The sequence below is a fragment of the Castanea sativa genome, chromosome 1 (genome assembly GCF_040712315.1).
Source record: "Castanea sativa cultivar Marrone di Chiusa Pesio chromosome 1, ASM4071231v1".
Classification (NCBI taxonomy): domain Eukaryota; kingdom Viridiplantae; phylum Streptophyta; class Magnoliopsida; order Fagales; family Fagaceae; genus Castanea; species Castanea sativa.
The window spans coordinates 64,387,616-64,459,704 of record NC_134013.1 but is presented as its reverse complement, the minus strand read 5'-3'; the positions used below and the strand labels follow the sequence as shown (position 1 = coordinate 64,459,704).

The following is a 72,089-nucleotide window of genomic DNA, read 5'->3' as shown; positions in this document are numbered from 1 at the left end:
TTATGTCTTGAAGAAAACAACAGGTCCTCTACATATAAGTCCACAAAGTGGACGGCCTACATCTAAGTCCACAAAGTGGACGACATGCTTATAAGTCCACAAAGTGGACGGCCTACATCTAAGTCCACAAAGTGGACGACATGCTTATAAGTCCACAAAGTGGACGGCCTACGTCTAAGTCCACAAAGTGGACGGCCTACGTCTAAGTCCACAAAGTGGACGGCCTACATCTAAGTCCACAAAGTGGACGACATGCTTATAAGTCCACAAAGTGGACGGCCTACGTCTAAGTCCACAAAGTGGACGGCCTACTTCTAAGTCCACAAAGTGGACGGCCTACATCTAAGTCCACAAAGTGGACGACATGCTTATAAGTCCACAAAGTGGACGGCCTACGTCTAAGTCCACAAAGTGGACGGCCTACATCTAAGTCCACAAAGTGGACGACATGCTTATAAAGTGGACGATCTACATCTAAGTCCACAAAGTGGACGGCGTCATAAATAAGTCCACAAAGTGGACAGTCTTACACCTAAAATGACGGTGTCATGTTCAAAATGACGGCGTTATGTTCAAAGTGACGGCGTTATGTTCAAAATGACGGCGTTATGTTCAAAGTGACGACTTAATAACAGTTATGTTCAAAGTCCACAAAGTGGACGGCCTACGTCTAAGTCCACAAAGTGGACGGCCTACGTCTAAGTCCACAAAGTGGACGGCCTACATCTAAGTCCACAAAGTGGACGACATGCTTATAAGTCCACAAAGTGGACGGCCTACGTCTAAGTCCACAAAGTGGACGGCCTACATCTAAGTCCACAAAGTGGACGACATGCTTATAAAATGGACGATCTACATCTAAGTCCACAAAGTGGACGGCGTCATAAATAAGTCCACAAAGTGGACAGTCTTACACCTAAAATGACGGTGTCATGTTCAAAATGACGGCGTTATGTTCAAAGTGACGGCGTTATGTTCAAAATGACGGCGTTATGTTCAAAGTGACGACTTAATAACAGTGTTATGTTCAAAGTTAGCTGACGGCATTGTTCATAGAAAAATGGGCGCATTGCCAAATGGATACATCAAGCCAGATTAGCTGAAAGAAAAAGGCTGACGCCGTTAGGAAACTATCGGGCATGCAATTAAGTTATCAAATGACGTCGCCCATGAAACTGACGGAATGATAAAAAATGACCCTGAGTTTTCATGGAAAAGAAGCTGACGCCGTCATCAGTTCAAAAATCGAATTGAAAGAGAAAAACCCCGTCACCCCTAAGGTGACGAAGCTCATCACGAACATAATTCTGACTTACAACACAAAACACACATAATTGAAGCATAAAATGACATTAAAATTAAAGTAGACAATGTCTGTACAAAGGCCCAGAAAAATGGGCGTCAAGTATTACTATTCCGTCTACACTTCTCAAAAAAAAAAAAAAAAAAAAAAAAAAAAAGGAAGAAGAAAACTTTAAGTTCTAGGGGAGCGTCAGTGCCCTCCATCGTAATCGACATCAACAGGCTGGGCACAAGAGAGAGAAGGGCTGGCGGCATTTGGGTCGCCATTATGAGGATTTGTCGGAGTCAGAGTGACGGAGTGGTCCGCTGCTGGCTGAGCTAGGACGACGCTGTTGACTCTCTGGCTGTTGGCGTCAGCTTCTTCAGGAACGGCGTCACCTGCAGGGGTTGACGGGATGGACTCATCCATTGAAATCTTTGACAAATCCAAGTCAGGATACGCCGATTTTACTTGCTTCAGGCAGTCCTCAAACCCGTCACCATAGTAGGCGGCACAAGCGTCTATGAAGGCTGACGACTCTTGAAACTCCTTCACAGCGTCATTCCTAGCCGTTTCCACTTGGACTAGGATAGACCTTAGCTCCTTTTCTGCCGCCACCTTGGCCTCCGTCTCCAGCTCCCGGCGACGGGTTTCCTCCGTCAGCTTCTCCTTATAGTCCCTCAGCTCCGTGCCCAAGATTTTGTTCGCCTCCTTGAACTGCGCCTGACCGTCAGCTAGGTACTTGACGCGCTCGTTCAGACGGGTGATCACCCCGTCCTTGGCAGAGCACCTATTCGACAAGGCCTTCACGCGAACCATAGCCTATATTAAAAAGATAGAACAACGTCAGGATGATTAAGACTGATCGAACACCAAAAGTAAAGTGAAAAGAGGCACATACCCTAGTGAGGTCAAAGAGGGCTGACGCCCCTATCTCGTCAGTAGTTTGCTCCGCACAAGGATCCGTCTCCTCACCCTTTAAAATTGATTCCGTCACCTCTACAGCATAATCCTTGTGGGTCAGCAGACGGCGTACGGATCCTTGGACAATGGGCCCTGACGAGGTCATCGGACCCTTGCCTGCCCCATGAGCAGACCTAGGAGGTGACGGCCTCCGAGATGACTGGTCCCTAGGAGTGGGGGCAACCTTCTTCCCCGGACGGTCTACCCTGCCGTCAGGTTTTCTCTTGGCCGCGGGCGTCTCAACGGGTCTGAGGGCTGACGGTGGGGTTAACTCGCCCCCAGCCTTCTCTTGCTGTTTTTTCTTAGCCGCAGCTGCAGCTCTGACCCTTTGCTTAGCTGACTCCATTTCTGCAAAGAATAAGGGTTAGAGAGAAACAACGTCAGGATAAAGACAAGAAGTTGAAAGACAACTCACGTCGGCGAGAATAGGCGTTCAATTTGCAAGCCTCCTCCGTCGGTTCAGGGCCACCACAATATAAGTGAAGGGTGTTTAACGTGATTAGATCCCGACACTTCCTCTCGTCCAAGGGAATGGCCGTCACTCGACGAATGAAATCCTCTTGCTCCGCGGTGATACGCGGACGGTTGTTAGCTGCAGTGAAAAGTGACGGGTTAAGTCAGCAAATAAGTAGACGGAGTGAGAAGGGCCGACGGTATTAACCTGAATCTCTAACGTAAGCCCATGTGTTATCAAAACCATTGGGCATTGACTCCCACTCCTCTTGACGACATACCCAATTTGTCCCTTCTACGAAGAAATATCTGCCCTTCCACTTCCTATTGGAGTCGGGCATATCTGACACTAACTTCAACTCCTTATCCCTCACTGCAAAATGATACACTCCTTTTGACGAGGAGATGTGCTGAGGACGATAACACCAAAAGAACTCGTCCAAGGTCAGCTGACGGTTCCCACCACTTAGACTACCCCACAAGATCTCGGCACCAATGAAGGTTCGCCAAGCATTGGGGGCAACTGGCCGACGTAAATCCCTAGAAAGTTAGCCAGCTGACGGTGTAATGCCGTCAGCGGCAACCTCAGTCCCGCCGCGAACATGGCGTCATACATGCCGACGTCCGCGGTTCGTCCTGAGTAGCACCTCTCACCCTCCTCAGGCAGACGGATGGGAATGTCGTCGGGTATTTGGTAACGGGGCCGCAAACTTTTGAAAACATTCTCCGACATCGTCGGGAGAAAATTGTTGACGGACCACTCGGAGGGTAAGATGAAGGGACGATCATCACCAGAGGATCCCGAGGTGCTCACTGAGGTTTCCTCGTCACCGTCACTCTCACCCCCGTCATTGCTACTTTCCCTTCCACGAACCCCTTGGTCTTCGTCGGCTACCCCTTCTTCATCACCGTACACCTCACTTCCTCTAGAACTCTCTACTTCACCGTTAGAAGGAGTTGACGAGTCTCTTTCTGACGACCAGGATAGGCCCTCCGCGGGCTCACGACCTGATGGAAAAACTTCGTCATAACCCGCTCCGTCGCGGATTGACGATGGATCACTCGGCGTCTCCCTAGACATCTGACTACCTACAAACGACGGGTTTTTCTAAGATCCTAGGCAGACGACTTCACTAAAGGGCGTCACTAGAAAAAGTAAAAAGGTAAAGTAAAGAAAACTTATGTATAGGAGGACGGTCTCAAGAAGGTGACGGTTGCACGATCGACGGTGTGGTAAAACTGGCAGTGACGAATTTTTTCTCTCAAGATGAACAAGGCGAAAAAAGTGGAAAAAAGGTAAATAGTGAGATATATATAGGAGAGAGGAGGCGCGAAAGACGAAGCGACACACTCGTCCAGACGCGGAGCCAATCTGCTTATGACATGTGTCCCACCATTTAATGAACATGGCACAAATCACCATGCAAACACCATTTCCCCAGTAACACCAACTCCATGACCCGTCGCCCATAGCTGACGGGATAATGGAGTGGGGGGCAACTGATAGTGACGTTATTACAAGGTGACGGCACATTAAGAAGCTGACGGAAGTTCACCTGTTACATACTGAATGCACGTTAAGAAGCTGACGGCAATACGCTATCCGTCAACTACTGTCATTGACACCCCTTTAGCATTCATGGCCATGCCCCTCACGCAGCAACATTAAGGTGACGGATCACGTGGACGAGTCAGGGGTGACGACCTTGGCTGTAAGGTCTTTGGCTGATGTCCTTGGCTGACGGACCACGTTGGCGTACGTAAGCTGACGACAGTATAGGAGTTACACGTGGGCTGACGACCTTGGCAGGTGAAGGCTGAAGGAATAACCCAACTTTCATTTTTAGCCTATCTTGACCTCTGCTTATGTGAACATAAGGAAAGTTCTTGCGCTACGCGTTCGACTTAGTTAATAAGATTCCTATAAGGAAAGGGCTCAATACAATAGGCAAAGATCCGCGAATTACTCTCTTAAAAAGGAAAGTGCTTCTTCACCAAGGCGCATATTTCGGCCACACACCACTATATATACCCCAAGACCCTCATGACCCAAAGGTACGCACAATTACCTCAACTCTGGCACTCTAGGGTTGTTTAAAAGATTCTAACTTGATCGTCGGAGGGTCTTTGGCCGGTACCACACCGGTGCTCTCTATCGATCACCTACTTTTTTCTTCGCAGGTGTTGCTTCAAATCGGTGGAGTACTAGCAGCTTACTGGTGATCTTTTAGGCATCATCAGATTGTATGACTATTGCTGTCGGTGGCTGGTGTGGCCGTCTTGGCAAGTGAGGGTACTGATACAGATGTCTGGCCTACTGTTTCTATCCCACCAAGTCCGTCGCCCATGCCTGGCACCGTTGTATAATGAGTTTTCCCCAAGTTGTAGAGAGAAGCCCGTAGCCATAGAGATTGGTCCCTTGTTGGCCATATTCTCGATTTTCCATAGAGATTGGTCCCTTGCTGGCCAACCAAACCTCACATTCTTTTTCGTCGTGAGACACCACGCCGCACCAATAACAAAAATTTGGGAGTTTTTCGTATTTGAAAGACACCCAGATTTCTCTATCATTCTCCAAAACTAATGTGCGGCCATGACAAAGAGGTCTCGACACGTCAACCTCAACTCAAACCCGTAAGAAATCTCCTCCTATCATCTCCTTCAAGTTCTCAGACGATGAGACTTGCCCAATAGTTTCACCTAATTCTATGGCTGTTTCAGGGTCTAACATACACATCGGTAGCCCATGGAGTTGCACCCAAAACTTCACCTTCGTAAAGCGTAAGGTTCATGCTAGAACAGCGGCATCATAGCGTTGAAAGAGGACTAGATGCTTGTCAAAGGACCATGGCTCTGTGTCTAAGACTTGCTTCGCGTCAGATTCCTATTCGAAAACGAAGAGAAGAACATGGTCACCGGCTTCCCTGACTTTGAATTCCTTCCGTGATCTCCAAAGTGGTATAAAAGTTTGCCATATTGCTTCCACATTTAGAGCTCTCTCGAAAGGAATGTGGCAGCAAGCACATACTCTTTGCTGGTTAGGTCTTTTGACTTGGAAAAACTGATCTTGGCCCCCTCTGTGCTTGTCAAAGAGAGCTTCTTCCAATCATTGAGAATCTCCTCCATTAAGAGGGAAATTGTAGGGAAGGAGGGAAGGGTAGAAGCGGTATAGTTTTAGTGTCGTAAGAGGAAGCAAATTGGTAAAGCCCTACTGCTACTCACTGGTAACAGAGGGAAGGAGGTATCATTCCATGGAAGATAATAAAGGTTCTATGTCTTGGTCTCTCAGAGAGAAAACCTAGGATGAGAAAATTCTCTAACAAGTTCGAATTATTGGTTCTTCTAACAAATTTTTTTTTTTGTGTGAATTATTGGACAATAAAATGATATAGTTTTTAGATAAGTATATATATCCACTAGCCTATATATCTTATCACACCCCTAAGTATTTCTTTGATTGGAAAATATAGCAACTCCTAATATGATAATTGAAAATCACGAACCTTTAAAAAACAAAATAAAAGAGACTCACGCGCTCATTCCATAATTATCATCTGTTTGGGTAATTCTTTTAATGTGATTATTATCAATGTTTTAGTGATTGAAAGATGATAATATATATATGAGAAATGATATGTCCACAACATTTTTACAACAAATCTTAAGTGGCAGGTTGTTACTGGTTGTTATTGTTGGGGCAAAAAAGTAATCTTAGTGTTAAGTTCAAATTTGAACCAATAATAACTAACCACCTATGATTTGTTGTGAAAATGTTATAAAAATGTTGTGGACGTAGCACCTCTATATATATATATGTTGGATAATTAGTTTTTGGATAAGCTTGAACATATTAGTTGGGGTGTGTATGAGTCAGGTTGGGTCGGGTTAAGGGGATTTTTTGACTGAACTCACTATGGTGGGTTAAAAAAAATACAACCCAACCCAACCCATTACAAGGGTTCAATCCAATCCAACCCAACCCAACTCACATGGATCAGGTTGAACCTATGGATTGTGCAGTTTTTATTTATTTATTTTATTACTATTATTATTAAATTGAGAAAAAAAATATCTTACTTGCCACTTGAGTTGATAAACAAAATATACATGAATTAGTATCCCAACTTAGTTATAAACAAATACACTACAAAAAATAAGCTTATTTGCGATGGTCAAAGTTTGTCGCAAAAACACAAAAAGCTGTCGCAAATTCGTATTACCGACGGCAAAAAGCCGTCGATGTCCGTCGGCAAAAGCCTCGTCGGTAATACTATATTGCCGACAAGGCCATCACTAACACTTATTTTCGACAGCAAAACTCCGTCGTAAGTACTTAATAATTGCCGTCGCAAATTCAACTTCATACGAGGAAGTTGGACGACCAAATAGAGTTTGCGACGAACTAAGGCTGTCGTTAATGTATTTTTTTCGACAACTAAAAGTTATCATAAATACTTGCCTTGTCGTCTAAAATAGAACTTCAAACGAGGAAGTTGGTCGACCAAAGACCTTTTGCAATGAACAATGACCATCATTAATGTATTTTTTCAACAACTAAAAGCCATTGTAAATATCTAATTTTTCATCGAAAATATAACATCAATGCAACCAATTACTTTTTTTTGACAAACTTTAGCCGTTATTAAAAACCATTTTTCTCGTCACTCATACATTATTTGCAAAAAAAAAAATAGCTTCGTCCAAAAAAAAATTATGATATTTTTATTTTATTTGATAATATCAAATATTTTTGTATATGGAATAATTAATATATAAATTACAAACACAAATCCATAATTGTTCATAAAAGTTTCTCCACTCAAATAACAAACACAAATCCATAATTGTTCAAAACTAATAAGTGCATTAAAAATGCAAATATTAAAAGGTCTACAAAATAGCATGTTGTTCAATAATACACGAAGGCTATATTATATTCTTTACAAAACTTGAAAGCATAAATATTAGAAGATCAATTATCATTTGACTCAGTGTTGTCCTCCATCTAAGAGCCATCTTCCTCCTCATAGTCATCTTGTGTCATTATTTACATTGTGATCTCCTTCTCTAGCATTGGTCTGCAATATTTTAAATTAAACTGAATAAATATATAAGAACATTGTAGTACTCCAGTTAATGAGAACTTAAAAGAATACATCTACCTCCAATAACCATATTAATAGTACATCTCCATCACCCTTAACAATATATCTATCACCACAACAAGTCACACAAAATCACATATGTACCAACAATAGCAATTAATTGAAAATTATAATGAGCAAATTTATCACTTATTTCGACAACCTAAATAAAATAGCAAAAAAAATTTAATGTTGATTATACTGAGAAAATATATATGTGTAGTAGTTGCTTGCGTATAATTAAAGCCCATCGATTTCAAAACATTTTTTATAATAAAAGCTATCACCTCTTTCAATTGACTGATTGTTCCCTCCAATAACTAGTTATCATATCATAAGTTTATCGAAAATATTGGAAAAAAATGTTTAGAACTTTAGTATTTTTCATTTTTAATATAAATATAAATAAAATAATATAACTTTAGAGATTGTTAAAGTTAAAAAGCCTTCTATATATATATATATATATTTCTGAACTACATGTATTCATTAGTCTAATATGATCTATCAATATATATTGCATATAAATAATAAGAGAATAATATAATCACCAATCCTATTATATAACTATAAGCTACTTTTGTCTTTACTTGGAACTTTACTAACAAAGAAGAGGCAAACTCAAACAGGAAAAACTCTAAAAGGCTAAAACACAAATTGAACAAAGCACTATAATCAAGTGAAAAACGCTTCCCATGAATCAACAGATTGGTTGAGGCCACCAATACACACAAACATTACACTATGGGCTAGTACCAAACTATCAAGAACTTTGCCTACAGTACTAGATGATATATTATGAAAGAGGTATATCTAAACCAAACCCTAAATTTAGATAAATGAAATAAACAAGCAAATACATTTACTAAACCACAATACATTAACAAAAAAAAAAAATCAAAAGATTAGGATCTAAGAAGACCAACCTTTTGGGTTTGATTATGATTGGGAGAAAGAGAAAGAATGAACAATGGATGGAGATAAGGGCCTTTTTTTTTTTTTTTTTTTGAGAAATAGGAGTGTTAATTTAGTGAGGGGCAAGGGAGGGCGGGGGATTGAAAAAAAAAAAAATAGGTGGGGGCGCTTGTTTTTAGTGAAAGGGAGAGGGAGAGTGCTAGGGAGCTAGGGTTTTGTCTTTTCCTTCTTCTTTTTCTTTTTTTACTAAAAGATAAAAATGATATTGTGGGGTTTTCTTTTTTATAAAAAAAAATAATAATAATAAGGCATGGCTGGGTTTGTTTTAAATCAATGTAACTTTATTTATTTATTTATTTTTATAACAAAACTATGTATTTCATTTATGACAACCACGCCACTTTTTTTTTTTGTCACTTTAAATATCACTTTTTATTAATTATTATTATTAATAAAAGATAGAAACACTATGAAATCTCACTTCTTGCAATTTTTTTTTTTTTTTTACATCGAGTTTTCTTTTTTGATAAAAAAAGATAGATTGTTTTGTTATTCAATATCTCAATTTAAAATAGAAAAGAGAGATAAGAGACATTCTTCACATCGGCCAAAGCTTGAATGTGAATGTGACTTGTGAATGATTTAAGAAATGAAGATGTGGATGTAGTGAAAGGATTACTTACTATGTACCCACAATTTTTTAGTTTTCCAATGGGTCATAGACCCAACTTCAATGTTGACCATATTTGACCAAATATTGACAAATTTTGACCAAGTTTTGTAAACTTTGACTTCTAATTTTTCACAATCCGACCGTCTGATTTTTGTCATACTTTACAGACACCAATATATCACCACATTCTTCCAATCCAACAGTTAGATTTTGGATTTAAGTCTATAACATTATGGACATGTGTTTGTACCAACACATCAAGAAATTTTGATTGGTCATGTTCTTACAATCCAACCGTATGATTGAGCTCAAAGTTCATCAAAACAAATATTTTATCACCCTCTTTCAATCCAATGGTCAAATTTTAAATCAGATATGGCATAAGATGGAAGCGTCTTGTTGTATCCACCTATCATGAAACTTCAATCACTAAAAATATTCAATACTCTTTCAAGAGAGTTATATACTATATAAACATTACTAATAATTGAGAAAATGATCTAAAAAACACAACGCAAAATCTACAAAATGACCATAAAGGATTTGTATGTGACTTTTGACTACCTTGTTTTGCTATTTTAAAAATTGATACTGATAAAAACATGAAAATCAAGAAATCCTTAAAACACTAACTAATACCCAAAACCCACTTAAAACCTCCCTGATCAACCTAATTTGACAAAATCTAGTGGTCTTGGAACCAACTTTGAAGTTTGACCAAAGATTGAACAAGTTTAATAGACTTTGACGAATTTTTGCATGATTTGACTACTCTGTTCTCACAATCTGACCGTTTGATTGTCACTATAATTTTCAAACACAAATATTTTACCACATTCTTCCCATCCAACGGTCGAATTTTTGGATCCTTATCTAGTTGCATGATGGACACATATTGTTGTACCCACCTGACCATCCAAAATGGCTGACATACGCCCTCAAAGCTAGGAGATGACCAAAATACTCATAAAATTCTGAAATAAACAAAACACAACCCAAAACCTACAAAATGACCAAATTGCCCCTCAAAGCATTGAGATAATCAAAATACCTTTTACCTCTAAAATGACCAAAATAGCCCTTAAGTACTTGGAGGGTCTTGAAAGATGTTTTTGTGCAGCTTTTAAAATTAAGATTGAGGAAAATTCACCATTCAAAGAAAATAACCATTTTTTATGGCCATATGTATGTTGGAAATCACCTTTATTGTCACTAATACTTTCTTTTCTTAAGAAAATTTTAACTATTAACAACAACCAACATGTTTGTTGCAAATAACAAATGCAATATATAGTGATGGAAAAAAAAAAGTTAAACACATGAAAAATAAGGGCATGAATTTCCCCTTGAAAAAAATTACCATTGTCGACAGCTAAGGTCCATCGCAAATCTTATTTATTGTGATGGATCCAAGTCCATCACTGATACATTCTTTCTTTTAAAACAGATTAACTATTTATGACGGTCAACATGTTTGTCGCAAATACAAACTCAATTAGAAAAATAAAAAATAATAATTGTGATGGATAAATGTCATCACAAATGTGAAAACTAAGGGGGGAATTTCCTCTCCAAAATATTTTACCATTTTCGATGGCTTTATGTCTATCGCTAATATTCTCTTTTATATTTACGATGGAAGAATGTTTGTCACAAATACTAACACCATTAAAAAAATATTTTTGGTATTTTCGACGCATGAAAGCCGTCACAAGTGTTAATAGTTCCGATAGTTTTTCTTCGGTCTTTGTAAATAATACTTTATTAGTGACGAATATTTTTATTCCGTCTCAAAAAGTAAGGCGGGAACCCTTCCCTCCAAAAAAAATCATATTTTTGACAAAAATAATAGGCATTTTCGACAGACTTATTTTTTCGTCACAAATGTTTTAATATTTGACGAGTAATTGTCAACGAAAGAGACTTGCCGTCGAAAAAGCTAGTTTTTTCGACGGCTTTTTGTAGTCGTCGAAAAAGTTTCGTCGCAAATAGCAATCTTTTTTGTAGTGATAGGAGTGGAATGGGAGAGTGGGAATGGGAGGCAACATAGAGAAAATTGGGTTTTATATAGGAAAATCCGAACAGAGGAAAAAATCAAATAAATAAATCATTAATTATATAATATATTTTAAAATATATTTATAATTTAAATTTTAAATATATAGGTGGTTCGAATCGGGTTAGGGGGGTTTGTGATTGTTATGACTCAAATCCAACTCGTTTCACTATTAAAAAATTTGCATAACTCAACCCAACCTACCAACTCTGAAAAACCAACCCAACTTGACAGATTGGGTTGGATTGAGTTGGCTTTAGCGGGTTTGTGGGTGTGCTGCACACCTTTGCATATTAGGCTTCCTTGGAAAATGGGAAACTGTAATTTTGGGGGCAAAAGGTGCGTCAATCCAACGGTGGAAATTGGTCTGATTCAACCAACATACAGAGTCACAACCCGAAGATAAATAAACATGCTTCTAGTCCTAGGTTTTTCTCTCTCCTTTCTCATATAAAAGGCCATAGCAAAGTAAAAAAGAATAGAGAAAAAGTAGAAGTAGCAAAACAAAGTCGACCATGGTGAACAGTGATATTCCTGAAGATGCCAATAAGTGTAAGATTTTCCCTCTTTGGTTACGTAAAGATTGTCTCATGCAAAAGTAATTTAGAGCAATATAGGCACCATGTTTATGGTACGTTTGGATTGAGGGGAATAGAGTAAAGTAGAGTATAGTAGAATTGACTCAAATTAGTCAATTTTTAGTCAATTCTCTTCCCTTCCACTCCCTCTTCCTTCTCTCAATCCAAACGAGTGGTTAAAGTTTTCATCTTTTACTTCATACATTCTTTCTTCTTCTTATTTTTATTTTATTAATATATTTTTTAACCTACTTTTAGCTAATTCTATTCCCTTCTACTCCCTCTTTCTCCTTTCAATCTAAACGGGCAGTATACCAGCCTTAGGTTATTTACTTCTTTTACTCAAACCAAAATAAAAGAAAATAAAGGAGCCAAGGAGGATACTAGTTAAGAGAATTTTGTTTTGTTTAGATTTTATTTTTTTCGAGATAATTTTAAGCTATGGTAACCTCTCATGATGATAGCCATTTATCACAGGAATAAGTTTTTAGTGTAGGCGAGGATTGAATTTCAAATTTCATATTCAGCTATCAGAGACTTTACCAATTGATGCAAATTTTTTTATAAATATTTTTTATTGGATAGTAGGCACAATTTGGTGGTGAAAAGAATAATAAAGGGAATAAACCATGGAAACAATTCATTCTATGCGTATTAAACATGATTCGGTTTTGTTGAATCTGTTGATACCAAAAAATATAAATTAATAGTGGAAATATATATATTTTTCCATAAAATTTGTTTCAAAATCAATTTTCATCCTCAAATTTAAAAATTTTCAGTTTCATCCTTATAACGTTTATAAGGTATACCATAAAATATAAATTAATAGTGGATATATATTTTTCTTCTATAGAATTTGTTTCAAAATCAATTTTCATCCTCAAATTTAAAAAATGTCAATTTCATCCTTAAAACGTTTTTCGTGCATCAATTTCGTTCTTCTTTCTATTTGTTAATGTGTGTGAGTGTGTTTCAATTCTTAAGTTATAAATTTTTTTGATAAATTGTTCTGTGTTAGTTGATACAGATTACTAGATTAGAACTTGTACATTTTCTATTTGGCTTTTAACTTCTGATTTATAAATGAGTATTAAATTGTTTTAGGTCCATTGAGACCGAATAGAACTCATCATTTTGTTAGGGCTTTATTTGAAACAAATTAATTTTTTTGTCTTATTTGGCCTAAAAAATAAGCTGAATAAAAGCAAATTGAATTTAGAAAACACATAAAAAAGAGATTTTAAGTCGCACTTAAACAAATAAGTAAGCCAGTGAGCTCTAGATGAAACAACACCTCTTTCAGTAAGAAATGATGAAATGTGGGTTCAAACTCACTAAATTTGTGTAAATTTACCGATAGAAAAATAAAAGAGAGGAATAAATTTTAATTTACACCTTTAAAGTTTAGAGTAATTGTGTTTTTGTCTCCTAAAATTTCAAAATTTAGATCTGTACCTCTAACGTAAGGTATTATTACAATTAAAGTTTTTTGGTCAATGCACTATAATGATGTGTCTGTTAAGTACCAACTAAGTTTAAAATGACATCATTTTTTTTTCTTCTCAAAAACTACATCATGTCGTACTTATTAAATCCATTTCAAGTATTATTTTTGAGTAAATTGTAATTTATACCTGTAGAAACACAAAACAAAGTAAATCTTTAAATGTACTTGGGCTTCTAATCAACACAACTAATTTTCTAACTAAAAGGGGATTTGATTCCACAATGGGAAGATCAGATAGGAGATTGAAGTCAAAGATAACAAAAAAAGATACTTTGATTGACAAAAATCGGGTTGCCGAGGTACAAATGGTTGTTTTAGGGGAAAATACAAGTTCTTTCTCTCACTATTTCTCTCTCTCTCTCTTGTTCTTCTTTATCAAATTTTATGGATCCCTTTTCTTGGTGGTGGTTTACTTCTTTTTATACTCCCCCTCCCTCCTATATAGTTGTTCCTCTCTTAGTTGGATTTGTTGAGATATTTATTCCATCAGACTTTCCTTCTGCCATTTCTTGATCATGAAGGTAGACTTTTGGGGTATTCTTATTGTTTAAGCCAGTCATTCAACATTTAATGGGGTTGACATTAGATAAGGAGAGATCATTAATGCAGAGGTGAATGTTACATTGGGTTCTGCATCTTCTTCATCATGTTCCTCGAGAAGATAATCAAAGTGATATTCTCAGTGAGCCAGCTGATTGCTTCTTGGTTGGATCACTTTGCTTTGGGATGACTATGTTCCTTTGATTACCTCGGTAATAGGCCCGGAGGGTCTCTCTTCTTCTAGGCTTTGGTTATCCCATGTATACATATGAGCCGAGCCACTGCCATGGAAGGGGTCTTTAGAATCTTCTTCTTGGCCCAAATTCGAACAATGTATATGTAACTGTGTAATGTTCAGGTTATGTGTGATGTGTCCAAAACTTGAAATTTTAAGGGGACAAAATCAAACTTGACCCTTTTTTTTTTTTTCTTTTTTTTTTTTGAGAATCAACTTGACCCAATTAAAGGGCATAAGTTGTAATTTAGTAATAATAATAAACAAAAGAAACTATGACAAATACACATCAAAATAACACAACACCAAATAAACTTTCATTCATATAACCCAATTTTATGGCAGCAACCCTGGGCGGCCCATGTATGCAGCAAGCCATGGCTGCTCATGCATGTTGCAAGCCAAAGTAGTCTGCTGTTGGCATAGCCTGTTAACAGTAGCTCTAGATGCGCATACATGTTAGCAATAATCCATAGTTGCCCATGCCATGCATGTAGCAAGCTGTGATTGCCTGATCATGGCGTAAGAATAAGTTTGAGTTACACAAATATAAAATATTTTATATTTTATATAGACTTGATATAATCCAATATGAAATATATTATATTTTATATAGACTTGATATTGGATTATGTAAATTACTAAATAAGTTTTTAATATATCAAATCAGTATTTGCAATGTATTGATAACCTAAACAATCTATTTCATAATATGAATTATATATAATTATTTTGTTTAGAATTGAATTATATATAATTTTAACAATACAAGATTCAAAAATATGATTTTTATAAGTTTATAAAAGAAAATCGTTCTATAAGTAACCCTAATAACATACTTTCAACAATAATTTATAATCTAATCTAATATATATAAATCGAAGACATATGATTTTTTATTGATCTTATAATATCATGTCACATAAGCTTTTGAAACCTTATAATTTTACACATCACTATTTTAATATAGATCTTAATTAAATTTAAATTTTATTCTATATTTTTTTTAGAGAGTATCAACTTATGGCGTCCGCTTCTGATAATAGCTTTTTACTAATTTTACACATCACTATTTTAATTAAATATGATAATAAAGAGTTATTATCAGACCAAGACAGCAATTAGTTTTTGGTGTAGACGAGAATTGAACCCCAGATCTCTTATACAAATATCGGAGACTTTACCAGCTGAGCTAACTGGAACTCACAATTTTATTCTATATTTAAACATTCCATTCCATTAGAATCTTTATACAATATATTTTCTTTAAATAGTAAAATATATAATTCTATATACATACACAAATATAATAAATGCTTGATGTTATAACTTAGAATATATATTATATTGTTCCATATATAGTATTGTTTCTTAAAAAAAAATTACTATATAGTTCCATATACAAATGCACGAATAATAAATATCTATTAATTATCATAAAATTTCATATATAGATAAAAAATTAAAAGAGAAAAAAATCATATTATTTTAAAGAGAGATGCTACATCCACAATATTTTTACAATAAATCACATGTAGTTAGTTGTTATTGGTTCAAATTTGAACCTAACACTAAGATTACTTTTTTGCCCTAACAATAATAACCAGTAACTTAGGATTTGTTGTAAAAATGTTGTAAAAATATTGTGAACATATCATTTCTCTATTTTAAAATTTTCCCACTGTTATCAACTAGTTTGTTTATTATTTAGCAATTAATACTATAATTTATTTATTAATTACTAGCATGGATTAGTAAAGTAATAAAAAAAACCTTTAGTTGATGATGTTTATACGAGAGAATATCAAGTTAATCAAGTTGTTGTGAACAAGTTTGAATTATTGGACAATAAAATGATATAGAATTTAGATAAGTGTGTGTGTGTATATGTAGGAATAAAAGGCTTAGAAATGTATATTGGGTCGTGGGCCTTATCTGAGGACGTTTGGTAGTCTAAAGACAAGCAGATGTTAGTAAAGAAGTATGAATTAGTGAATTAGTGAAGGATTGTGACCATGAAGGTTTGGGAAAGTAGTCTAAGAAGGAATGTTTCCTCGGCTAAGCAAAGCAGAGGTTAGAAGGTTTGATCTGCTATCAAAAGCAACACTCCGGAGAATTCTACTGATAAGGGTAAACGTCAAGAAAGAATAGGACAAAGGGAATCTACGAAATATCTAAAAGAAAGCTGCTACTGCCACATTGAATGCTCTGCAGCTAACCCTCTGACCGCATTAATGTGGAGGTGATACCTGAACAGTGATATTTAGCCTTATAGCTACTCCCAGAGACTTCTGGAAGGTGCTGATGAGACAAGGATTAAGGCCAGCAATTTGACCTACACGTGGAGGGTGGAGATGAAGAAAATAGGGGAATATAAGGGAGAAAGAGGCCTTTTACACAAGGGGAGGATCAGAGAATCTATAGAAAAAAGACTGTAGCAATAAGAACTGAAATGGTAATCAAGTCTAAAAGAAATATATTCAAGATTTGTTCATCTTAGACTTTGCCGAGGAAGAATTTTCTTTGCATACAGCTTGATTTTCTTTACTTTCTTATCATCTTTAGTTCATTGTGAGCCTTGTTTAATTCATTGAAGCTTAGATTTTAGCCCACTTTCTACAAATTCATTATATTGGGTTTTTTGGGCCTAAATCCTATCACCTCCTGGGCTTAGGATCCAAATCGCGGCCCTACAATATATATATATGCACTAGCCTATATGTCTCATCAGAACCTTAAGTATTTTTTTGATTGAAAAATATAGCAACTCAAAATATGATGATTGAAAATTATTTACTTTTAAAAACAAAATAAGAGAGACTCACACACTCATTCCATAATTATCATCCGATTTTTGTAATTCTTTTAATGTGTTGATTATTATCAATGTTTTAGTGATTGTAAGATGATAATATATACTAGCCTCATTATACGCGCGCACATGCAATGATATTTTTTTTTTTTAGTTTCATGTAATTTTTCAATTTGAATTTATCTACTGTTAGTGAGGTTACATAGGAATATATTTTTAAGAAATTAAAATTTAGGATTTAAAACGGAGTAAACTGTTGTGTTTAGTGTGTACTAGTTTTTAGGAGAAAAAATGTATTAAACCTGCATGAGATATATTTAAATAAAAAGTGTGATAATTCTTAGGAAAAAAATTTCTCTAGTATTTTTTTTTTTGTTTTTGAATTTTGTTAAATTACAATTTTAACCATATTTTTTATTTTTTAAGAACAAAAATTATCTAATTAGATTAGGGTTATTTTTTAAATTATAACTAACTTTCTCAATCCTCTTAATATATAGAAATTAATATGTGTTAGTTTTTAGGGAAAACAATGTATTAAACGTGGGTGAGATATATTTAAATGAGAAGTACTATGTTTACATCATTTTTACAATAGTTTCATAATAAATTATAGGTGGTTAGTTATTATTGGACCATTGACTTAAATTTGAATTTAGCATTGAGATTACTTTTTTAACCCAATAATAATTAGTAACAACCTGCCACTTACGATTTGCTATAAAAATATTATAAAAATACAATGGACATATTATTTTTCTATTTAAATAAAAAATGTGCTAATTTTTAGAAAAAACAAAATTCTTTGATAGTTTTATTTTAAAATTTTATTAAATTATAATTTTAACCCTATTTTTATTAAAAATAAAAAAACAACCTATTTTTATTTTATTTTTCAAGAATAAAGATTATTTAATTGATTAACTTTCTGAACTCCTCCTAGATTATTGGGATTGCTTGGAAAATGGGATACTGAAATTTTGGGGTCAAAAGGTGCGTCAATCCAACGGTGGAAATTGATCCGATTCAACCGCCATACAGAATCCCAACCCGAGGATAAATAAACGCGCTTCTTGTTTTCTCTCTCTCTCCTTTCCTTTCTCGTATAAAAGGCCATAGCGAAGTAAAAAAAAGAAAGAATACAGCAAAAGCAGAAAAGTCGACCATGGCGAGCGGTGATATTCCTGAAGATGCCAATGAGCGTAAGATTTTCCCTCTTGGGTTTTTTTTTTCTTTTTTTTTTTTTTCATCTCCTTAAACTTTCCAAAATCACTGGGTCTTGTCAAATGGGGTAGCCTCAAAAATCCATTCTTAATTTTGTTTGTTTCTGTTTTTGTTTGATTCAGATTGCCCTGGTACTCAGTCAGAGTCCGCAGGAAAATCTGACGCTTGCGAAGGTTGTCCTAATCAAGAAGCTTGTGCTACTGCCCCAAAAGGCCCTGACCCAGGTTTTCTACCTCTTTCATTTTTTTTTTTCCCAGCTCTATAAAATTCTTAATTTTGTTTTTGTTTATGTTGTTGTGGTGGTTATTTTATGTTTTACCAGTTGTTCGTGGAGTAATTCTGATTTTTATTTGTCATGTTGTCTGAAATTTGAGGTTTTGAAAAATTTTAATTTGTCATCTTTATGTGCTGTACAAGTTTGGTTTTAGTGTTAGTGAGAGTATGGTAACCCACAAACCTATGGTGTGAATTTAGGACAATGTTAAGCTTGTTACTTGTTAGGGTTCCATTGTATAAGCTGTTGCAAAATGACATTTTGGGTTTAAAATGAGCGTTTGTAAAATAAGTTATGAGGAGTTGCTGTTGTGAAATGGTGTTTTCGTTTTTAAAAACGGACTCTTATTGTCTCATGCTAAACTTTGAGTTCTAGAGTAGCAGTGTATATGTATTATAGCAACTGGCGAGTTTGTTGTTGCTTGTTAACTTAGAGCACATAGCTAGGAAAGAGCCCTACTTTGGAACAAGTTGTGTAGAAGATTACATGTGAATCGATGAAAGGCAAACGAGGAAGTTATGGTTTAGAACATCTATTGGTGTGTTTATTTATTATGATTGGTTTCCATTTTTTACAAAACTAGGTGAGCTTATTCCAATAGAGGCTAAAACTGCCATGTTTGGTAGCCTAGAACTATTGAATCAGAATGCTGATTCATTATCATCAACTGTGTTGCAGGGTATATAATTATAGCTTGATAAAAAAAAAAGGTATAGAATTCATAAGTATCAACTGCATTGCAGGGTATATGATTATAGCTTGATAAAAAAAAGGTATAGAGTTTACCCTCCACAATCAAATAAAGATTAGCTCAAAGCAATCGTGTCACCCATCAAATCACAGAAAGCTCATTGTAGCACACAACTTTAACCAGCATTAATACTTTTTTTGATAGATAATGATAACTTTATTGACAGACTACTTCATGTACAATGATCAGAAAGAAGCCTAAAAAATTACAACAAAAAAATTATGTACAAAAAGGCAATGATTTGCATTAATTCTGGTATCCCCATTCCATGTTTTCCCTCAACAACCACAACAACGCTTATTGGTTTGAAATATTAGAGAGGGAAACTGTCTCTATCTTAATTAAGAGAATCATTATAGAAACCTTCCTCCATAAAGATTTCAATGAGTGGGTATGGTGAGTGAAACCACCAAATCAGCAAGAACCCACTTCTAAATGACCTTCAAAAAAATGCAAATATATTATATACCCATCAACAACCCCCTATAAAAGTCCCAATAGCACAATCTGTAATGACATTTTCCATTAACCACTAACCCATTTTGTCCCGCCAATGTATCAACTACCATCACTAACTTTCAGTACCTATACATCAAACAACCGTGTAAACCAACTACTGATGTCATTTTTATTTAACAATCTTTAAAAGGTATCTTCTTACATTGGTTAAGTTTCACTGCCTATATATCAAACAAGCATATAATTAAACAAGACTATATATTGAATTGTCTGTTTACTAAGAAGAAAGAGAGGAAATTACTATGATGAGTTTGACAACTTCGGACAAAATATTTAGAGGTGTGACAATGACAAGTAACAGTTAAAAGAATATTGAACTTTTCTGTTAAACACAAAGGAGAAAGATTTATCTTACTCTTTGAAAAGAAAAGGAGGGAGTTGAGAAGGTACACAGAGTGAGCTCTAATAAAAAAAGGTGACTTATTTCAGTTCCTGCATTGTTGGTTTCCTTATCCTGACAGCTAGGCATGGTTTCAGTTAGCCCTTGATATTACAAGCAATTCATCAACTCAGTCAAATTAATATATTTTTTCTTTTTCCTCCTTATTTCCTGATAAGGTGTTTCCTGATGATGAGCATTAATTTATTTCATTTACTTGTTTGCCTGAACATACCCTTAGACCAAAATTTTCAAAATTAAAACTAAGTGAAAATTCCAAGAAGAGCATCACTCAATGGGGCTTGCAGCCCGAAATGAATGATAAACGTATGGATTAATTATTCAAGGATGGTGTTTCATTTATGCATGACATTTAAGTGTCGCTCTGGTTTAGTTAATATTCTGCAAACATATTTTATGACTCAGATGTGGTATGCTTATTGTCTTAATGTTCTATACTCTTGTTTCTGCAGACTTGGTTGTTATTGCAGAAAGGATGGCTAATGTTAAGCATAAGATCCTTGTTTTATCAGGGAAGGGTGGAGTTGGCAAGAGTACATTCTCTGCCCAACTTTCATTCGCCCTGGCAGCTATGAACCTCCAGATAGGTCTGCTTGACATTGACATTTGTGGCCCGAGCATCCCAAAGATGCTTGGCCTAGAAGGTCAAGAAATCCACCAGAGCAACCTCGGCTGGTCTCCTGTCTATGTTGATGATAATCTTGGGGTCATGTCAATTGGATTCATGCTTCCTGATCCTGATGAAGCTGTTATATGGAGGGGCCCTCGCAAGAATGGGCTCATCAAGAATTTCCTGAAGGAAGTGTACTGGAATGAACTTGATTTTTTGGTTGTTGATGCTCCTCCTGGGACCTCAGATGAGCACATCTCAATTGTTCAATGCCTTGGGGCTACTGGAATAGATGGTGCAATTATTGTCACCACTCCACAGCAAGTCTCCTTGATTGATGTGCGAAAAGAAATCAATTTCTGCAAAAAAGTTGGAGTTAAGGTTCTTGGGGTTGTTGAGAATATGAGCAGCTTGTGCCAGCCACTGATGGATTTCAAGTTTATGAGGATGACAGAGACAGGTGAACATATAGATGTTTCGGAGCAGGTTAGGGAATATCTTAGAGAGAAAGCACCAGAACTTCAAAATTTGATTGCTTGCAGTGAAGTGTTTGATAGTAGCAGTGGTGGTGCAGAAAAAATGTGTAGGGAAATGGATGTGCCTTTTCTTGGGAAGGTGCCATTGGATCCGCAGCTTTGTAAGGCTGCTGAAGAAGGTAGATCCTGCTTCATTGATAAGAAATGCCAGGTGAGCGCTCCTGCACTGAAGATCGTCATAGAAAAAATGATTGAAAAGAATGGATTCTCAAGTATGTTGGTAGATAGTGCATAGGCTGTTAGATTCAGCTCGTGGTCCTTATGTGGATCAAAATTTTGTGCTTCTTTTTATGTTTAATAATAGCATGGATTCTTAAGCTTGTGGCTTTTGAATTACTCGACTTATATGTATTTATTCGTAACATGGCTACTATGTGAATGTAATGATATTTAACCTCTTAGAGTTTTGTGGCCATGCATTATGCATAGTACTTTGATATATTTTAAAGTGATTAGGGATAATCTGGCTCTGATGCATACAACAAAAGCATTTGTCCTCACTTAAAAGGTTCTTCTAAAATGCCAGCAGCAATCATTGTTAATCATCCTTAATCAAAGAATTAACCCCTGTATCAGCCACGATGATAGTTCCATGCCATATTCAAATGGACAATAGCTACTAAATTTAGAGGCTTACAATGATTAAAAGGGCTCTGCTATGATGTTTGACTATTGGGAATATTACACAAAGTAATAATGAACAAGTTTAATACAAAAGACGAACATGAAATAAATAACTTTTCGGTACAAAATTGTTATCTTTAGACAATATTTGTCGCTACACTATTGTTGTTATAGGGGTTATTACAAATTTGTTTCCAAGATATAACTAAGTTTTGGTTCTACAGATAACATTCTAGAGAATATTCATAGGATTTCTTATATTTCTTAGAAACTAACTTTTGGAAGAGAAGGAAGTTATCAAGTGAACATAAGCTACTATTTATACCCATAGAGTTCTATTTCACCAAAAGGCACTTATGGAGAGTTAAAATGTTTCATAAAACTATTCACAAGGTTTAAAACCTTTTCAAACTTTCAAAACATTTATCAAAAAATTTTGCAAAAAAAATCAGTTTAATGAGTCTTGACCAATCGAGAGGAATCGAGAATCGATCAAAGGCTTTTTTTGATCGATCGAATAAGAATCAAATAGTGATCAAGTCAGGCAGGAGTTCTAGGATTATTTTCCTCATCATTTCGATCGATCAAGTAAAAGCTTTGACCGATTGAACATACTAAATTTCAAATTTTCATTTAGAAAATTTTCGGACTTGAATTTTTACTTTATCAACTTTATGAAACAATATTTTCCAAAAATCAAACATTATTATTATAACCTATTCATGTATATACTTATATATATAACACTAACTGTGAGTTGATTCTTAACAATAATAGATGTATGAGACAATTGTAATATAGTTATCGTCTTCATTTTATCAGTCTTCGTTTTATCAGTTTATCTTGCTCTACATTAAAATTTCATCAACTTAATTTTGATACAATTGGCCGCTGAATCACATGTATCATGACGCTAATAAAAAGCATATGATATGCAGTTGTTAAATAAATTCTGTAGACCCGAGGGGTGGCTCAATGGATTGAGGATCACACCTCATGAAGCAGTCTTTTTTGCTCCTTCGTTTATAAAAAGTTAATTGAAAAAGAAAATTATTACATTCTTTGAAACGACAAAGGCATTTACAGTTCGGTTACATTTACGATTTGTTAGGATCATCATAGTTGTCGAAATGTTAATCACATCATGGATAAAATTTGATTTTACGTGTATAATAAGAAAGATATAATGATTTATCTTATATCATTCAGTCCTATCAACTAATTTCGGTGATGTTTTGGGAGTAGTTAAGTTTGTGTAAAAATAAAATGAGCTGCTTCGTTGAAATTATGTCACGTTCTTTACCTGATGCATGCAACAGTCTTCTCACAATACGTGGATCTCACTTGCTGGTGGAACCCATCCTCTGCATGCACGCACACAGGATGTACTTTCTAGTTTCTCCTATAAAAGAGCACAGACTTGGTGTGATCTTCATATTTCAACCTTGGAGGAGAAGTTAACTCAAGCTATTAATGACAATCAAGACTTTAATTTCATCGAAGCATCCAGAATGACACCAAAAACTGATCTCTAAACTCTAATTAGTAATTATCATTACTGATAGAAACCAAACTAAAAATAGTGAAGTTTCCATTCAGTTTTACTGATTCTAACCTGCAGATCCGTGAAAAAGTCACGAGAATTATTGTTTTTCTTTTTTTTTTAAGTTAAAAAAAAAAGAAGAAGAAGAAGAGAAATCACATGATTCCCATTTATTCTCTCGAAATCAACGGTGGTGATGAGCATTTAGTGGTCCCCACTCTTTCTATCCCTCGACAAATCCGCGTCTTCCTATTTTTTCACATATATATATGAAGAGATGAACTTGCTCTCTCTACTGTACAAGTCTTGTTTTCATTCACAAAGACTTTCTTCTTCTAACGTTATATATATATATGCTTTTTCACTTTCTCTGAGGAACATGGGGAAGATTAAGATTGGGATCAATGGTGCGAATTTTTACTATTTTCAACTCCATTCGTGTGTGTGTGTTTTTGTCCATTCATGCATGCATGTGTGTCTGTGTCTTTTAGAAAATGATGATTTTTTTTTTTTTTGGGTTGTGTTTGAAATTGGTGAAGGATTTGGAAGAATCGGACGTTTGGTGGCTAGGGTGGCTCTAGAGAGAGATGATGTTGAACTCGTCGCTGTTAATGATCCTTTCATCACCACTGATTACATGGTAACTCTTTTTTCTAATTAATATCAACACTATATTGGATAAGTGATAACACGCTTTTAAACCTTACCTTAGGCACCATTTGTCTAATCCAAATTTGTGTTGAAAAAACAACATTTGGATTTTTTTTTTTTTTTTATGATGTTTGATATTCCAGAAATAACATGAAATGCTTTGCTTAATTATTCCAAATGATTGAAAGTGTTCAGTTCTTAATTATTACAAATGACTTTTTTTTTTTTTTAATAAATTTGTATTTGTGGCATTATATGTCTAGTTTAGCTTTGTAGAGCTGTGCACTTAATGGTGAAACCGGGATTTTGATTTGGGGGACAAGATTAGAATAAAAAATTGGAGACAAATGTAATTCTAAACATGTATATTAATATAAGAAAACATATATATTACTTAATTTAATCAAACAAAAGTATTGATTAAAGAAGAAAATATGATGTAAATGTAGATGGAAGTTATTATTTATTTATTTTTGGTTCTTGGTTTCAATTTCTTTTTTAGAGCCTAGTATTAGTTAGAGTTAGTATAATCATTGTTATGTGTAAACTACTTATTCAAAATTTAAGGTGACTATAAGTCTATGATTCGAACAAGTTTAAAAAAAGAAAGAATCAGTATATAGTTATTAATATATTAAATGAAAGATTAATCAAAACATAAGATATTCAAACAAATCATTTGAATACTTAAAATGAAAATGAAAAATTAAATTAACTTAGAAGTATTAAAAATATGATCATATACTTGAGAATTTTGTAGAAGCTGTTGAATGAGGTTTTTATTTTTGAATTAACTTAAAGTTATATCAATGTTTATTCATTCTTTGCTAGATTACATTTGAACTATCAAATGGTGGGTTGATTGTAAAAGACCTTAAAAACTATATAAAATTGTAATTTTTTTTTTAATTTTTAAGGCAACGTATAAAATTTGGAACATTGTCTGGGAGATATAGCAATAAAATGTTGTAATTTTAAGACTATGTTTAAGAAATTTTTTTCCTCACTAACATTTAGAGAGTTAAAAGTTATTTACAAAATAAAGTTTTGATCTTTTTGGGGGGGGGGGGGGGGAAGTTTAGAAAAAAGAAGTTTTCATTTTCATTTTTTAAAAGAACATCAAGGGGGTTCGGGTAGTGTCATGGGGCAACTGCCCCCCCTGTCTCCGCCCATGTTAGCACCTGTCAGTTCTTCATTATTTCATGGAGTTTACTTCTGCCTTTTGTTGTTAATAATTTTGCAGTTTATAAAAAATAAAATAGAAGGGAATTTTTAAAAATATTATTTTGATATTGCAGAATTAACATTAAAAGCTTTGCTTATTTATGCCAAATGATTGAAAGTGCTCGATGACTGTTCGTATGCTAAACTTTCTTTGTAGCCAAATATTGCGTATTTAATAGCTTTTTAGTTGTCTAGTTTTGCTTATTAGTATAATTTTGATATTGTGCTTCACAGACCTACATGTTTAAGTATGACACTGTTCACGGCCAATGGAAGCACCATGAACTCAAGGTTAAGGACTCTAAGACTCTTCTTTTTGGTGATATGCCAGTTGCTACTTTTGGTATCAGGTATTTTCAACTTTTATTATTTAGTTCTTTGTTCATTATCTAGAGGGAAATTAGATTTTATTAGTACTTGTATAATATATATAGTTGTTTCTGATATTTAGGAACCCTGAAGAGATCCCATGGGGTGAGGCTGGAGCCGAATTTGTTGTTGAGTCCACTGGAGTTTTCACTGACAAGGAAAAAGCCGCTGCCCACTTGAAGGTTTGTGATTAAGTGCTTGAATGCTGATTTTGTGTTTGATTTGATTATGGTATATATTGCTCCTAGTTTGTGATAGTGACATTAATATTATGAAGAGGAACTATAGGAATGGTTTTTCAGTGTGTTATTATCTTTCATATGATAGATTCCAAAAAAAATAAAAACAAGAGAAAGAAAATAAATAGAGATGTTATCGTGTTTTGTGAATCAAATTTTCTGTTTTACTTCCATTATGTAGGTTTCTCAATTCTTTTACCTATTCTCATGTTTGGGTGTGTCAGGCTGGTGCAAAGAAGGTAATTATTTCTGCACCAAGTAAGGATGCTCCCATGTTCGTTGTGGGTGTCAATGAGAACAACTACAAGCCAGAACTTGACATTGTCTCTAATGCTAGTTGCACCACCAACTGTCTTGCTCCATTGGCTAAGGTAATTTTAAAACTTTTCTGGTTGCTTTAGCATTGTGCAAAACTATGCCTTTAAGAATTGAGAAAGTATAAAGATATAAGTGCAAATCGTATGATTTTTGAATATATCTTTTGGCAGGTAATTCATGACCGATTTGGTATTGTTGAAGGTCTTATGACTACTGTTCACTCCATTACTGGTGAGTCTATGTTGGAATACACTCTTTTCATTTACATGGGATATGACTATAGATTGACATGACTTCTATGTCATATAGCCACCCAAAAGACTGTAGATGGACCATCAATGAAGGATTGGAGAGGTGGCAGAGCTGCTTCCTTCAACATAATTCCTAGCAGTACTGGAGCTGCTAAGGTATTAAATTCTTGCCTCCATGGTTTGATCTGCATAAATGTGTCATTTTTAGCATGCTTTGCATTTATCTTGCTGGATGTATCATAGGTGAAATAAGAAAAAATATATATCCTTGTGGAATTCATGATTAACTAAGTCCCCTTACAAAACTATCTTCTCTCTTTGGCATGTACTGAATTTTAGTAGTACCAAACTTTGGTCTTCTTTAGCTCACTGGTTAATCTGTGTGTTTTACTCTTTAACTATGCAGGCTGTTGGTAAAGTTCTGCCTTCATTGAATGGGAAGTTGACAGGGATGGCTTTCCGTGTTCCTACGATTAATGTTTCAGTTGTTGACCTCACTGTGAGACTTGAGAATGAGGCCAGTTATGAGGAGATAAAAGCTGCTATCAAGTAAGGATTAGGAATGCTTTCCTTTAGAATTTTTTTTTTAGTCAAAGTATATAATGTTCCAATCACTACCTTTCCTTCATCTCCTTATTTGTTTTATTGTTGTGTAGGGAGGAGTCTGAAGGTAAACTAAAAGGAATTCTTGGTTACACGGAGGAGGATGTGGTGTCAACTGACTTTGTGGGTGACAGCAGGTGCTGTGGTTTTGCTAATTTTCCCCCCCTAAATGAACTTAGTTGCTTTGATATTTCATTGTCTCTTTCTAGCTGTTGCTACAAGTTAATATTCAATTGAAGCTTACTTTGTGTTTGATTCTTACTTTAGGTCAAGCATTTTCGATGCCAAGGCCGGGATTGCATTGAATGACAATTTTGTGAAGCTTGTCTCTTGGTATGACAATGAATGGGGTTACAGGTAACATTTCTATCTCTTAATAATAATCTTACAATTGATAGGGAGTTAAAAAACGTTGTTGTTGTGGTCTTTCTTGTTTGTAAAATGCGGATGCTTACATTAGTGGCTTTTTGCTATTAAAATTGGTCTTGACAACACTATATTTACCTGCACGTAATGTTGTGGCGATTGTTCCAATCCTCCAATTACAACCATGAATTGATAGCCACGTTTCTATCTTGATAATATCGATCCTAGGCAAGCTAACTAATGTCCAACTTATGAAGAAGCTGATTTGTTTTCATAGCCACTTTTTTTATGGCCAACTGCGTTGCAGGGAAAACATACTTTTAAGTATAGATGATTCAGAACATTCGTTACAACTAACAAATTGTGTTATTAACAATGGTAGTTGTGATAATTAACAATGGCCCCATTGTCTTTAGTAGATGTAATTTTGTAAATGGCAACATTTACTTGTCAATGCATGTTTTATTTTTCTCTGCAGTTAGTTCTTAGTTGTTCACTATCTTGCTTGCACCAACCAGTTTTGGCAGATTAAATTTCCATCTATCTTTGGTTTACTTTTGGGATTACTTTCTGAAGTGGTTTTGTTTTGTTGCAGCTCACGTGTTATTGATTTGATCCGACACATTGCCTCCGTTCAATGAGTCATGTTGGAGTCTAGACAATCACCATGTTTTACACTTTCACTACCATTTCCTTTGGCATAGTTTGCAGCTTAATTTTTTAAGGTACAGAGAAATGTTTTGAAATAATTGATATGAGGATGGTTATATACCACGCGTCTATTTTAAATTTGGTGTCATTGTATCACCCCTTCTTTCTTGACTGGTGTTTTCCCATAAGATATGATTATTAATTATCTTATTTCCTAATTTTGTGGCTTTCTTGGGTGGTTTTTCTGCCTTGAAAATTTAACAGATTCTGCCGTGATTTATTTGCTTTGATTCTCTTGTTGTATGCTATATACGGGAAAAAAAATCATCACGATTGCTAAGCTCATCAGTCCACACATTTTCAAGGGTGAAAAGATATACTTTCCATTTTTATGGTCTTACAAAAGAAAAAAGAAATATAACACAGCAAAAGAAAAGAAATGAAAGGAAGTGTTTCCATTTTTATGGTCTTACAAAAGAAAAAGAAATATAACACAATAAAAGAAAAGAAATGAAAGAGTGTCTAATGAATAAGTATACTTATTCAATTTCAAATGAGAACAAAGAAGCCTGCAAAGCAGGTCAACTAATACAAGCAGCAAAACTGCCCACAAAAAAAGAGACCAACCCCTTTACAGACAACACAACATTACTCATATTGGAACACAACAGAACAAACCACTCTTAACAAGCTAAAACACCATACCAAAAGACTTCTGGGAATATAATCTGCTACAAAACCATACCAAAAACGGCGCAACCAAGCAATTCAATAAAGCAAGCACCAAGTCAGGAATCCTACAGATGCAGCACAGGGTGCAATACAATATTGAACTCTTCAATTTGGATCTTGCAGGGATTTTAGTTCTACCCCTCACATCAACAGCAATACAGCTCAGGATTTGTTCTTCTCATCACATCCTAAAATTATGAATCCTTTCATTCCCTTCCCTCCAAACATGATAGATGGTTGCTTTCCCAGGCCAATTTTCACACAACCTGTGCCTTAAACCGGTACCCTTCAACCTATTGATCCCCCAATACAACTCATGTTCCCAATTTGGCCATCAAAAACACACATCAACAAGATTTACTTCCGCAATCTATGAGTGACAGAACACTCAAAATAAAGGTGGTCTCTTAATTTATTCTTGCTTCTATAGAAAACACCAAGAGTATCACCTTTATAACCTCATACGAGTATTCTATCTCTTATAATCAATCTGTATTTGATAGTTAACGAGGTTTATGAAAGCATGTCTAGAGATTTGAACCTCAAAACACCAAGTATCTTGTGAATTGTAATTACCATTCGTAGTAGAAAGGACCATCTTAATTCCCATTAATTTGAACCTCAAAACACTTACCTTCCACTGCAACCAGCCACTCAAACCCGGCAAGAGGTCAATCCCACCTGCTAATTTTAACAAAAATTCTAAGACTACATAAAATGTCACAATTTGTGCTACAACTGTTCACATGACAAATTGTGAGTGGTGGAGAAAAAGTGGTGGGTTCATATGAAAGTGACAAACAACCAGTCACAATCTAGCACATAGAATAATTGTGACAAAAGTTATGACATTTAATGTAGTACTAAAACTTCTCTTTTAATAAAGCTAGATTACTTGGCATCTCTCGAACTCCCAGAGTCTAGCCAATTTTAATGTCCGAATTTCTGGTTCAATGGCCCCTTAGGGTGCCAACTCTTGCGCCAAAGATGAATAGAAGCTCCATCCCAAACCCCTAAATTGTCTTGGAGGCCTTGTTAGCCTTCTTAACAAAGAACAACTTACGAGGAATTTCGAAGGATTTGGATATTTCGAAGGATGTGGATATTAAGTACAATCTAATCCAAGCAATCCAAATTGAACCTGCTTGAGTAAAAAAGTCTTCTTTCTCTTCTCCTAACATGTCCCAAGAAACTGACTCCAGCTGCTTTTTCACTTTACCAGTCCATAAAAAAGCATTTAAGTTTCGCTCAATCATCTTGATAACTTTCTTAAGCAACACAAAAGTACCATGCTACAAAATTGGATGCTAAATAAAACTGATTATCGCATAGTGGGTTGCTAAATAACACCTCTTACCATATTTAAGTAAATTGTGTGATTTAAAGTATAAATAGATAATCTTTTTGAGTTGGCGGCTTATTGCATAGTAGGTTGGAGAAACTTTTCTTCGAACTAGTTTGGATTAAAATTGTCCATTTTCTTTTACACCGCCCAAATGGTAAATGACCTAGTACGAGTATTCTATCTCTTATAATCAATCTGTATTTGACAGTTAACGAGGTTTATGAAAGCATGTCTAGGGATTTGAACCTCAAAACACTTGTAATTACCATGCGTAGTTGAAATGACCATCTTCATTCCCATTAATTTGAACCTCAAAACACTTACCTTCGATAGCAACCAGCCACGCAAACCCACAACAGCAACCAGCCACTCAAACCCGGCAAGAGGTCAATCCCACCTACTAATTTTAATAAAAATTCTAAGATCACATAAAATGTCACAATTTATGCTACAACTGTCCACGTGACAAATTGTGAGTGATGGAGAAAAAGTGGTAGGTCCATATGAAAGTGACAGACAACCAATCATAATTTAACACATAGAATAATTGTAACAAAAATTGTAACATTTTATGTGGTACTAAAATTTTTCTTTTAATAAAGCTAGATTACTTGGCATCTCTCAAACTCCTAGAGTCTAGCCAATTTTAATGTCCGAATTTCTGGTTCAATGGCCCCTTAAGGTTCCAACTCTTGTGCCAAAGATGAATAGAAGCTACACCCCGAACCCCTAAATTGTGTTGGAGGCCTTGTTAGCCTTCTTAACAAAGAACAACTTATGAGGAATTTCGAAGGATGTGGATATTAAGTACAATCTAATCCAAGCAATCCAAACTGAACCTGCTTGATTAAAAAAGTTTTCTTTCTCTTCTCCTAACATGTCCCAAGAAATTGACTCCAGCTGCTTTTTCACTTTACCAGTCCATAACAAAGCATTTAAGTTTCGCACAATCATCTTAATAACTTTCTTAAGCAACACAAAAGTACCATGCTACAAAACTTGGATGCTAAATAAAACTGATTATCGCATAGTGGGTTGCTAAATAACACCTATTACCATATTTAAGTAAATTGTGTGATTTAAAGTATAAATAGAAAATCTTTTGAGTTGGCGGCTTATTGCATAGTAGGTTGGAGAAACTTTTCTTTGAACTAGTTTGGATGAAAATTGTCCATTTTCTTTTACACCGCCCAAATGGTAAATGACCAGAGCTGGTTTAAACTTTATAAGCACACATACTGAGTGAGCACAGGGCTGGCCCCGGTACTAGATTGTTGAGAGCACTAGAGCAGTGCTTTATATTCTGACCTACATTTCTGTTGCGGCTTGCCAGACGACACAAAACCTGTCTGAAAAATAATTTTTTGCATAAGCTTTCATTCGCAAAAACAGAAATGCAAGCACATCGGCATCCTTCTTGCTATGCTTAAAAACGAACCAAAAAATAAAAAGCAGATTATGGGAAAGAGTACATTTTGGGGTTCTTACTTCGATAGAATAAATGAGCTTGTTCATGAGCTTACAGTTTTGTTCTTAGATACATAAAGCTCACATCTAGCTCAGGTTGAGCATGGGTAAGTGGGTATCATAACTCAACTGGAGATCAACCATTGTATTTTTTAACAACCCAAGCTTGAGCTTATTTGCAGGCTTGCAACCCTATCTGATGGCAGTAAATGCACACCTGTACTAGATAAACAGATACTATTCTCCACTTACTAGGTATTATATGAAGATAACCACCAGAAGCTACATAACAGCTATATACATTACCAAGTGCATACATGGTTGAATTCATCACAACGTTAAGCTCCACAATCTATAAAACACACAGAACTTAATGACAGCATTTAGATCATCTTGTATTGCGTCAAAAGGAAAATCAATCGATAAACCAGAACCATCAATGATGGCCATAAAGTAAATTGGGGAAAGGAAAATGCATTTGGCATAGATGAACATATCAAAAACGCAATTTTATTACGTAAGTTATAAACATTGTCATACTTCTAGGACAGGGAAAAAAACCCATGCTCTTCAACAAAACATCCAAAACAGTTTCCTAAATTCTTAATGACTGGATCTTAAGAAAGTTCAAATGATATGATCTTAGATACATAAAGAAACAACTTCAGAGCAATAAACCAACAATTTGTCCAAATCCGTGACCTCGTCATGCTGTTATGCCATGTCATGAGACCCTGCAAACATAAAAGCCAAAAAATGAAAATTTATGATTGGATGTTTTATGATAATATTTGATCTGTCACACTGACAGTTTTAAGGGTTTTTTTTTTGGCATACAGCCTCCTAAAGATGAATCCAATTCACAGTGTTTGTCATGATATGTAATGAAAAACATTGAAACAATTGCCAATGTAACCCATAATTTTTACATGTGAATCAGAACAAAGCACGCAAGCTAATTAAAATTTCTATTCAAGTATTAGAAATTCATACAAGAGTCATATATACAAAGCAACAACCAAGGTTGAATACATTTATAGAGGATAGTCTTACTTTTCTGATATCAAGTCAGGCCTGCAACAAGAAAATGAAATTCCTCCACAGTCAAATTGAATAGTCTCAGCAAATTTTATTAAGCTATAATAAACAAATATCACTAAGTTTTTAATTATCAAAAGAATGTATTTGGGAGCAAAAGTGGCAACCCCCAGATCAGAATTTTTACAAGTTAAATTTTGCAATAGGCAAACACAAGGTTGATAACCAGTGGGGGAATAGGTGCTGTTATTAAAGATGGAGAAGGCATGCTTCTAGCTGCCTTTTGTGACAAATTGAAGTCATCAATACAACAAAATCTCATACAACTCCTAGCTGTCCATAAGACTCATATTTTAAGCATTGAGGCTGGCTTTTGGAAGCTGCAAGTTGAATGTGAGGATCCAAAAAATTTTCGGGCTCTTACAATAGACAGAGATAATCTCTCAGAGTTTGGTTTGCTTCTTGATGATGTTAAAGACACACTGAGCAGACTTCTAGTTGTCTCTCTTATTCCTATTAGCAAATCAGTCAAGCATGCATCTCCTGTTTTAGCTAAGCATGCTCAAGACACTGAGGGACCTCTCCTTTGGATTGAGGATTGTCCTCCTTGCCTAAGAACATTGTATATTCTGATTCTCATTAATAAATTCTTCCTGCCATTTTCAACTCAGAAAAGAAAAGAAAAAAAGAATGTCCTACTTTTCTAAATTTGAAGCATCATATAACTCCTTGTTTGTTGTTTTATCCTAACTGATTGTCCTTAATTCCATTTTAAACAACACAAAGGTTTCACACATATAAAACAGAAGCAGGTCAACCCCATAGTTAAACACTGAATCACTTAAAAACAGGCTAAATAACTTAAAAACAGGTCAACCGACAGAAACTTATGCATTGTAAAAAACAGGCTAAAGTTTTTCTTGATATCTTTTCAAGCAATGATTTAAAGCAAGTCTATTTCAAGACTATTATGTATTAAAAAAAAATACTTCTAAAGAATAAATAAATTACATTATAAAAAAAAAAAAATTATAACTAAGGCTACTGCTAACCTCCGATAAAAAGAAGGAAATGAGCAATGATAATGTGGAAGAACCATTCCATCTAGAGGGAGAAGTGACTTCAATAATAGTTCAACTGGTTTCCCAAATGCATACATACATACTGACCTAACTATGTATAAGTATATTTATTAATCAATAGAACATTGGACTTAATGTATAGAAGCTCAAAACTCAAAGCCCTAGGGTCTAGGCACTTCACTTGGCAGAAGCAAAGCAAAAGCAAAGTTCATTGCTTGATCTTGAAGGAAATGACATGCACCATTGATTTATCATACAAACACATAATTCTTAAGGTGATATACTACACAAGCAATTTTTTGCTTACATGTCAATACAATTCTAAATTATCATGAGAAAATGCTAAGATTACAACTATTTTTACTACTTACAAACTGAAATGACAATGAATGTAATAATCAGCAAAATATCATAATGTACGAATTTCTTGTGTTTAAAAGTTAAATACATCAGTTTGTATGGCTTATCACATTAGCAATTATAGTAAAAACAATGAAAACACGATAATGATAAGAATGAATATACCTTTACTCTCAACGGTTGGCATTGAGAGCCATCAGAATCTGCTGGCCACCGGGCAAGTAAGCGACATTCGGGGACTTGGCGAGAGTCGCGGCATTCTCCCTCATGGCCTCAATCTTCCTGAGCTCAATGAGTCCAGTTCCAGCCTTCTCGGTAGCCTCCGAAATCATCTTCGCCGACTCGCTCTCTCCTTCGGCCCTAATGATCGCGGCACGCCTCTCCTGCTCCGCCTTCGCCACCACAAACTTCGACCTCTCCGCCTCCTGCTGCGCCACCTGCTTCTGCTCAACGGCGCGCGAGAACTCAGCGCCGTAAGACAAGTGCGTGATCGCCACGTCATCGAGCACGATGTTGAAGTTCTTGGCGCGCTCGGTGAGTCCGTTCCGTACAAGCGCCGAGACCTGCGGACGCTCGGTGAGTAGCTGATCGGCGTTGAACTGAGCCACGACGGCCTTCAACACCTCGTTTCCGATCGAAGGGAGGACCTTCTCGTCGTACTCGAGACCTAGGGTTTGGACGATCTCGGGGAGGCGCGTGACCTCGGGACGCGAGAGAACGCGTAGGGTTAAGTTGACCATCTGGAGATCCTTAGTACCGGAGACGGAAGAGAAAGTGTGGGGCTTTGTGCGGATATCGAAGATGAAAGGCTTCTGGAGCCATGGGATGAGGAAGTGAGTACCTTCGCCGACGGTCTCGTCGAGAATTCCACGGACACGGTCGAAAATGACGGCGCGCTGGCCACCGTCGACGGTGTAGAGAGATGAGCTGAGAGCGGTGGTGGCGGCGCCGAGTCCCAAAGCGGCGCGTGCGATGTTGGTCAGTAAAGAAACGGCTTGGTTACTACCCATGGTTGAGTGAGTGAGTGAGTGTGGGTTTGTTAGGGTTTTTGATATTGGGACAGTGAGAATTTTTAAGCGGCTGAAGGTGAAGAAGGGTTTAGGAAATGGGTGGGGTTTAGGAAATGGGTTTATGTATTCGATGCTTTGCTTGGGCAAAGGGAAAAGAGTGAAACACTTCCCTTCGACCACTTCAGCATAACTTGGGCTGTAGTTATTTGGGCCAGTTCGTATTTTCTCTCTTTTTTTGTTTTTGGGAGTATTTTTTTTCTTTGTTATTCTTCAATAATCAATAAATTAGTTCCTACAAACGTAAAAAATGTTGTGTTCATAATTTTTTTACAATAGATACTTTATTATCTTTTATTAAAAGAAATAAGATTTTATTGGTGTCGGGGGCAAAAAAGTTTTTCTTTCCGACAAATGAGATTTTTGTTAGGTTGGAGGTCTAAATCGAAACTCAACGATAGGCTCAAAGCACAGCCCAAAGGCTATCAATGAAGATCTGAAAAATTCAACATATTTTATGCTTTGGGCTTAGGTTGGGATTGACAAGGATGGCTCATAAACAATTCCTACAACAAACATGTCAGCTTGATTAAAAAGCATTTTGCAGAAAATAGTCCGGTAGTAAAATATTTCTGTAGTAAAATATCCCAACGGTAAAGTATCCCAGCGGTAAACTGTTCCAGTGTTAAGCTGTCCCAGCAGTAAAATAAGACAGAACAGAATAAATCTCCAGCTATTAGCTATTTCACAAATTAAGGAAAGTATTTACATTTTCAAACTCATCATCCATCGGCTCTAGAGAAGAGTCCTCTAATACAATAATATGAGGGAAAAATTCTATAATAACAGTTAAATCATAACCTTCAATAGTGAATGAGTAAATAAATATTATAGAGTCTATTATGACAAATAATGAGAAAACTTAGTGTGAGATGAAGGGAGAGAGAGAGATTCCAGCTAGTGCAGCAAGATCATTATGGTGTCAAGGTATGCTAATTGGTATGGTATAAGTAGTGAGTAATGAGGGACAATTTAGGTAGTATGAGTGGTGAGAGAGTGTGTGTAGTGAAGCTGCTGGAACATTCTGCTGGGGACAGGTAAGAGCTTGTAAGTAGAGATGTGAGGGACGTTTATGAGCTATAGGTTGAAGAGCTTAGTTTCTAAGTTTGAAACTAAGAGTTTCAGAGATTCAAAACCTCACTAAGAATTATCAGAGAATTAAGGAGAAGAGGGTAGAGAAGCTTTTCAAACTTTGTATCTCTTAGTGTTGTTTGGTCTCCGTTGGAGTGTTGATGGAGAGCTTCCATTTATAGTTGAGTTTTAGGGGGTGATTAGCAAATAATCTTTGTTAAATCAGCCTCAATCTTCAGAAAATCCTTAGAGAATCGTTCCTAGAATTTGGGTCAAGAGTGGTAAGCTTAGCTTTTATAATGTTCTTGCTGTTTTGGGAAATAATAGCTGGGGTTCTGACTTGGTATTAAATTTTGATTTGTCCTCGGCAAATGGGATTAAGGCATAGGTTAGGCTAATGATCTTGGTTTTGCTGCACTAGAATCAGAGCTCCCTAGGGCAGATTGTATTACCCCAAGCTAGGTGTCAATCTTGGAGCCCTTTGCTGGGAACTTTACTAAGATCCCTTTGGTGCCCTCCAAACCACATTTCCCTAAGTTTCCCCATTTGAGTTCGTGTGCTTGGTCCATGAACTAGAAAGCACATGTTTTTGGCAAGATAATGAGTCATTTTCAAGTTGTTGCAAGAGCCTTCATGGTCTGGTTATGGTTGCCCTTAGCCCTTGACCAAATAGGTTGGAGAAGAAAGGAGAGACATCTGGCTAACTGCTTCCCAGCTTTATGTCATGTCTTCTTAGCTTTGTGTCACATGATAAATGATGAGAATTCAGCTTCTCAAAGAAGGGTTTAACCCTTGCTGGACACGTGTCCACTTTTGATATGATTGGACAAGTTATAGCTAATAGTAATGGGCCCCAGCTGTCAGGTTGTGCTGCAATTTGGTTGATTAGCTCACGTGAGTTTCAACTGCTGGATTTGCTGTGAGCTGGGCTAGGTCAGCTGAGCTTCGTAATTGAGCTTCTTTGGGCTTGGTTATTCCTACAAAATCAAAAGTTTTGCCATGGGTGATGCATATGGGCTTTCATAAACTTTATGAGAGAAGTGTTTTTGGGAATGAGCAATTGTATTTCCATGAGTTAGGGATTTTGCATGTGAAAATATGTTTTTGCCAAAGGAATAATTTTGGGCTTTAAGCATAAGGTGATTACTTTTGCCAAAATGGTATTTGGGTTTTGTAAATATGTGCCAAAATAGTTTTTGGGCCTTGTAAATAAGTGCCAAAATCGTTTTGAGATTTGTAAAATAAGTGCCAAAATAGTTTTGAGATTTGTAAAATAGGTGCCAATAGTATTTGGACTTTGTAAAATAGGTGCCAAATTAGTATTTGGGTCTTATAAAATAGATGCCAAATTGCTACTTGGGCTTTGTAAAATAAGTGTCAAAATAGTTTTTGGGCTCCATAAAATAAGTGCCAAAATAGTTTTTGGATTTTGTAAGATAGGTGCCAAATTAGTATTTGGGCTTTCTAAAATAGGTGCCAAATTAGTATTTGAGCTTTGTAAAGTAAGTGCCAAAATAGTTTTTGGGCTTTGTAAAGTAAGTGCCAAATTAGTATTTGGGCTTTCTAAAATAGGTGCCAAATTAGTATTTGGGTTTTGTAAAGTAAGTGCCAAATTAGTATTTGAGCTTTTTAAAAATAAGTAGAGATTTTGTAAAAATATTGTCGTGTAGCAACGGACTTAGTAAGATTGCCATGTAGCAACGGGCTTTGTAAAGGTGCCGTGTAGCAGTGGGCTTTAGAAGTGCCGTGTAGCAACGGGTTTTAGAAGTGTCGTGTAGCAATGAGCTTTGTAAAGAGTTTTATTGGGTTTTGCCCACAAGTTAAATGATTTTGGGCTTTTTTTGTGGAGGAAGTATAATTTTGTGGCCTAATTTTGATAATAATGTGATGAGTATTTTTGTGAAAACCCAAGTTGGATAATATGTGGGACATAATGGGTAATATTTGTGATAGGGCCCAAGGTAATTTGTGGGGCTTACATAGGGAATATTTGTGGGAGCTTAAGAACATGGAGAATATTTGGGTAATATGTGAGAAATATTTATGTGGGCTCAAAATAATTTGTGGGCTTATGTGAGTATTTTTGTGAGTGGGCTAATAAAATTAGGGCCCAAAAATTTGCACCTCAACAATTGGTAGAGTTTTAGTGCACAAAAGCATTAGACCCAATTCAATTACTTATTAGTGTGTGACATTATATACAGATTAAAAATTTGTGAAAAAAAATCACCATATAATAAGTTCTTTCCAAAAATGACGATGATTCTTGATTTCAAATGACACGTGCATCTTTAAATTGTTAAAATAGTGAATATACACTTTGCTATTTTTGTTTCTCAAAATTTTTTTCTATTTTAAAAACAAATATAGACATGTCTTTAAATTGATAAAAAGGAGAATATAACCTCTGCTAAAAAAATCTTGATTTTAATCAACACAACACAACGCGCATCTTTAAATTGATAAAAAAAAAAAGGTGAATATTTACTTTGCTATTTTTGTTTCTCTAGAAATTTTTTTTGTTATTTTAAAACAAAAAAAATACCTATTTTTAGCCAACTCTACTTTACTTTATTCTCCTCCTCCCTCCATTCAAACTAGCCATAAATTGATAAAAAAGGTGAATATTTGCTTTACAATTTTTGTTTCTAATGAAAAAAATTGCAATTTTAAAAACAAATAAAGAAATAAAGCCCACTAGTGGATTTCGGCCCTAATGGTAAGAATGATGAAGATGGCCCAACGTTAAGATAAAGAACTTAGTTTTAGAGTTGGGCTTTTAGCAATGGCCCAAAAAATAGTAAGAGCAGAACTTTCTTGTCCCTTTGTCCATTTCTCCTTCAACAAATTGCAGTGCCTGCCTGCCATTTTTGGGTCTCAGAGAAACCCTATCGCAGAAGAAGCTTCTTATCAAAAAGCAGGGGCCACCATATTGAATTCGAATCTTCGAATTCTCGAACCAGGTATTTTTTCATATTTAAATTTTCTGAATTCCCTCACCGTTTGAGAAAAATGGTAGTAGATCTAAAATTACAAGCTTCTCAAAATTATTTGATTTTCCTCTGATTTCTCCAGCTAACCAAACGGTGCGCTTAAGCTGCGGTAACGTTAGAGTGTCATTTTCGTAGTTTAGGGTTCTTTAGGAGTTCACAATCACAAGTACTAATGGTATTCATTGGATACTAGAAGTTGTACTTAGGTTGCGTTTGTATAAACTATTGCAAAACAGTGTTTTAGAGTTTAAAATGAGCGTTTACGAAGAGTTGCTGTTGTGAAAACAGAGTTTTGGGGTTTTAAAAACGCTCTTTTAGTCTCCCAAAAACAACTAACCAAACGGAGCCTTACAGTCATACTAAACTCATGCTTAATTCCTAGTTATCTAACGTTTTAATCTAAAATTTGTTTGTTTTGTATACTTTGCGATTGGCATTTGCTATGAATGGCATTTGCTATTAATGATCAGTGAGGTAAAAGAAGAGCTTAAATAACATTTAAAAAAAAAGACAGATTAATTAAGGATGTTTGAAGGTGACAAAGAGTATATGGTTTTGGATGCAATAGGATTGAATGGCAAAGAAAAAGATACTAGTGGTGGACCTGATTAATCTATTGAGAATCCGTAGCCAACCCAAAATGTTTTGGGATTAAAGCTTTGTTATTGTCGTTATCTGGTAGTTGTTGGAGATAGATAAGAATTTTTTAGGATTTTTATAATCCTGTTTTTTTTTTTTTGGGTAAGTTGTTGAATGAGGAAACTGAATTGGTGCTATTCTAATTCCTTATTTTCTTGAATCGGTTATGTTACACTCAAGCTGTTTGATGATTTTAATACAAGGAACTACCAGGAGGTTTTAGTTTGGCTCGTGATCCTTTAGCAATATAGAGGGTAAAGTTGAGTTTGAATATGTTTGCGAATGTTGAATTGAAGTTTAATGCTGAACAAGATTGAGTACTTTAGAATGTTAGGAGTTGCAAAAGATTAGTAGAAGAGAAGCTTTGTGATATACAGTTCCATTTTATGATTGCGATTATTGATTTGAGGGATTATTTTAGATACGTGAGAATTAAGAATTACTGACAATCTGTTCATGTTCTTGTTTTAACAAAGCATTTGATGTTACTGGCCAAAAAATAATTCTAACTCTGGATGTTGGGACTCACATGCTTTTGCTTCATTTGGTAGTCTACAAGCTTAGTTTTGTTGAATGAGCACTGGCATTTTAATTTTTAGATATAACCCTGTAAGAGAAAGGTAGATTTTTTTCTTTTTGGGGGTATAAGTAATGGAATTTTATTGAGGAAAAGGAGCTACCTCATGGACAAAGGAAATACACAAAGTAGTCCTAGAGAGATACAATAAATGGAAGTTAAAGTCTAAAAGGAAGAGAAATAGTTAATACGACATTAGAACATATCTTTCTTATTAAAAAAAACAATAGCATGTATCTCATTATGGCCCAAACATGGGACCATTCAAAAAATTATTGGTCAAATATTGTCTTTCTGTCATATGGTTGAATGAATTGCTCTAACATGTAAGCATTCCTGGTCTGTGCTTAGCTTCCCTTGAAAATTAACTTTAGAAGGATATAATCTGTTGACCAATATACATTCATGCAGGTGATGGAGGAACTTGGAAACTAGTAAATCCATGTAAAATTGATTGTGTTAGGGTATAAATCCCAGTTTTCCTGTGAAGAAACAATTCCTTCCTATATTCATTAACATTGATGTGACACAGGTTAAAGTTATGGCAATGAACCATGTCAGATTGATTAGAAGCATTGCCATTACCAGGGAGGCAATGGGGGTGGTAAGCCGACGAACATATTCCAGTGGTAAAGCAAAGAAGGGCTCGAAAGGGAGTGCAGCCAGTGATGCACCAAAAGAATCAATTCTTAGCAAAGAAGTCAAGTCTACTACAGTGGTTGGTGCCAATATCCTCAAGGATGGGGCAGATCCCAAGATCCTACCTGATTCTGAATACCCCGATTGGCTATGGCATTTGATCGATAAAAAAACAGCATTGAGTGAATTAAGGAGGAAGAACACTGAAACCCTCCCTTATGAAGATCTCAAACGCTTTGTTAAGCTAGACAACCGAGCAAGGATCAAGGAAAACAACTCCCTTAAGGCCAAGAACTAAACTAAAATCTGTTAGAGGCATCATTTATTTGTCAAGTCTGGTTCATTTTCATCTTCTGGGATTCTTTTGGTTGATTGATTTGCATGTGTGGAAATGATCAAATGGGATCGGAACAGAGAAGAAATGATTTAGAATTTCTCTGTAGCTTTGAACACTTTTTCTCCACTTTTTAGATTTATCATGTTTAATGATGCAGAAAAGATTTGATATGTTGTCACTAGCATTGTGGCAGAGCCCTACCATGGCATTATCTTTTGCTTAACATTATAATTGGACTAGGTTGTACAGTCACTTTGTACTTTTTTTTTTATTGACCCTGAGTTCCTATTAATTTCCCTCATTGTAGGGATTTGTTGTTCATTACTACTTTGACTGTTTGACGGAATGATGTAATTATGGTAACAATCTTCCAGATGTGCAATATAGGGGGGAATGCCTTAAATCAAATCGTTAATAGGACCTCCAACATGATATTTTAGTTTTACAACATTATGCATGCTATAGACTTGGGGCTGGGGATTGTGGAGATGGACCCCATTTAGACAGGTGATTCTTTACTTTGAGAGGTGGCACTATGTGAAACCTAGTTGTGGGAATTAACTATTAAATTAGATTTTCTATAGGTTCCATTAGATGTTGGTTCATGGTTCCTCTCTGGTTGCTATGCAAAGGACGTATTATCCTACTTTTCAATTTACATTGCATCTTGTGGGCATTTTTCTCCAAAGTTAAGATACATTTTCTATAGGGTCCATTAGATGTCGGATCCCCAACTGCTTGTGAGGCAAGGATGCAACAATATAAGGTGCTGACATTGAGTGTGCTTAAGGCATTATTGGATTTTATACATGGAAGATGTTGGGCTTAATACAGACTATTATATATACTATTTATTGCATCACTCTGTTGGGAGTTGGGACCTGAGTTTTGGTATTGCAATTGAACTTCATAGGTGGAAGCCACATCCTCTTGTCCCCTCTTAGCAATGGTGGGGGATTGGAGTTTATCCTTAGAATCTCTTTCTTTTTTCACTTTTCCTCGTATCATTGAGTTGGTGACTTGGTGGTCCAGCCCTTCCTATCAAGTAAACTTGATGAACCTATCTTTCCATATTGCATGAACTAAGGACATATGGGCACATTGACATTTTTTTTTTTTGATAAGGACATTACATTTGTCAATCTTTATCATCTTATAATCGATATGAATTGGTTTTGGTGGTCCAGATTTCTTGCCTTCTTGGTACTCCTATGAACTATTGTAGTGCGGCATGGCTTGCAAGTTACAACCCTACCCTCTAGCCCACCATGATGGTGTAGTGTTGGGACTGAACTATGCGCTACAATAGAGATTGTCAATGCCTTTCTTCGAGCCATGTGAACATTAAAGTGGGAAAGAGACTAGTGGAAGCAGAAGAAAAGAAAAGCAAGAAAATGATAGAAGCAGGGAACCAACACATGCATTATTATTGTTAAAGCAGGTATCCCACCCTCTATTATGGCTTTTGATGCAGGTACTGCAAAAAGTAAAGCTGCCTCTCACATGTCATCCTTTTCTTTTCTTTTTTGGTCAAAAAAATTTATTTTAGAGTTTGTACCTTCTAGTTACAGGGCTTTTAAAGAGCCAAAATAGCACCACTCACCAATCTGCAAGGTACAAGCCCCCAATATAAAAGCTCGAACAGAGTAGCAAATCCAGCTAGCTTCCTCATTGAGTATGTCATACTTGATTTGCAGAGGTTTGGAAGCATTAGTGGACGACACATGCCAAACACGGGGTTAATATGTTACCTAACATCTTTAGTTCCGAAAGGGGTAGATGAGCTAACTAATTGGACAAATTCTTATAGTTGGGTCCCAAAACGTGCTAATCAGTTGAGCTATAAAACTCGCTACAAAACTCGTGGTATTACACTTTAAGAGTTAAAACGTAAATAACATTAAAATTAATTAGAGAGCCCAAAAAAAAAAAAAAATTAGAGAGGGCAAGAATGTTATTTTCTCTACTTGATATATTTTTTGGGGGGATGAATCATACACGTATGTAGATCTTAAAACTCATGATGTTGCCCTTCATCTACTTCTTAAGGGAGAAGAATTGTTCTTGGAGACAAAGTTTGGCAAATTTTTTGCGAAGATTTGGTGCTACAACCAAAGCCATGGATAGGGTGTCCTTGAAAAGTTTATCTGACCACATGGCTTCCTTTTTTCAAGATTTGAAGCACCACGATGCAAATTGCATCATTCATGCGTATCAGCTTTAATGCATCTCTCATGAATTGTTTTTCAATTTTATATTTTCTACTCACATGCACATTTTAATTAGCAACTTTGCCATGGACAACTTATCTAACAATCTGTTGAGATGGAAACTTGCGAATGGTAGACAAATCACTTTCACAAGAATCACCATCGACACCACTTTTATTTTGACATCGTTCACAATCTACCATTTCAACCGGTTGTAAAAAAAGTTGATGAATAAGTTTTGTCGACGGACTTATTCTTTAACCAATTATGCTGTTTTTGGGGGTGGGGCAAGGATTTTACTATGGATTGGACGTGATATGGATTGAATCTTAATACGCAATGCTGCAGGAATGGTTGTGTTTCCTTATAAGAAGGAATAATTGGAAAGATAAAAGTGTTCTTTGGTGGGTGCTTGAGAGAACTCATTTCATCTTGAAGTGGCCCTGGTTTGTCTTGGTAAATATCTAGTACCTATGAAAAGAACTAACTACCAAATGAAAATCTCAATATATCAACTTCTGAAAATAGGGGGAGAAAAGTTGATTGAACTAGCAAAATTATCATTTAATGTGACAGTCCAAAGGTGCTTTGCACCACCCACTACTTGTGCTACATTATTACCATATCAATGAAAAGAGTTGCACTTTCTGTGGCCTAATCTTGCAGCATCCCAGCCACATTAACACACAAAAATTGGGTAGTTTGTGCTGAAAATATATCTGTTTGAAGTGATAAATGGTTTGAAAAAAAATTCTGGATAGCAGCTGGAAGGATTGCACGACCTTGGACTCCAAAGCTCTAAGCTGTTGTAAGGTTCAGCACTTTACTGTTTATAAATGTGAAGCAATACTTGGGTTAAGTTAAGTCACTGCTCATATCTTAAGTTATAATTTTTTTAGGTCCAAAAGCTGTAAGTTAAAAGAAATCTGAGAATTATAATAATGATGTTTCAGATCAAATTCAGATTGAAAGAGAAACACTTTTTTGGTTGAGTACTTGAATGGGACAAGCTCCAGCACGTGGACCCAAGAGTTCAACCATCACTTTAACCACGCGTGGCAAATTATCCAAAGGCTAAAAATTAATTAAGAAAGTTGTAACTTGTAAGGGTCATTAAGCATTTGATAATATGATAAGCTGGGTTAAAACTTCTCCAAAACTTAGAGGCATCCTGCTAAGCTTTCCTATAATTACTCCAAAATCCTTCTTCTTCTTCTTTTTTTTTTTCTTTCTGAAAGTTGTACTACAACATCTTCATGTTTCTGCACAGTGAAAGTTTCAATCAATTGGCTCAGCTTGCGACCTCTATCATCACTACAACCAACCAATATAAGTGAAAATTATCCTCTCTCCCTCTCGTGTATATATATATTCTTAATTAAATTATCTTTTAGGGTGACCATCATTGTTTGTCTCTCTAAACTGCACTTTTACTGTTCAAAAGGAATCTCACCTTAGGATATTATATATAACTTTCACTATTCAATTCAGTCCTCCAACTTTCACTAATCTTGCATCTTCTCAGTTTTGATACTAATGGAAGGACTGAATTGAATAAAGTTATAAGTCAGTAAACTAAATTAAACTTTAGACAAAGTTGAAGGGTGAAATTGGTAATTTAGTTTTAAAAAATAAAAGTTTAGGATCACAATATTTTTTCCCTTCTGACATGGTCAATTGTGATTGGTGTATAATAAAAGTTGTGTCATTAGTGGACTAGGTGAAAGTGATATTATTTCGATCATAATAAGGTATACAAACAATTGTGAAAAAAGTTGTGGCCATAGCATTATTCTATTTTTTTTTTTTTCTTAAAAAAATGAAAAAGTTTTAGTATTTGCACTCCATTATGGAAATAATTAGTGTTTGACCTTGTAACTATATTGTTATTCTCCACCTTTGAGGGCCTATTTCTTTTTCTCTGGTTGCTTTGTGTGAGCAATGATGGCTGTTTCCTTTCACATATCATCTAGTTGATATTATTAATTCCAACTAACTAACCTGGCATCAAAACATACAAGGTATTATTTATTTTCACAAACTGTGCTTCTATTATCCTTCATTTCCTTTGCCAGAGTTGTAATTGGTTTTACTAAAGGTAGTTCGACAGCTTACACTACATTAAAACCATAAGGGGTCCTCTTCTGTTGTCTCCTTGTGTAAGCTTTAGTAAAGTTCTTTAATTCTTCATGTGTCTTTCTCGGTTTTCTTAGGCTTGACTCTTTACTTATCTTGTTGTTAGTTGTCATATTTTGCTTCTTCTCATTTTGTTTGTTCTAACTTTATTCTGTTCCCTTCCCGCTCTTTTGCATAGAAGTGTTCTTTCTCAAATTTCTTTCTGATTGCTTTGATCTTTTCCTTTTGTCTAGTTCTACTCTGCTCATTCACTCTGTATTTGCAACCTCTAAAAGTTCAATATGCTTGGTGAATACTGCCTGTCTCGTTGAATTGATTTTAGTTTTTTTCTGAAAAGAATTTGATTTAGCTCACATATAGGCTTTGATCTTTATCATCATATTCCACTAGTCTCTAGTTTCTCATCTTCCCAATGCCTCCAACATATTTTCCTCTTCGGTGGGAGAGCACTGGGGACCAATGGTGGTATGCTTCTCCAATTGATTGGGCAGCTGCTAATGGCCACTATGACTTGGTCCGGGAGCTGCTTCGCATTGATGGCAATCACCTTATCAAGCTTACCTCTTTACGCCGAATTCGAAGACTTGAAACTGTCTGGGATGATGAAGTCCAGTTTGATGATGTGGCCAAGTGTCGTTCTAAGGTTGCAAGAAGGCTTCTTGTTGAGTGTGAATCCAAGAGAGGGAAAAATTCACTCATTGGAGCTGGATATGGAGGATGGCTTATGTACACTGCTGCCTCAGCTGGGGACTTGGGCTTTGTTCAAGAACTTCTTGAAAGGAACCCTTTACTTGTTTTTGGGGAAGGAGAGTATGGTGTTACTGACATACTCTATGCAGCAGCCAGGAGTAAGAATTCTGAGGTTTTCAGGCTTCTTTTTGATTTTGCAGTCTCCCCAAGGTTTTTGACAGGTAAAGGTGGAGAAATGGTGGAGCACATTGGGGAAATCCCTTCAGTTTACAAGTGGGAGATGATGAACAGGGCTATTCATGCTGCAGCTAGAGGAGGAAATTTGAATGTTTTAAAGGAGCTTCTTGCTGATTGCTCTGATATTTTGGCTTATAGAGATGTTCAGGGCTCAACTATCCTACATGCTGCAGCTGGGAGAGGGCAAGTTGAGGTGAGACTACTATAAGCTCATGGAAAACTGACCCTTTGTTTTTTGTTCTTGTGTACCTGTTTTTTGTTGCTCATACTTTACCATTACATAGAACTAAATTTTTTATTTTGTCATCTCCACACCCTCCCCCCCCAAAAAAAAACATTGGAAATAACTGAGTCACAATTGGGAAATCCTTTAATTAATTTTACTTTAGCAGTGATTCGTTCACCTTAAATTACTGATTGTTCATTTACAATACCAATTTAAAGATATGTAATCATGGAAGTGAAGCTTGAGCAACAGGGTATTAAATGCTTGAAAATATTCATATAAACTTTTAAAATGGCTTACAACTCTAAATACTCAGGCTTAATGGATAATACGAATATGCTAATTGAAATCTAAGCCCCCTTTCTCAGGCTTCTGCTCATCCAAGTTTTATTAAACCAGTAGGTCACCAATCATACTAGATATTCATCTCATGATGAGGTCAGGCCCTCATCTCCTTGAAAGCTATACTCGTCAGTTTTGGCCTAAAAGTGGTTTAAGATGCATGCCCCTTTTGTTGGATAAGAAAGGCTGCCCGAAACAGTTAACTTGTACAAAGTTAGACAATGACACAATACCATCTATAAAATGTTCACCGTGATCTGCATGGACCTTTTTATCTTAAAGTTAATTTGCTCCATAAAGTTATATCTTAGGTTGAAAACGAATTAGAAAAGAGTAAACTTGCAAATATAGATATCTCTTTTTCAGAGGCTCTTATGAACTACTGGTTCTAAAGTCCTGCTGCCTGACTCTTAATTAGTTTTCTATTAATATTTTATTGCTGTATGAAATAACCTTGGTAAACTTATTGATATCCAAAAACCTCTGATTTAAATTTACAATATTTCTCAAATATTGGTATTAAGGCCCATATGGGGTTTTCACTTACATGCTGCAACTGTAGGATTTTTATTTTAAATCCAATTACTTGATAAATAAAAATCTTGACACCTTATTTAGCAAAAATAGAAGAAAAAAAATTGACATCTTGTTGTTAATGCAGGTAGTTAAGTATCTAATAGCATCCTATGATATCATCAACTCCACTGATCATCAGGGCAATACAGCATTTCATGTAGCTGCAAATAGGGGCCAATTAGCCGCAGTTGAAGTTCTAATTTCTGCGTCTCCTTCATCCATCTCTCTGAAAAACAATTCTGGAGAAACATTTCTCCATAAGGCTGTCTCCGGTTTCCAGACAGCTGCGTTTCGAAGACTGGACCGACAAATTGAGCTTATGAAGAAGTTGGTATATGGGAAGGTTTTCAATATGGAAGATGTCATCAATGCCAAAAATAATGATGGAAGGACTGCTCTTCACATGGCCATCATTGGGAATGTTCACTCTGACCTTGTGCAGCTTCTGATGACTTCTCCTTCAATCAATGTGAATGTCCATGATGTAGATGGCCTGACACCACTTGATTACCTTAGACAACAGCCACGTTCTGCATCATCAGATATGCTAATTAGGCAGTTAATTTCAGCTGGGGGAATGTTTGGCTCTCAGGATTATACTGCAAGAAGAGCCATTGCTTCTCGCATAAAGATGCAAGGTAATGGTGGCAGTCCGGGAACTTTGTTTAGAATATCTGACACAGAAATATTCTTGTATACGGGCCTTGAGAATTCATCAGATGCAACTGCTGATCAGGGTAGTGCAGTAATGAGTTCATCTACAATTGAACTTAGTCCATATGACTCAACCAATGAGAACAATAAGGGACTAACTAGCAAGAAACCAGGCTCCATGAATACTGCAGCACAACGATTAAAAGCTGTCCTTCCATGGCCCCGGATGAAAGAAAAGAAAACTGAGAGATCCAAAAAATCAATTGATGAGGGTTCAGTTGAATCATATAAGAAATGCAACAGTTCAGATGAAGCTCCAACTCCTCTTCGAGAGAGATTTTCAAAGCCTTCATCACTTCCTAACAACAAACGGACACTTTCTGTCAGGAGCAACCAATCAAGTCCATCTGCGAAGAAAAGATTTGCTTCAGGGCTAGTACATGGTGTTATGCAGGCCGTGCCTCATATTTCTGTGCCACACCGTTCTCGATCAAGTTCATTTTCAAAATCATCACTTTCTTCACCTAATTCAGTAGATAAACAAAAAGGTATTTTTATTGAAGATGATGTGGCAGGACCATCTTCCTCCAATCAACTATTTGATGATGAAACACCAAATTTGACCAAACAAGGCTCCAGTCATAGAAGGTCGAGGAGCCAATATTTCTGTTTTGGTGCATCAGGTCTATCTGTGAAAACCCCAATAAGCAGGCAGCGACAAGGTCAGAGTTTCAAGTGTCCTGTAGTTTCAGTAGCTTGATTCACTTGATGTCAACACTTGGGTATTGAAATGATACAGGCCCCTCAAATGCAGAAAGGAAGTAACTACTTGAAACCATGCCAACAAAAAAGAAATGCACTGACTTAGAAGAAGGATCAGACCAGTCCTCTAGCTGGTTCCTGAAGTTTAGAAATTATTAGCATGTTTCCTTTGTTTATGTCATTGTAACATGTTTGCTTGTTCAATATGTAGAAGTTATGTACTTGTTCTTCAATACTGGCTCCAGAATTATGCTTCATGCTGTATTGGAGCTGATTAGCAGAATACAAAATGTAATATTCTGTATTAGTGTGTATTTATCTGTTATCCTTATCTTTTAGTCAGGTAAAAGGGCAATGGAGGAGGGAGGCAGGGAATTAGAAAGGCACAATGTGATATGCCTTTACAGTATGTAAAGGCTTGTGATTTAATGGATAGATAAACGTTCAATGTGCATCAGCTTAAAACAAAATCTAGGGAACCAAGTTTGTCAATGCCTTTAGACAATGATTAATTTAGCAGCTGAAGGAAAAAGAGAAAAAAAAAAAATGCACGCGTGGGGGGGGGAGGGGGGGGGATGTGTTCGGAGGCAGAGCTGTGTGATTACAGACAGATTTATGAGAATTAAAGAGCTTCTGAAGGAGCAAATACAGCCAAAATAATTCTTACAAAAGAGGCTTACATTCTTACTGATGATTTTTTGTTTGTGAAGTTCAATTTATCTTCTATCAGACAAATAATCTTTGATGGTTCTAGGATAGTTCATGCACTTGTATGCTTGTCTTATACTTTATAGCATAATACAAGGCTTACAAGCTCAAAGAGAGAAACCATGGTGAATTGGAGCTGATTTATCCCACCATATTTTAAATAAAATTTCATCTGGCCAAAATGATCTAAATATTAATCCATATAAAGTTGTAACTTCTGGTAGCTAGGCAAACACATTGTTCAGGGAAACATGGATTGGCTGACTTACATAGTTACATGTCTAAAGTAATTTACATTATGCAGTTACTTGAGTAAAAGGACATGGAATTTTGAAGGCCTCTAAAAACCTTATCAAGTAAATCAATGTGATAATGTGATGGTTTTGATGCTCATCCAGCTAAAGCAATTCTTAAAATTCCCAAAAAATTTGCCGCAGTTTGCATTTCATATAAACAATAAAAAAATTTATTATACAAGACAATGTAACTTAGAATGCGCAATTAGCAAGTAAGAATGTAAGAACTTATCACTATTGCTGGCTGTCAATTTCGTAGTTTTGAATTAATAAAATCATAAGCGTATTTGTTTAAGCTTATAAGCTGATGAACTTATGTTTTTATCCAATTTATTTAACAATCTAAATAAGCTAATAAAAAAAAGCTAACAATTTAAATAATAATAAAAAAGAAGAAAGAAAACTACTTGAAATGGCATGAAACAATAATGTTGTATGATCATTAACATGTTTCAATTAATTAAAAATGGATCAGAGGCTTTTGAACTAACACAAAGGAAGTAAAAAAAAAAAAAACCCAGTGGGGTTGGCCAAGTGGTTGAGCACTTGGTCTCAAAGTGGCTGTCTGGGGTTTGACTAGGAGCTCCCTAGTTCAAGTCCCGGCAACAGCACTTTGAAACAAACTCCCTGGGCCAGCGATTTACCCCGTTATGGGCTCACCCGTCGCGAACAGTGATTAGTCTCTGGTTGAAAGCTTTGAGGATACACTGTGGGCAACCAAAAAAAAAAAAGGAAGTAAAAAATAAAATTTGTACATGTAAACCAATGGATCACGAGGAAACAGATGGCCCAAAAAGCTAGAACTTGGGGTATTTTGTTTTTGTGTTTCATTTTTAAACTGATTGTTTTCATTTTTTGCTGTCCTAGGCAGCAGGTCCATTGGGTCAAAACTTTCTTCTTCTTCTTCTTCTTTTTTTTTTTTTTTTTTTTCCTATTAAAGTTGTTCTCGCTATCCTAGTTCCAATTCATTTCACAACTGTGGACACCAAATTGGTTTCAGACTCGCTAGCCCAACTGATTTGCTCCATATTAATTTGAACTTGCCGTGAAAATACTTTGGGCCTAAGGAAAGGATTTCTGTCGCTGGGCTTGACTTGCCCTCCTATCGGGTCCGCCCAATTATGCAGTTATTATATAGTTTGACAAAAATAAAAGTGTCCAAAAAAGTGTTATTTGATCCTGGCAGCATGCCCAAAGGCGTGCCATTGTCTTGGGAGTGTGCCCAAAAAAAGTTATTTGGCTTTAGCCGCGTGCACACATGCATTTCATGACCTCGACAGTGCCCACTAGCATGCCATAGCCTAGGCAAGAGAAAGTGAATATAACAAAATATTACAATATTTTCAAAATATTTTTTCAGTTGTGGTAAGTTATTGTAAAAATATTGTACAATTTGTTGTGTTTGTAAAACAACTCAAGAAACATCTAACAAACACAATTTTTTATTTTTTTACGGAATAAATAGTGATATTTTCTATATCAAGAAATAATGTGAGCATCAAAGTACATACCATGAAGTTTTTATGATTGAAAAGAAATGTCATGCCATATATCCGATACATATAAGTTATAATCATCACTTTATATAGGTGGCTATTCAATACATGTAATCAACTTTTTACACACATCCCATGTATGAGGATGGTTACATGTTTCAGATACATGATATACAAACTCTCATGGCTGGAGAGTTGAAGATTCTTTTAACTAAATTACCTCAACAACATTTCTAGCAAACTTTAGCAAGGGAATGGTAACAAACCAAGTTTAGAATCAATTTATGAGCGCTTCTATAAGAGGAGCATTTTAATTAGTGGCCCGTTTATACTAGAATTTTTAATGTTACTGGATCAACAAATTTGATTACTCCTACTTATTTTAATCTCAAAATAATGTTTGGTTAACCCACAGATAACATGAAATAAAAACTAAAAATTGATAAAGTTATAATAAAGTGGAATAATTTATTTATTTTTTGTTAAAGCAGAGGTATTATAATCAAACATGTTATTCGTACCAAGTCAGGTTATTATTTTCTCAAAACAGAAGCTAATATGGTGAATTCAAAGTCCTCTTCCCAAGCCGAGCTGATGAAAACACTTTGGAAGAAAGTATGGAAGTTATCAGTGCCGTGTAAGATCAGAAATTTTCTCTGGAGGGCTTGCAAAAATGCTATTCCAACTTTAAATAATCTGAAGCGCCGCTGCGTGGTGGAAGATTCAAAGTGCTCTCTCTGTGCCCAACACGATGAGGATGTTATCCATGCTTTATGGTCTTGCCCGGCCCTTGCACAAGTGTGGAACGAAGATCCCCAATGGAGTTTTAGAGAACAAAATGTCTTCCATGATTTCTCCCATCTGATCATCCATATTTTTCAGTCAGGGTGTAGTGCTGAGATGTTTGCTATGCAGATTTGAACAATTTGGTGCCGAAGAAACAAAGTCAGATCAGCTCCTCCTGACTTTCCCCTTAATCTGATAGTGCAGCGAGCGTATGAGGCATTATTGGATTACCGGGCTGCGCAACCAAGGCAAACTATGGCAGCACCAACAGCAAGACAGCGTGCAAGATGGACGACTCCTCCTCCGGATTGGTATAAAGCTAACTTTGATGCAGCAATCTTCGATGATGTTGGCAAAGCTGGTCTCGGGGTGATAATCCGTGACAGCTGATGGGACTGACGAGGTGAAACATAGACGAACCTAACCCGTTATCGTCATCATCAGAGGAAGAGTTAAGGCCATTGAATGCTGCCAATAAAGCCTCAACCGTTACAAGACCAGCTGGACGAACTAACGGGAAGGCATTAACTCCCATTACTCCCCTGAAGACGTTATCAGAAGAGGCATTAATGCCCCAACGGATACAATCCCCAAGGGTATATAAAACCCTTTCAACACCAAAACAAGGTACACACAAAAAAAGAACTACATCACAATTTTAACTATTTTTATTCCTGATATCTCAACAACTGTCTTTTTTCCGTACTGACTTTATCATCGGAGGTGTTGTGGCAGGCACCACACCGGTGACCACTTGATTAAATCCCTGCTCCCGCAGGTTCGTCAGAGTGCCTCCAGGAGCCATCTGGACGAATCCCAGCAAATCAACGAGATAAAACTTCATCAGTTTGGCGCCGTCTGTGGGAATCGACTTTCTCATACAACAAGAACACAATTCCTACCAGCTCCAGATGGAATCCAACCAGGACTCAGCGGCCTTGGCGCAGCAAGTCCGAAATCTTGCAGCCACCGTCGAAGAACTTACAAGACAGAATCAAGAAATGAGACAGAGGTTACAACAAGAAGAGAACCGGTCAAGAGCTGTTCAAGAGGACGAAGGGGATAGCCATGGGAGAAGTGACCGACGGAGAACGGTGACCCCAGAAGAGCGACATTCGACATCCTCCAGAAATGAGGAAGGAGATGGATGAATTAAGAAACGCGATCAAAGAGAAGACGGATCGAAGCCCGGATAAAATGGTCGAGCGACGGACTCCCCCTTTACCATGGCGCTTCTAGAACGACCGGTACCGGCGAAATTTCGACTACCTCGGCTTGAGCCTTTCGACGGGCTCAAAGACCCCCAAGATCACCTTAACACCTTCAAGACGACCTTAGGCCTTCAACAGCCCCCCGACGAGATCATGTGTCGTTCATTCCCCACTACGTCGAAGGAGCCGGACGAGAATGGTTCACGAGATTGCCCACTTCATCCATCGACAATTTTGGCTTGGTACCGAGTAGTGCTTTCCGCGCCATTTCGTCGGGGGGCAACGTCCCAAAAGACTACGGATCACTTACTCACTATTAAGCAAGGAGAAAGGGAGACCTTGCGATCGTATGTGAAACGCTTCACTCGGGAGACTCTAGAGGTGGATGATGCACGATAAAGTCCAGCTTGACGACATTTAAGGCGTGTGGCTTAAGTCCAGAGAATTCGTCGTCTCGTTAGCAAAGAATCCACCCTGACGAAGCTGCGTAGATGTTGTTGAAAGCTCAAAAGTACATGAATGCCGAGGACGCACTCGTCGCCATCGTAGACGAGGGAAAGCTAAGGACGGAAGGAAGGAAGGAAGACGAACGCAGGGGGCAAAGAGGGAACGTCCAAGTCGCCAGGAGGTGACATCGATGTGACGAAAAGACGAGAAAGCTCCACGATCGGTAAAATTCACTCCTTTAATTATGCCTCGTTGACAAAATTTTGGCAATGCATCCGTGGATCAACACCACCTAAAGTGGCCGAAGCCCCTGCACTCGTCACCAAGTGTGCGAGACAAAAGCAAATACTGCAGATTCCACAAGGACCACGGCCATTACACAGAAGATTGCCGAGACCTGAAAGGACAGATAGAAGAATTGATACATAAAGGAAAACTTCAGAAGTACGTAAGGAAGGGGGACTCCAACAGGTTCAGAGAGGGCAACACGAGCCAACGAGAGCCCTCGTCCAAAAATGAAGGTCGCCAATCTCAACCACAAGAAGTGATCGGAGAGATAAGCACGATATGTGAGGACCTTTTGTGGGGGGATCGTGCAAGTCCCTCAAGAAAGCATACCGAGAGACAAGTAAACAAAGTGTCCATACGGAACCCCCATTGAAACAAAGACGGACAAACCAAGATATATTCTTCAAAGGTGAAGAGGACGCAAGGGGGTCACCGGCCCATAACGACCCTCCGGTGATAGCACTCACAATTGAAGGATTCAATACTAAAAGGATCCTCGTCGACAACGGTAGCTCGCGGACATTATGTACATGTCGGCCTTCCAAAGAATTGAAGCTAGGTCCCGGTAGATTGCGTCCGTTTGAGTCCCCCTCGTCGCCTTTAGCGGTGACGGGGTATACCCCAAGTGGCATCGTGACACTAAAAGTAACGATAGGCGCCTACCCGGCAAACTGACCCGCCATCCGGACTTCACGGCTCGTGGACCGCTCCCTTCTTCGTACAATGTGATCATTGGTAGGCCCACGCTCAACCGGTGGAAGGCAGCAACGTCCACCTACTGCCTAAAGATAAAATTCCCAACTGAAGACGGAGTCGGTGAGGTAAAAGGAGACCAAGTCTTGGCCAGAGAATGCTACCAGGCTGTATTAGCTGCAGGAGAAAACCACACATGGACGATCGAGAGAGAAAAAGAAGACAAAATAGAAGCCCTGGAAACGGTAGAACTCGTTGAGGGGGAAAGCTCAAAGGTGACGAGGATAGGTACAACCATAACTCCCGAGATGAGGAATGAACTCGTTTGTTTCCTTAAAGAAAATTTGGACGTATTTGCATGGAGTCACGAAGATATGCCGGGCATACCGTGCCAGATAATCCAGCACGAGTTGAAGACAGATCCCGAGAAGAAACCCGTCCAGCAGAAACGACGAGTCTTTGCCCCCGAACGAAACCAAGCAATCATGGAAGAAGTTAACAAAGTTGTTGCGGTGCGACTTCATCCGAGAAGTTTATTATCCCGAATGGCCGGCCAACGTCGTGTTAGTGAAGAAAGCAAATGGAAAATGGAGAATGTGCGTAGACTTCACGGACCTAAACAAAGCCTCGCCCGAAAAGATAGTTTTCCCCCGCCGAGGATAGATCGGCTTGGTGGACTCTACTACCGGACATAAATTACTAACATTCATGGATGCATTTTCAGGGTTACAACCAGATAAAAATGGCCGAGGAAGATCAGGGGAAAAAACCGCCTTCATCACAAGCCAAGGACTCTATCGCTATAAGGTAATGCCCTTCGGATCGAAGAACGCAGGGGCAACGTACCAAAGATTGGTGAACAAGATGTTCAGCGAGCAAATTGGAAGAAATATGGAAGTGTATGTGGACGATATGCTCGTCAAGAGCAAAGAAGAGTGGACTCACCTGGACGACCTGGGAGAGACATTTAATACCCTCCGAAAATACCAGATGAAGCTTAACCCTAGTAAGTGTGTTTTTGGGGTAGCTTCGGGAAAATTCTTAGGGTTCATGGTATCCCAAAGGGGAATAGAAGCAAATCCGGAGAAAGTGCAAGCGATACTCGACATGGCATCCCCCAAAACCTCCAAAGAAGTCCAAAAGCTCACAGGAAGGATAGCTGCCCTGAATAGGTTCGTCTCTAAAGCGACGGACAAATGTCTCCCATTTTTCAAAACGTTGAAACAAGCGTTCGCTTGGACTGACGAGTGTGAGGCAGCTTTTCAAGAACTCAAGCGCTACCTAGGCAGCCCTCCCATTTTGAGTCCCTCAAAAACAGGAGAGAGCCTTTATTTATACCTGGCAGCCTCATCCACAGCTGTCAAGGTCAAATTAATCCGAGAAGAAAACAAGAAGCTTCCGCTTATTATGTCAGTCAAGCCTTCCAAGGAGCAGAGGCCAAATACCCCAGGATTGAGAAGATTGTCTTCGCCCTAATAGTAGCTTCACGAAAGCTACGACCATACTTCGAAGCACACCCTATCCTTGTAATGACGGATCAACCCATCAGGAAATCCATGAGCAAGCCTGAAGCAGCTGGGAGAATGGTCCAGTGGGCAATCGAGCTCAGCCAGTTCGACATCGAATACCATCCCAGAACGGCCATCAAGGCGCAAGCTCTAGCGGACTTCATAGCAGAATTCACCCTCCTAGACGATGGTGACGGCATGGACGAGGCGGAACAATGGACGATTCAGACTGACGGATCGTCAGCCCAGAAGAGGGGAGGAGTAGGGATCATTATAAACACCCCCAATGGAGAAAAACTCCAATATGGAGTCCAACTAAAATTCCCGGCAACCAACAACGAGGCTGAATACGAAGGCATACTGACGGGACTAAAACTTGGCAATGCTCTCGGGATTAAGAACTTGCTCATTCAGAGTGACTCGAAACTAGTGATAGGGCAGATCAAGGAAGAGTATGAGGCGAAGGAAGAAAGGATGCAGAAGTACCTCAAGTTGGTCAGACATCTAGCTCGTGGGTTCGACAAGTTGAATTTCGCCAGGATCCCGAGAAGCCAGAATGCAGAGGCAGACGAGGTCGCCAAGATGGCCTCGTCTATAGAAGAACCAACGAACAAGGAAATTCTCATGGAGATTCAGAAACACCCTAGCATCGAAGAAGTCCCAGTATTCTCCATCCAGAACATAGGTGGATGGATGGAACCGATCGTCTCGTATCTCCAAGACGGGCATCTCCCTCGTGACTCAGCGGAAGCCAGGAAGGTTAAAGCAAGAGCGGCCAGGTTTACAATTTTGAATGATACCTTATACAAAAGAGGGTTTTCCTTGCCTTACCTGAAGTGTCTCGACGAGGAAGAAGCCAAGTACGTCCTCCGCGAAATCCACGAAGGGATTTGCGGAGACCATGCCGGGCCTAGATCCCTGGTAAGCAAAGTTGTTAGAACAGGATATTTTTGGCCAACCATGCAAGAAGACGCCACGGAGCTCGTCAAGAGGTGCGATAAGTGCCAGAGGTTCGGGAATGTCCAGAGGCTACCAGCAGAAAAGATGACGACGATTACCTCCCCGTGGCCATTCGCACAATGGGGGATTGATATCGTCGGCCCATTACCCCAGGGAAAAGGACAGGTAAGGTTCTTGCTCGTCGCTATTGATTACTTCACTAAATGGGTCGAAGCCAAGGCAATATCAACGATCACAGAGGCAAGAATCCGTAACTTCGTGTGGAGAAATATAGTCTGCAGGTTCGGGATTCCAAGAACAGTTATTTCGGATAATGGCCGACAGTTCGACAGCCAGGGATTTAGGGACTTCTGCTCGGGGCTAGGCATCAAGAACAAATTCTCGTCACCTGGACACCCGCAGTCAAACGGACAAACAGAAGTAACTAATCGAACCTTGCTCAGGATCCTCAAAGCCCGGCTAGACGAAGCCAAGGGCGCATGGCCGGAAGAATTGCCCAATGTCTTGTGGGCCTACAGAACGATGGCAAGAACCCCAACGGGAGAGACACCTTTCAGGCTTACCTATGGCACCGAAGCTGTAATTCCCGTCGAGGTAGGGATGGCCAGCATCAGGCGAGAAGTGTTCCATGAGGAGGACAACGACGACCAACTTCGAATCAATCTGGATTGCCTAGACGAAGTTAGGGATAAGGCCTCGGACGTAACGAAGAAGTACCAACAGAAGATGAATGAGTATTATAACAAAAGGGTCAAGCTCAGAAGACTAGAAATTGGCGATCTCGTCCTACGCAAAGTGACTACTGCAACTAAAAACTCCGCCCACGGGAAGCTCGGTCCCACGTGGGAAGGGCCTTATAGGGTCGTGCACTACTCCCGACAAGGTAGCTATCATTTGGAGACCCTAGACGGACAAAGACTCCCACGACCCTGGAACATAGAACATTTGAAGAAGTACCACCAATAGATATAGATCAAGAATGTACCAATTCCTCAAAATTAATGAAATGATGGTTCAAACGATGTGCTCATACAGGTACCAAGTATCGGAGAATTAGAAATACAAAATTTTCCTAAGTAATAAGATTCCGCATTGACGGATGTACATTACTGACGAAGACAAAAGCAAAGAACTTTTGTCCAAGTAATAAGATTCCGCATTGACGGATGTACATTACTGACGAAGACAAAAGCACAGAACTTTTGTCTAAGTAATAAGATTCCGCATTGACGGATATACATTACTGACGAAGACAAAAGCACAGAACTTTTGTCCAAGTAATAAGATTCCGCATTGACGGATGTACATTACTGACGAAGAAAAAAGCACAGAACTTTTGTCTAAGTAATAAGATTCCGCATCGACGGATGTACATTACTGACGAAGGCAATACAAAATTTTCCTAAGTAATAAGATTCCGCATTGACGGATGTACATTACTGACGAAGACAAAAGCAAAGAACTTTTGTCTAAGTGATAAAATTTTGCATCGACGGATGTACACTACTGACGAAGACCAAAGCAAAAAAAAAAAAACATGAGAAGGCTTAAGTAATAACGTTCCCATCAAATGAGCGAACATTACTGACGGATGCAAAAAAATTATATATAACAGAACATGTGAAAGTAGATATGATATTATAAAAGCCTAAAAACCAGAGGCCATTGTTTGTACGAAAAACAAAAGAGAAACCCATAAACACTGGGCTAAAAATACACATAGAAACCTTTAAAATGTTCTGGAAAGCAAGCCTTACAACATAGGGCACAAAAAAAAAAAAAAAAAAAGAAGATAATTTTTTGCTAGTCAAAAACAGGTTCAAGCGTCCGGATCAATATCGTCTTCAACGGGGACTTCGGGAGCAGAAGCTTCAGCGACTGGGACATCAGGAAGGCCTTCAGGAGCGTCAGCAGCCGCGGCTTGAGCAGCCTCGTCAGCTGAGATTTCCCTATCTACCTCTTCCATATCCAAGGTCTCCAGGTCGATCCCAGAAGGATGCTTGAGGCAGTACCTCCGTAGAAGCTCGAACCCTTTGAAATACCAGCTGAATAGTACAGAGTTGTACTCCTCCGTCTGCTGGAAACCTTCAATCGCTCTGGAAGCAACGACTTTGATTTTTTCCTTCGCAGCTGCCAGCTCCCCGTCTTTTTCAAGCACGAGCTGCTGCTCTACCTTCAGTTCGTCACTTAGCTTCCTAGCTTCCTCCCTGGCTTGTTGGGCGTTCTCCATCGAAGCAATTAGTTCTCTCTTCATCTTTGAATTCTCCATCTCCAAGACCTTGATCCGGGATAGCGAAGACTCAACCTTAACCTCCTGAGCAAGATACTCAGAAGAGAGGTGAACAAATTTCCCCAAAGCACCTAAAAATATACATGTTAGTTTATACACAAGCGACATTTAGCTCAAAATAAACCAACGTAAAAGACACGTATGTTACCCGGACGAGCTTCCGGAGATGACGACCCATCAATTCACTCGCGGGCATGCCCGATAACACTTTCAGTCTTCTCCGTCACGACTCCACGAGCCCGGTCCATCGCCGTGTTCTCGTCATCCCAAATGGTCGCCGAAGTTGTAGTCTCCTTCCCCCTCTCCGCCGTACGAGGCCTCTTCGCGGTGGGTCGGGATCTCTTCTATTGAAGTAGCCGGCGAGGCCGTCCTCGTAGTGTCGGCACCCGAAATCACGGGGGTAGAAGAAGTAATCGGGGTGACGGAGGTAACTTTCCCTTTCACCCGGACCACTTTCTTCCCTATGTTGGACAAAGGTTCGTCCTTCCTGGATCGCATTTTCTCGTACATACCCTTATTAAATTTAGTCGCCATCTCTGCAAGAGAAGAAAGTATTGTTAAAGAACAGAACAAATAAATACGAATGTAGATCTGACGAACCCAAACACTTACTCTTTTTTCCTTCAATATCGAGGCTCCGGAGGACGAAGGGAGATGGATCAAGGCCTAAATTGTAAAAAGTGAGCGTCCGAGGATCTACCAAGTCGTCCCAGTTTTCGATGGACTGAGCATACACAATGGCTGCCTCGACACGCTCCTTGTACCTACTTTTTAGTTTCGGTCTCCTTTTGACTGCCAAAAAAAGAAGAAGAGGAGAAATTAGCAACGATAACATCGGATTCAATAAAGAAGGGAAAGGAAAGGATACTGACGCACCTAAAGTCGGGGTTCCCCACCGACGAAGCAATCGGGGGATATCTCCCCAATCCTGGTTAGAGGGGGTCTCAAAGTCGTCCCCTGACACAAATATAACCGGACTTCCGGTATACGAAGGACGAGGGTAAGCCCTTGACGATTCTGGTTCTTCTCTCCCAAGGTACTAGCTCATAATACCCATACTCCTTCGACTCTTTCAAACGGTACAAGTACACAAGCTCGTTCACCTTGATCATATCCCCATTAGCAACCAACCATATCTCCATACAGTTGACTACTATCCTCCACGAATTGGGCATAAGCTGCCCAGGAGCAATACCCAAGTAAGCTAAAAGCACCATCACAAACGGGTGAACGGGGAGCCTTAATCCACAAGTGAAAGCGGCCTCATAGAAGCACACTTCACCGGGGAAAAACTGACAAGCCCTCTCATCGTCAGAAGGCCGACGAACCCGAACTCGCTCCGGGAACTGAAACCTATCCCTAAACCTACCCACGGCATCGGAATCTAGCCCACACGCCTCCACGAAGGCGTGGAAAGCCTTAATCTCTCTCAAGGACGACACGGCAGTATCCCCCTCCATAAGATCCCCACTAGACGATAACCCCGTCTCAAGATCGCTAGACCTAACTTCAGACATCGGCCGTTGTTTCTTCGCCAAACCCTCAAACCGCCGACCGACCGGGCGAAGTGTGGAAACAAATCGCCCAAAACAATGCCTAAGCCACTACCCGCAAAAACGAAACCCTCCAAATTGGGAAAAACACCTAAGGACCCTCCTAAACGAGCAAAAAGAAAGGAAATCGAAGGGCAAGTTTTTCTAACTTCTAAGCTACCGACCATCGACACCCAAACAAAGCACAGGTAAATAGGAAAGTACTGAAAAAAACAACAACAAGCAGAAGGAAAAGGGAATCAAACGCCTGCAAAAACAAAAAAAAAAGGGGGAAAAGAGAAATAGAATAAGAAACGTACCTCAAAAAAGAGACAAGAAGCCCAACGCGCACCAGCTCAGAGGGAGATGAAGAAATGGGTGAGAAAGAAGTAGCTGAGACAAACTAAGAATTAGAAAAATGCAAGATAAAGCAAGGGAGAAGAAGTTTAAAAACCAAATGAAGGTGAAACTGAAAATTGGCGGGAAACCCAAGGGACATAATTCTCTGCCAACCACATCATGCCACGTGGCCACAACCCACATAACGCCGCCACCACGCATTCAATGCGGCACGGAACCATAAAAAAATAAAATAAAATAAAAACTGTTCGGTTTCCACAATCGTCACTGACGACTGTGAAACCCGGGGGGCATCTGATGGGACTGACGAGGTGAAACATAGACGAACCTAACCCGTTATCGTCATCATCAGAGGAAGAGTTAAGGCCATTGAATGCTGCCAATAAAGCCTCAACCGTTACAAGACCAGCTGGACGAACTAACGGGAAGGCATTAACTCCCATTACTCCCCTGAAGACGTTATCAGAAGAGGCATTAATGCCCCAACGGATACAATCCCCAAGGGTATATAAAACCCTTTCAACACCAAAACAAGGTACACACAAAAAAAGAACTACATCACAATTTTAACTATTTTTATTCCTGATATCTCAACAACTGTCTTTTTTCCGTACTGACTTTATCATCGGAGGTGTTGTGGCAGGCACCACACCGGTGACCACTTGATTAAATCCCTGCTCCCGCAGGTTTGTCAGAGTGCCTCCAGGAGCCATCTGGACGAATCCTAGCAAATCAACGAGATAAAACTTCATCAACAGCCAAGGACTCACAATGGCTGCATTAGCTCAGAATGTTCAACTGGCCAGTTCAGTGGTGGAGATGGAAGCATTGGCAGCCACACGGGCAGTAGAATTTGCTGCAGAAATTGGTCTTGATAGGATTATTTTTGAAGGCGACTCCAGTATTGTCATCAGAGGATTAACGGATCAGGTGCCTAGCTTTGCTCCATTCGGCTTTCTCATAAAAGAGGCACATGACTTGGCTAATAGGCTTAATCATGTAAAATTTCAGCATGTTGGTAGAGAAGGAAATAGTGTAGCTCATAACCTTGCTAGGCATGCACGATATGTCACAGGTTTTTCTATTTGGATTGAGGATGTTCCGTCTCTTTGCTTTGAAATGTATCAGGCAGATTTGCCTTCAACTTAATAAAAATCAGTCTTGTTTCTTAAAAAAAACTTTACAAGGAAACTTGAATTTTTTTTTTCTAGTACTCTTTTAATTGATCATTTCACAATATAAAATTTATATTTTGTTAAGAATCAACCATTCAATAATCAATACCAGTGGCTTGGATTTTCTCAAGTTTCTAAAACCATCAACCTCATTGTAGACATTGTAATTGGTGGAAACTAGGACCACACCGTAGTCATTTTGAAGTACCATTTGAATGTAATAAATGATAATTACATTAATAACAACAAAAAACCTCAATTGGGTTAGCTTAATCTAGCAAATAAGTATTCAAGATTCTCTTTCTTCTTATCCATTAGGTGGCCCCAATTCTTGTTTAGATGCTCTAAATGGGAGGGAAGATAATGAGGGATTAAGAATTAAGAATTTAAGATACAATATAGGATAAGCCTCTTTCTTTTTCCTTCTTTTTTCCCTTTTTCTTTTGCCAAGTGATTAAGATACAAAGATGAGTAAATGAAGCTTCCCATAAGATACAGGTATATCCCATAAACCCAATTTACTTGTTTAGTATATTTCTTGTAATGATCCCAATTTACTCTTCGACAAGAAAAGAGATTAAAAAGGAAAAAAAGAGGGTGTAGTGGTAAATGAATTCTTGGTATATTAGTGTACATAATGAGGCAATTAGTTGCATTTGAATACTGAATATTTTTGCTTAATGCTCAAGGGTTTTTGCTGGTCCAACTCAAACCGTCAATAACTAATTAACAAATCCATAGACTTTCTTGCAACCATGTACAAGAATGTCATAACTTGGTACTAACTTTCTGTAACGTTTCCGAGCAAATTCTCCTTTTTTAAAACACAGTTATTAGTTGCGTTGTATTGTATACATGCTCTTGAAAAGGACGGTGGAGATATTTCCTTCGCTTATCCTGGCATCACATTTCCAAGCCTTTGAGTTTGAGGGATGATTAATAATAATAATAATAATAATAATAATAATAATAACAATAAGATTTGCTTGTTGTCATAGATTTGCCACCGCTGAGCATACATGTCAAGTGTTTGGTAGAAAATAAAAGTGGGAGAAAGAAAAAGAGTGAAAATATAATGTTGTATTACTGTTTGATGAGATACAAAAGGGGGGGTGTGGGATTGGCTTTTAAATTTTATTTAAAAAATATATATTATCGAGGCCCTCTTTTTTGTGCCTATGCATATATTATCCACCAATTTAACCTTTTAATTTATTATAATCAATCACAAATATATATTAGATTTGAATTTTAACAAATTCATAATTGGATAACATTTTTTTTATTTATCCTTCAAATTTGCAAAATTTTCAAAAAATAAAAAAAATTAATAGTTATGCCATCAATTAAATATTTAAATTTCAAGTCTTTGTAATCTAAAACTATGTATAAAAAATAAGTTTATAGATCAAATAATAAATAACATTCTATTGACATGAAATTGAACATGCATGTTAAGAAGATAAAGGACATATAATCTAACAATTAAAATTTTAAATTATGTAGTCAAGTTAGTTTTTTTAGTGAGAATTATATTCATTGACTTTAACGTCTGTAGTCAAAACATCTCCATTTCAAACTTGAGTATAATAAGTCTGAGATAAGATTTATTTTTATATTTTATTTATCATGTTACTTTTTTATTCCTTTCATCGGTCATCACCATTCACCGACCGTGAATTTTTTTTTCATACTTAACAGTTATCATCATCCGTCTTGGTTAGAACTTTTTTTTTTTTTTTTGAGAAACTTCTTAGTTAGAACTTAGAACTAAGGAAAATGAGTTATCTCTTATTATTTGCATTTTTTTTGGGGGGGCTAATAATTTGCATTCTTTATTTCATTGTTCCTATATTTCTTTCCTCTCGCTTTCCATGCTCTGTCAAACAATTACTAGGAGTTATTCAAACCTGTAGTGTCACGGTGACTCTAATTGTCTAGCTCTCAATAGTCAATAGTGCAAAATTTTCAACATATGATGTCATTAGTTTAGAAACAAATAAAAAATAAAGAAAAAAAACTTTCAAAAAATAAAATAAAAATTACACGAGTAATTCCAGTACCATGTAAAATTTTACAATTTTTATTATAACTATTTTATATGTCAAATTATGATTAACTACTTGTTACTTTCACATAAATTTACTATTTTTTCTTTACTATTTACAATTTAATACTTATAACATTATTTATAGCATTTTATATGGTCTAGAGTTTTAGATATTACACCTCAAAAACCTTTTAGATATTACACCTCAAAAACTTTTTTTTTTTTTTGGGGATAGAAGTACACCTCAAAAACTTAAGCCAATAGTGTAACTAAGGTTGCATTTATTAAATTATTCCGTGTTAACATCAGCTTTCCATACTCGCTGTCCATTCAGATATTTGACATTTTTGTATTTAGAGGTATGGACACAGATTTCAATATATCCGGATAACTCTTCTAACTCAAATAATTGTACAAACCGTGTCCGGGTACAATAGCCTGTTGACATTAAGCGTCAATAGTAAATTTCTTTTGAATTTCTTGGATGGTGTTGAATAAATTTCCCTGAACGGTTTCGATTATTTACCTCTGCCATTTATTAATTAATTATAACTGACTATATTATGACAAAAATATTGGGTAGCTGCTTGGTTCACAACCAATAGATTGAATAGCTGAATGTAAACCACATGTACATGGAGGATTTTTTCTTTTTTTCGAGGTGGATATGGACACTAGCAAGTAGCATTTAATGCTAATAAGCTAGCTTGGCTTGTAAGATCAAAGCTTGAGAATACTGACTAATTGGATCAAGATTGAATTTTATTTAATCCTACGTTTAAATGGATTATGGAAAATTGTATTTTGAGTTTAAAATAAAGGTTTGTAAAAAAGAGAAATGATATGTCCACAACATTTTCACAATATTTTTACAACAAATTCTAAATGGCAGGATGTTACTGGTTGTTATTGTTGGGGCAAAAAAGTAATATTAGTGTTAGGTTCAAATTTGAACCAATAACAACTAACCACCTATGATTTGTTGTAAAAATATTGTAAAAATGTTGTGGACGTAGCACCTCTCTGTAAAAAATTAATAAAGTTATGATGAATTGTGGTTATAAAATAGAGTTTTGAATTTTTAAAAAGCTATTTTAAACTCTCGCCTAATTAAATAGACTCATAGTAAAATTCCTAAACAATAAATATAAGTTAACAAAATTTTTAAAGGTTGATACTTGATGTTGCCTATTATGATTGGTACATAAAATATTATTATTAATAAATCATTGTAAAAGTGATGTTATTTAAATAACAGCTTATCAACACCTACAAGTGAAAAAAAGTTACATCTACAATATTTTTTACTAAATTAAGCCCTTGCGGGATAAACCAATTACTTGGTTAGTTTATTGTTTTTTGTCAATTGATTTGCTTTATTTATTTAACACATTAGTTATATATCTTGCCTTCAAGTTTGGAAATTTTTTCCTTGTATACACATAACTTTTTAAGCAATGATGGAAATACTATAAAAGCATATATTTTTTGTCTTTTTGATTTTTTTTTTTTAAGAATCAATTTTGTCTTTTTGGTTAGATATGAACGATTGGAATACAGGAATAAATTTGTAATTGAAAAAAAAAAACTGTAGTCATACTTAAAACATTTTCAAGAAATAATAATTGGCATTAAAAAAATTGAGTGAAACGTGTGAGCCAACTTTGAATCAGCTAGCAGCCGTGCCGTGAGGAGCCATACCAGCCGTAAAATCATGTGCAAATTAATTAAGAATTCAGGTCCATTTTGTGCAAAAACATGGTGGGCACGTACATCGCCATACACATGGGCGACTTAAAAAATTCAAAAAGAGGCGAGTGTACCACAATAGCACTTGTGTTGACTAGCACCTCTTAAAGTCCAAGTCTTCGTGTGAAGCTTTTTCTGAATCTTCCAAGTTCTATCCTTTGTGGTGTAGCATGATTTCGTATGTTGATGAAAATGAAAGGCTTTGAGTGGGTGGGTGGGTTTGAAAATAGTACACCCCCCCCCCCCCCCCCCCAACACTTGGTAGAGTAACTTGCACATTTCTGAAACAGTGATGGTTAAGTTAAATAACAACAATAATTCTAAGGACACACTCATTTTGTCTCCGATCTTTTATGTGCGACTAATCGTGAGTGTTAGAAGAAAAAATAATGGATTCACGTGAAAATAATAGATAATCAATCGAGTCTGCTACATAAAATAATTGTGAAAAAAAAATGTGAGATAAAAATTGTTATCCTAAAATATCTCAAGTTAAGAGTCCCCCACACTCAAAAACAATTCGGGTGGGAAATGAACATGGAGGGAAGGTTCAATATGAACGCAAGTTATGGCCATGTGCGACCATTGACAATCAGTATTCAATACTGTCATTACATATACCTTTGATTGAAATTAAAATATTATAATTAATTAATTATATGTCGGCTCCATTTGACTGACAACGTTATGTTAGTACGAAATGAAATAATTAGATTCTTTTAAGGAAGTGAGATTCTAAATAGTTTTTTGATTCACAAAAACAGAAAAAAAAAAAAAAAAAAAAACTAAGGGGTGTTTGGTAGAATTATTTGAGATTAGATTTTTGTAATTTTTTGTAGTTTTTTGAAATATGTGTAGGTGAAAAAGTGTGTAATATTGTTTAAAATGTAAAAATGTGAATTTGTGATGAGAAAACAAATAGCCTCTAAATAGTTTTTATCTTAACAATTAATTTAACACAATTTTTTTTCATAACAGCTTTTATCATTTTTTTAAAGAGAATATTGTGATTGGTGTACATAGGGGTGGCAATTCGTGTTCGCGTGTCGGGTTCGTGTCGTGTCAACTCATACATATTCGACTATACGGGTTAACACTAACCCGACATGTTTATTAAACGGGTCAAGATTCCTCAACCCTAACACAACCCATTTATTAAATGGGTCAGTCATGTCGACCTGTTTATCTGATTTTATCAAAATGAAGAAAAACATTTATGGAAAAACAAGCAAATAAATATTTTAAATTTAAATTTTAGAACTAATGAATAATTATATCACAAATAATCATTTAAAACTAAAACATATCTCAATATCATAAATAATTAATCACTATACGTCGAAGAAAATAAACTACAACAACTAATAAGTTTATATACCTATAGTTTGAATGGTATATTGGTAAAATTTCATTTAATTAAATGGGTCAGACGGGTCAAACGGGTTCCATAGGTTGAATCCTAACCCAACCCGTTTATCAAACGGGTTCATCGTGTCAACCCGAATATGACACGAACCCATTAAGTCTCAACCCATAATCTGCTAATTTCATGTCGTGTCGTGTCGGGTTCGCGGGTCGTGTCCAATTTTGCCACCCCTAGGTGTACAATAAAATCATATCAATGTACGGTCAAATGAAAGTAATATTATTAAGGCTGTAAACAAACTGAGCTGATCTAAGTATTAAAAATTCAAACTTACTTATTTAATTTTATTTTAAACATGAGTCAAACTTGAACTCATCACCAAATAAGATTACATATTCAAACTTAGTTCATTTAATTGTAAAGCAAGCTCGAACTTGCTTATGAGCTACTTGGTTAACTTATTACTTTTCTATTTATAATAAAATCAAGACTAAAATGTTTTTACCCGTTCACAAATCTATGAATCTTTACTATAAATTGATCGTTTATGTTATGAATAAACTAAAAATAATAATTTTATATCATATGAACTAATTTACAAACTTATACAAACCAATTTCAAGTTTATATAAAGATATTTTTAAACGTGTGTGTGTGTATATATATATATATATATATATATATATATATATATAAATTGAGCATTCATATTCACAAGTTACTTAATTAACTTATTATTTTTCTATTTATAATAAAATCATGACTAAAATGTTTTTACCCGTTCACAAATCTATGAATCTTTACTATAAATTGATCTTTTATGTTATGAATAAACTAAAAAAATAATTTTATATCATATGAACTAATTTACAAACTTATACAAACCAATTTCAAGTCTATATAAATATATTTTTAAACGCGCGCATGTGTGTGTATATATATTTAGTTTGAGCATTCATGCTCACGAGCTACTTGATTAACTTAATATTTTTCTAATTATAATAAAACCATGACTAAAATGTTTTTAACCGTTCACAAATCTATGAATCTTTACTATAAATTGATCGCTTATGTTATGAATAAACTAAAAATAATAATTTTATATCATATGAACTAATTTACAAACTTATATAAACCAATTTCAAGTTTATATAAATATATTTTTAAACATGTATTTATATATATATATATATATATATATATATATATATATATATATATAATTTGAGCATTCATGTTCACAAATTTACTTATGAACACATTATTATATTTGAGCTTGACTCATTTAATAATTAAGCCTAAAGTTGAGTTTAAGCTTAACTTGTTAATTAAACAAATGAACATAAATAATTTTTTTTTCCAACTATTCATAAGAAATTTGGTTCATTTACAGTTTTAAATATTATAACAATCATAACTTATTATCTTAAAAAGTTGTGAAACGAAAAATTGTGTGGGGGAAAAAAATATAAAAAGAAGTCGACATGATCATTCATAGCTGACTGGAATTCGGGGCATTACCCGTGGAATCAAAGTTGGACAGCTAGAGGATAAAGAAAGAAATTATTATGAGAAAACTGGCAATATTAAAAGTGCAACACATTTGAGATGGCTGGTGAATGAAAGTTTTATTATTAGCCTTTTATGGACTTCTCCTTTGAAATTTCATTGCATTGGCTTAAGATGGAAAAATCTTTGTGATATCAACATCATTTGGTACTGATGCGTTTCACATTTGGACACACTTTGCATTAATGACTGAATTGACAACTTGGAACACCGAGTTGAATCAAAGGCTGCAGGATGTTTGCATTGACTATCATTTCTCATTAATTTTCTCTAACGTGATTATTCCAGCATTGTGTCTAGGTTTTTTAGTATTATTATTTTTTAAATGTATCAGGGGTACTGTACTGTTCCTGAATCACGTTATGATTTTAATAAGATATTGCACTTATTGTTGAAAATAAATATAAAAGTCTGATGGATATTTGTATGATTTGAAATGGAAGTAGTAGATTCTCAAAAAAAAAAAAAAATGGAAGTAGTACTGTACAAGTAATCTACTCAACAATATCAGCAAAAAAATCGAAGAAAGAAAAATTGCAAGCATATTATCCTTTTGAGTTATATAAGAACTCCCACTAGCTAATTGTAAATCATATAAGGTGTAAATCTTATCATTTTTGTTGAATATTAGGTACAAAATGCAGTCAATGTTATGGAAAAATTTCAAATGCTTTGGTAGGAATCTAAAGCCTCCAACCTTTTTTTTTGCAGCAGCTCACACCAAGCAATGCAAGTCAACTCTCCAACGGCAACAAAACAAGCAATTATATTTAATAATGCTTCTTAATCTCATCAACTTGTGGGTTCTATTAATATACTTCGTGATAAAATTTACTATTGATGTGAGAGTAGAAAAAACATCACTGTCCTGAGTATTGAATGATTTTACGTGATAAAATAGAGTAAAAGTGCGAATTGAATTAGTAAAATACCCTACGTATTTTAGTTTTACTCAACTCTAATTTCTAAGAAAAATATTTTTTGTTTTCTTTCTTAGTTTCTTTCCAGTGAGAAAATTCTCAACTTTGCGGCGTGAAAGGGATAACACAAAAAGAGTGATAGGAAAATTCTTTTCCTTGTGATGATTTTCAACCCAACCAGGATCATCTTGCCTGTGTGTACGGGTCCTTCTTGATTATTCATTTCAATTATTATAATATATATCAACCATTCATATATAAAAATATTTCAGAAAAAAATTAAGAATAATCAAAATCATTAAAATATCATACCCAAAAATTTATAGAAGTGGCATAGCATTTATCTTGCTGGCACATAACTGTTGTTGTATCTGCTGAATTGCCGCTTACGAAGCAAGAATAACAATAGATTCAACAAATTAATAAGATTCCGAATGATTTTGATTTAGATCCAATGTATCATATATATATAGGACATCAAGTTGCTCCAATTGTCAGAAAGATGCGTTCATCACTAATTCCATTTACCTATCTGTATAGGTTAACAAATTACTTGATTTTCAAAGAAAAAACAAAAATAAAAAAACAAATTACTTGTCTATTCCTTAATTTTTGTCTCAGTCTCATTATAACTATATATATATATATATATATATATATATATATATATATATATATATATATATATATATGTATGTATGTATTCTTTTCTATTTTTTTTTGGCTAAAAATAGCATCTCATTAAACTACGCACAATCAAATTAAACGATTCAAACCATTTAAATATTGATGTCACATTCTTTAAGAACATTGTCATCACATGGGATTCGAAAATAACAAATACTCCATCGTGCTAAGCATTTCTAGAGTGACAAAATTTAGAACAAATACTCCATCATGCTAAGCATTTCTAGAGTGACAAAATTTAGAACAAATACTCCATCATGCTACGCATTTCTAGAGTGGCAAAAATTAGATAAATTTTTTATTTACAATTTATTAAATTCAAACACATAATTATATTGATCAATAAAGTATAAACAATATTGTTTGTTTTATAAGGACGATTAAATTTAATGCAATTCTCTGTTTCAATTTAATTGAACAATATAATGTACTATAGCTAAGATACTGCACTTAAAAACAATATCTAAATATTATTTTTCTAGACATCTCTTTTATTTAGATACA

At 36.4% G+C, this 72,089-nt stretch overlaps 6 protein-coding genes across 6 annotated transcripts; 5 read left to right on the top strand and 1 right to left on the bottom strand.

Moving 5' to 3' along the window:
* Positions 1-18,172: 18,172 nt before the first annotated feature.
* LOC142633658 (cytosolic Fe-S cluster assembly factor NBP35-like) lies at positions 18,173-21,937 on the top strand. The gene is made up of 3 exons (XM_075808219.1): positions 18,173-18,363; positions 18,508-18,609; positions 20,782-21,937. Exons 1-3 carry the CDS (start codon positions 18,327-18,329, stop codon positions 21,708-21,710), a joined length of 1,068 nt encoding a protein of 355 aa, XP_075664334.1. The 5' UTR covers positions 18,173-18,326; the 3' UTR covers positions 21,711-21,937.
* Positions 21,938-23,942: 2,005 nt separating this feature from the next.
* Positions 23,943-28,532, top strand: LOC142621891 (glyceraldehyde-3-phosphate dehydrogenase, cytosolic-like). Its single transcript, XM_075795264.1, has 11 exons — positions 23,943-24,049; positions 24,182-24,282; positions 25,752-25,867; positions 25,969-26,068; positions 26,350-26,496; positions 26,614-26,674; positions 26,753-26,850; positions 27,101-27,243; positions 27,351-27,434; positions 27,565-27,654; positions 28,259-28,532. Exons 1-11 carry the CDS (start codon positions 24,022-24,024, stop codon positions 28,302-28,304), a joined length of 1,014 nt encoding a protein of 337 aa, XP_075651379.1. The 5' UTR covers positions 23,943-24,021; the 3' UTR covers positions 28,305-28,532.
* A 3,820-nt stretch (positions 28,533-32,352) lies between these two features.
* On the bottom strand, positions 32,353-35,517 carry LOC142618222 (prohibitin-3, mitochondrial). Its single transcript, XM_075791131.1, has 2 exons — positions 34,504-35,517; positions 32,353-32,592 (listed from the first exon to the last, which is right to left on the bottom strand). Exon 1 carries the CDS (start codon positions 35,346-35,348, stop codon positions 34,512-34,514), a length of 837 nt encoding a protein of 278 aa, XP_075647246.1. The 5' UTR covers positions 35,349-35,517; the 3' UTR covers positions 32,353-32,592; positions 34,504-34,511.
* A 3,791-nt stretch (positions 35,518-39,308) lies between these two features.
* On the top strand, positions 39,309-41,982 carry LOC142633059 (large ribosomal subunit protein mL54). Its single transcript, XM_075807339.1, has 2 exons — positions 39,309-39,439; positions 41,218-41,982. Exon 2 carries the CDS (start codon positions 41,227-41,229, stop codon positions 41,620-41,622), a length of 396 nt encoding a protein of 131 aa, XP_075663454.1. The 5' UTR covers positions 39,309-39,439; positions 41,218-41,226; the 3' UTR covers positions 41,623-41,982.
* Positions 41,983-45,729: 3,747 nt separating this feature from the next.
* On the top strand, positions 45,730-49,798 carry LOC142622234 (uncharacterized). The gene is made up of 3 exons (XM_075795680.1): positions 45,730-45,892; positions 46,398-47,127; positions 48,164-49,798. Exons 2-3 carry the CDS (start codon positions 46,420-46,422, stop codon positions 49,490-49,492), a joined length of 2,037 nt encoding a protein of 678 aa, XP_075651795.1. The 5' UTR covers positions 45,730-45,892; positions 46,398-46,419; the 3' UTR covers positions 49,493-49,798.
* Positions 49,799-55,793: 5,995 nt separating this feature from the next.
* On the top strand, positions 55,794-58,944 carry LOC142632194 (uncharacterized). Its single transcript, XM_075806614.1, has 3 exons — positions 55,794-55,931; positions 57,342-57,787; positions 58,923-58,944. The coding sequence occupies exons 1-3, from the start codon at positions 55,794-55,796 to the stop codon at positions 58,942-58,944; spliced, it is 606 nt and encodes a 201-aa protein (XP_075662729.1).
* The last annotated feature ends 13,145 nt before the right edge of the window (positions 58,945-72,089 follow it).

Bases quoted from the DNA above. Each gene is read 5' to 3' on its own strand.
- LOC142621891 (XM_075795264.1), top strand. From the start codon at position 24,022: ATGGGGAAGATTAAGATTGGGATCAATG. The intron at 24,283-25,751 runs GTAACTCTTTTT...TGTGCTTCACAG, and splicing joins TCATCACCACTGATTACATG to ACCTACATGTTTAAGTATGA. The intron at 27,435-27,564 runs GTGCTGTGGTTT...TTCTTACTTTAG, and splicing joins GACTTTGTGGGTGACAGCAG to GTCAAGCATTTTCGATGCCA.
- LOC142632194 (XM_075806614.1), top strand. From the start codon at position 55,794: ATGCCGGGCATACCGTGCCAGATAATCCAGCACGAGTTGAAGACAGAT. The intron at 55,932-57,341 runs GTGCGACTTCAT...TTGCTCATTCAG, and splicing joins AAGTTAACAAAGTTGTTGCG to AGTGACTCGAAACTAGTGAT. The intron at 57,788-58,922 runs GTACGTCCTCCG...GTGCTCATACAG, and splicing joins CTCGACGAGGAAGAAGCCAA to GTACCAAGTATCGGAGAATT.
- LOC142618222 (XM_075791131.1), bottom strand. From the start codon at position 35,348: ATGGGTAGTAACCAAGCCGTTTCTTTACTGACCAACATCGCACGCGCC.
- LOC142622234 (XM_075795680.1), top strand. From the start codon at position 46,420: ATGCCTCCAACATATTTTCCTCTTCGGTGGGAGAGCACTGGGGACCAA. The intron at 47,128-48,163 runs GTGAGACTACTA...TTGTTAATGCAG, and splicing joins CTGGGAGAGGGCAAGTTGAG to GTAGTTAAGTATCTAATAGC.
- LOC142633658 (XM_075808219.1), top strand. From the start codon at position 18,327: ATGGCGAGCGGTGATATTCCTGAAGATGCCAATGAGC. The intron at 18,364-18,507 runs GTAAGATTTTCC...TGTTTGATTCAG, and splicing joins TCCTGAAGATGCCAATGAGC to ATTGCCCTGGTACTCAGTCA. The intron at 18,610-20,781 runs GTTTTCTACCTC...TTGTTTCTGCAG, and splicing joins CCCAAAAGGCCCTGACCCAG to ACTTGGTTGTTATTGCAGAA.
- LOC142633059 (XM_075807339.1), top strand. From the start codon at position 41,227: ATGGCAATGAACCATGTCAGATTGATTAGAAGCATTGCCATTACCAGG.